General features: G+C 34.0%; 6 protein-coding genes across 11 annotated transcripts; 3 read left to right on the top strand and 3 right to left on the bottom strand.

Annotated features, from left to right (window-relative positions):
• The first annotated feature begins 1,510 nt into the window (after positions 1-1,510).
• LOC129895394 (uncharacterized) lies at positions 1,511-6,426 on the top strand. The gene is made up of 5 exons (XM_055971108.1): positions 1,511-2,220; positions 3,007-3,269; positions 3,813-3,930; positions 4,899-5,107; positions 5,731-6,426. Exons 1-5 carry the CDS (start codon positions 1,774-1,776, stop codon positions 6,182-6,184), a joined length of 1,491 nt encoding a protein of 496 aa, XP_055827083.1. The 5' UTR covers positions 1,511-1,773; the 3' UTR covers positions 6,185-6,426.
• Positions 6,427-7,149: 723 nt separating this feature from the next.
• On the top strand, positions 7,150-13,316 carry LOC129895430 (zinc finger CCCH domain-containing protein 56-like). Of its 3 annotated transcripts, none has more exons than XM_055971148.1 (3): positions 7,150-7,288; positions 7,784-8,577; positions 12,421-13,316. In XM_055971148.1, the coding sequence occupies exons 2-3, from the start codon at positions 7,812-7,814 to the stop codon at positions 12,702-12,704; spliced, it is 1,050 nt and encodes a 349-aa protein (XP_055827123.1). In that variant the 5' UTR covers positions 7,150-7,288; positions 7,784-7,811; the 3' UTR covers positions 12,705-13,316. The 3 variants fall into 3 exon arrangements, with proteins under 3 accessions (XP_055827123.1, XP_055827122.1, XP_055827121.1); XM_055971147.1 differs by having other exon boundaries at positions 7,683-8,577; XM_055971146.1 differs by lacking the exon at positions 7,150-7,288 and having other exon boundaries at positions 7,298-8,577.
• Positions 13,317-19,064: 5,748 nt separating this feature from the next.
• Positions 19,065-20,007, top strand: LOC129895213 (putative gamma-glutamylcyclotransferase At3g02910). Its single transcript, XM_055970895.1, has one exon. It carries the CDS (start codon positions 19,174-19,176, stop codon positions 19,768-19,770), a length of 597 nt encoding a protein of 198 aa, XP_055826870.1. The 5' UTR covers positions 19,065-19,173; the 3' UTR covers positions 19,771-20,007.
• Positions 20,008-24,659: 4,652 nt separating this feature from the next.
• On the bottom strand, positions 24,660-28,837 carry LOC129894278 (uncharacterized). The gene is made up of 6 exons (XM_055969890.1): positions 28,031-28,837; positions 26,877-26,954; positions 26,643-26,718; positions 26,078-26,151; positions 25,916-25,986; positions 24,660-25,115 (listed from the first exon to the last, which is right to left on the bottom strand). Exons 1-6 carry the CDS (start codon positions 28,064-28,066, stop codon positions 25,073-25,075), a joined length of 378 nt encoding a protein of 125 aa, XP_055825865.1. The 5' UTR covers positions 28,067-28,837; the 3' UTR covers positions 24,660-25,072.
• A 372-nt stretch (positions 28,838-29,209) lies between these two features.
• On the bottom strand, positions 29,210-36,998 carry LOC129894277 (uncharacterized). Its single transcript, XM_055969889.1, has 5 exons — positions 36,845-36,998; positions 35,530-35,668; positions 32,035-32,134; positions 29,808-29,891; positions 29,210-29,703 (listed from the first exon to the last, which is right to left on the bottom strand). The coding sequence occupies exons 1-5, from the start codon at positions 36,876-36,878 to the stop codon at positions 29,569-29,571; spliced, it is 492 nt and encodes a 163-aa protein (XP_055825864.1). The 5' UTR covers positions 36,879-36,998; the 3' UTR covers positions 29,210-29,568.
• Positions 36,999-37,829: 831 nt separating this feature from the next.
• On the bottom strand, positions 37,830-47,958 carry LOC129896889 (uncharacterized). 4 transcript variants are annotated; one of them, XM_055972873.1, is made up of 12 exons: positions 47,707-47,958; positions 47,145-47,222; positions 45,930-46,098; positions 45,223-45,740; positions 44,064-44,149; positions 43,509-43,978; positions 42,885-43,379; positions 41,958-42,753; positions 41,598-41,828; positions 41,367-41,491; positions 40,459-40,826; positions 37,830-39,291 (listed from the first exon to the last, which is right to left on the bottom strand). In XM_055972873.1, the coding sequence occupies exons 1-12, from the start codon at positions 47,773-47,775 to the stop codon at positions 38,050-38,052; spliced, it is 4,647 nt and encodes a 1,548-aa protein (XP_055828848.1). In that variant the 5' UTR covers positions 47,776-47,958; the 3' UTR covers positions 37,830-38,049. The 4 variants fall into 4 exon arrangements, with proteins under 4 accessions (XP_055828848.1, XP_055828846.1, XP_055828847.1 ...); XM_055972871.1 differs by having other exon boundaries at positions 45,223-46,098; XM_055972872.1 differs by lacking the exon at positions 47,707-47,958 and adding an exon at positions 47,427-47,514 and having other exon boundaries at positions 45,223-46,098.
• Between the last annotated feature and the right edge of the window lie 6,784 nt (positions 47,959-54,742).

Below are 54,742 nucleotides of genomic sequence, written 5' to 3'. Positions count from 1 at the left end.
CAGCATTTTTCAACTAATTTTTTTTCTTTCTTTTTAACAGCATCGCTGCAAGTGCAACGATTTGCAATTTTTTTTTTTAAGCACGTCGCTGCAAGTTCGTTTATGTAAAACAATTATATTGACAAAATAAATTCGTTTACATTCTGATTAAGTAGCAAATTTGGATGCAGCATTATAGCAATGTCTCTCTCAAACAAAAAAAATATATGTTCGCAGTTTACGCAGATAGACAGAATCTCATCAAGTGAAGAGCTTAAAAAAAATATATCATCAGCACGACAACAACTATCAAAATGCAAACGAAAAATGGATTTGTATTTAACATCCAAAATCATAATTACATAATTAGGGATAAAAAAATAAATCTTATTAAATTGTCGATTTAACCATAACTAAAATCTTAAAATCAAAATCGAATGGATAGCCCAATTTAAAATATCACATGATCATTTAAAAATTGTAAATGCAACAACCCGATACTAATAAATCATTAACATTTAAAGTTAGAAAGAGTAATTATGAAATATTATAAAATCTATTCTTTGAAATTACTTGTTTTAAAAAAATTATTTTCAAAATTTCAAGTGAGGCAAGGTATTATAAAAATAACGGAAAATGTTTAAAAATGTCCTTAACGTATTAGAAATTATTCATAAATGCTCTTCTTCCACCTATTGGATTAAAAATGTTCTTAACGTATAGAAATAATTCAAAAACGTCCTCCTTCCACCTATTAGATCAAAAATGCTCTTAACCTATTAGAAGTGATTCAAACTTGCCCTCCTTCTACCAAAAAGTATGTTTATCAACTATTAAATATTATTTAATATTCCCGCATTTCGTGCGATTTTAATATATTTTATCAATAAATATAAATTTTTATAATATCAAATATTTTTTAAAATTCTTTTTAGCCTTTAAATTTGAATAAATTAAAACTCAAATTTTTGATTAATTTTACATCTATTAGCATCTTAATTATATATTTTTTTCATTATCTAAAAATTATAGTCTTTTAAAACTACTGAAATTTTTGTATAAATTATGTTAACTATTACTGTATTTATACTCAGAAAAAAATTCATCAAAAATTATCTTTTTATGGGTATACATAATGAAATCCCTCTTTTCCATGACTAAGATAATATTTTTACACAACATACATTCGGGTTAATTCACACGTTAGTTCATATATTTTATTTAAAGCAAATACTTTTATTAGATAAGACAAACAAGCAAGATTTTTTTTTTAAAATACAAATAAAAAAATAAATAATTGTTAAAGTACTGTTAAAAAAATTATTGACATATATAATTAAAATTAGTAAATTTTGAGTCATTTCTAATATGTTAAGAGGTTTTTTATCTAATAGGTAGAGGGAATGACAAATTTAAATTATTTCTAATAAGTTAAAGATATTTTTGATCTAATAGGTGAAAGAAGAACATTTTTGAGCCATTTCTAATATAGGGCATATTTGAATTTTTTCCATAAAAATAATAATTGTAGAGATATTACGAAATTATCGAAAAATAAATATATAATATATAGTCGGGAAGCCAGTTGATGATAAAGTAGGGATACATTTCGACCCACGTTCACAGGTGACCGGAGCCTGAGGCCTCTTTGCTCCCTGCGAAGAAGACGGCGGGCACTAGATTTGAACGGAGCTTCGTTTTTCACTATCATCACTACATTAATAGCCCATAAATACCCTTTTTTCTATTCTTGCTTTCACCTCAAAATAGAAATTCTTGAAAGAAAAAAAAACCATGTCTTTTTCTCTTCTCTCCTTATCTTCTTCTTCTTCTTCTTCTACAGTTACCAGAGCTTTCCCGTCCTTTTTATCTTCAGAAACTTCATCTCCGCCGTCTTCTCTACTTACCCTTTTAAGGAATCAGTCTAATTTCAGCCATGTTACATCAAGCAATAGAAATTTCGGTTCCAGTTCGTGTTTTTTCGTTTCTTCGGGTTGTTCTATGTCGGCTGCCGATTATGTGGTTCCGAGGGCCTTTTCGTCTTCCTCTGAATTTGAATTTTCCTCTTCTGGTAGAAATTCTGATGGGGAAAGCTCGGAAATTGGGTCGGGTGAAAATGAGGAACAAGGGTGTGAAACTGACGATGAAGACCAAGTGTTGATTGTTGATGAGGAAGATGTGGGTTATTCAAATTCCGATCTTCCTCAAAGATGGGATGTATTAGGCCTTGGCCAAGCTATGGTAAATTCCCTTGCACCCCTTTTCATTTTGTACTTAATTGTCAGTAGGAATGTTTTAGAGGAGGCCCAATTGTTAGAATGTACTCCCTCTGTTGTCGATTTGATCGTCTAGTTTTGACTTGGCACGACTTGTGGTGTTAAAGTAAAAAATAATGTACCAAAATTGCCAAAAAAAGAGGAAAGAACCATTCTTTTTGGACTGGACTAAAAAGCAAAGTAAGACAAATAGATTAAAACGGAGGGACTATGTTTTTTTATATTTATAAATGAAATGGAGCAGTTCTGTAATCCCTTTATGACAAACAGTGAATGATGGGAATATTGATTAATTCCATATTAATGTGTTCTTACATTGTAGGGGGAGAATCCGGAAAACAAGTTTGTATATAAGTTCCTATGGGTCTTCCTAGGATTGAATTGAAATAAAAAGGATGTTGAAGGATCCCTATGCTTTTTACTCCCTTACAGATAATGTTTTGCTTTCGTTTAGTTGTTCATATACCTTAAAGCTATATCTAGATGTATTTCTAATTCAGAATGAGTGAAATTTATGTATAATCCTTTGTCTTCTTATCTTTTTTTTTTTTAAAAAAAATCTTCTCTTTCATGAATGACACTATGGCAGTATGCACCACACTACCCTAACTGGCATTAACTTCACTGTATTGCTTTATTTGGTTTGTCATTGCTCCCACCGAAGTTTCACAATGTTGAGACAATAGACAGATATATCTTTGTTATAGTACCAGCTTCTTACATGTAGTGATGTTCTTTGGTGATTATACAGGTTGATTTTTCTGGCACGGTTGACAATGAGTTTCTGGAAAGGCTTGGATTAGAGAAGGGTACCAGAAAGGTTGTCAATCATGAGGAAAGGGGTAAAGTTTTGCGTGCGATGGACGGATGTAGCTACAAGGCCGCTGCAGGTGGTTCACTTTCTAATAGTCTGGTTGCCTTGGCCAGGCTTGGTGGTCAGCCAATAGCTGGTCCTGCTCTGAATGTGGCTTTGGCTGGTAGTATTGGAAGTGATCCGTTGGGTGGATTTTACAGGTAAAGTTCAACTCTTTTAGTCTTATCCCATTTACGTTTTTGGGATTGATATTGTGAAGTCCTCCCTTTGAACCCCTTACCTAGGATCTCAACAACTGCTTTTCCTACTACTACTCCATTGGTGAATCGAACCCTTACTTGTATGATTAGAAGCAAAGGGCTCTTACCACTGGACTATCACTAGTCAAATATCTCCCCCCACTCCCACTTTTTTCCCCATGTCGTGTCATTTTGATGGTGCTGCAGTCATCGGTTGGGTATGGGGGTGGGGGGCCGGACCACTGCAAAAACTCTCACTACAAGCTGTACATGGATCTCTGAGATTTCACTAGTTGATGGAACACAGAATCTTTTGGTGTTATGCATCCTAGATTTTTGAATGAATGTCCACTCTCATGATTTATATATGAAAAATTTTAAAACCTTCCAACAATTAAATGGGGTGCTTGAGAGAGTTTGTTGTATACTGTCCAATGATTGGTTTTGATCCTAGTGCGTCAATTAGACTGACCACTGACAGGAGCTGTATCACTTTGTATATAGATCCAAACTTCGACGAGCAAATGTGAATTTTTTATCAGCACCAGTGAAGGATGGGACGACAGGAACTGTGATAGTCCTCACAACTTCGGATGCTCAGCGAACAATGCTAGCATACCAGGTCAGTAAATGTTCTATAGTAACTCAAACATATCCTTTTCTGCATGGAAATGGCAGCTAACTGGGTGCTGAGTGGATTAGAGTAACCCTCTCCCAGACATAATTGTAGACCTTATGGCATACGAGCCAGAGTTCCAAACCTGTCACCCTATCACTATCTATGGGTATCTACTTGCAGTATGCTCAATTGGTTCCTTGAGCTGATGATCCATGGTTTAAGGGAAAGAGTTCTTGATCAATTCACCCATTGAACCTTTTTCCTTTTCTTTTTTTTTTCCGGTTATGACCTGTAATGACTTTACCTCGGGAAGAACCTTAAACTTTACTACTTTTGCTAATACTATCTTATGTAAGTAAACCATTTTAAGCCATGGTTTAACAATTCTTTTGGCTGGCTCTGAGCTAGTTATACATTTTATGAAAAGCAAACTAGAGGAGTCAGAAAAAGGCGTGATTTCTTCTTTTAATGGAGAAGAAAAGATAAAGAGAACAGAAAATTCCCTTTTCTCGTGGTCTTCTCCTTGGTGGGATAAATAGTGGGTTATTGTGGCTCAGCAAAGTCTTGTATGCAATATGCATTGTTCTCTTACTGCAAGTCAGGAAAGACCGTCTGTTTAGCTGCCTTTTGCTTTGCAATGATACAGTGTTATGGGCCTCATAGAACAAGAGAGAGTGTTTTTTTTTCTTTCATAGGCCTTATACAAACAAAGATAGAACCTATGTTACTTGGACTCCTCAAAAATGTTGATGGTTGCGTGTCGGATACTCCAAAAGTAGTGCAGTTTGGAATCTGACACCGGTGCGGCAACAATTTTGGAGTGTCTGAGCAAACATAGGATGGAAAAAACCTTGCTCACTGGTTCAAATTGCATCAATGCTTTATTTTGCTTTCCACATCTCGTTTTAGTGAGTGTCCCTTCTGCAGCATGTCTTTTTAACTGCTTTTCTCTGCTACTATTGTGACATCAGGGTACGTCATCAAGGATAAACTATGACCCATGCTTGGTGGAGGCAATTACCAAAACAAATATATTGGTTGTGGAGGGATACTTGTTTGAACTTCCTGATACAGTCCGAACTATTTCAAAAGTCTGCAAGGAAGCCCGCAAGAATGGAGCATTAGTTGCCATCACAGCATCAGATGTGTCCTGCATTGAGAGATATTATGATGATTACTGGTAAAACCTTATTTTCTATCTTGCTTCTGCATAATAAAGCTGAAATGGTCTCCCACCCCCTCTTCCCAAAGGGAAAAAAACCCCACTCTAATAACTCAAATGTAGAAAGAAAGAGGAAACCACTCTCTTGAAGCTTGATGTTTACTTATACTGTTCAGTTGGGTCAATTTAACCCCTGTATTTAGCACTGAACAATTTCTTGGCTTTGTTAGCTCTCTAGTAATAGTTTGAAGATTGTAAAGGAGCTAACAACTTTTGCTTGCTTATGCTCTCTGTGAGTCCTTTTGTCTATTCTGTAATTTTAATGAAATACCTTACTTCATCAAAAAAAAAGAAAAAAAAAAGAAAAGAGGAAACCTTGGATAATTGGGTTATTAACTCAGTCTTCGGAGTTCGGAACCTCAATTTGTAAAGAGAAATTCATGCAGATTCATGCTAGATCTTGAACAGGCTTATTTGATCAGGCTAAAGTCTACTAGTGGCTAGTAGTCCATTTTAATTATCATAAAAACTTGAGTCAGAAAACCAAAATTTCTTGTTTAGACATGTACATAGTGAATTTGAGTTTTGTTTCTTCTACTATTCCAGTATTGTTTATCTTATCTGCTGCATATTTCGTCCAGGGAAATCATGGCAAATTATGCAGATATAGTATTCGCGAACAGTGAAGAAGCAAGAGCTTTCTGTCATTTTTCATCAAATGAAAGTCCCCTTTCTGCTACAAGGTACCTGAGCCATTTCGTCCCTTTAGTTTCCGTCACAGATGGGCCCAAAGGCTCTTACATTGGCGTGAAAGGTGAAGCTATCTATATTCCTCCGTCACCATGCACGCCCGTGGATACCTGTGGCGCAGGGGATGCTTACGCATCAGGTATTTTGTATGGAATATTGAGGGGTGTATCTGATTTGAAAAACATGGGTTCCATAGCAGCCAAGGTTGCATCCGTAGTTGTAGGACAACAAGGTACTAGGCTTAGGGTACAAGACGCTATTGGGTTGGCGGAGTCATTTTCCGTCCACTGCAGGAACTCAACTTTTTGGTCAGACATAGGTTCCGATCAAATCTCCAGCTTGTAATACTCGGAAAGTGAGCAAAGCCTTGATGTTCAAAGTTACTCGGTACGTGCAGTAGCGTGAGGTAGTACATGCCTGTGGAATTATTCAAGATGCACTCAAGCCGACCTGAACATCAGTTTAGTGATTGTAGCATTAGTTCCATTCTCACATTCATAGATGTTGAGTTGTGTACATTGACATTCATTGTAATTATTCACGTAATTGGTTTAATGGACTCAGCAAAATATTTATATTTCATTGAATTTGCTTCGTTTTAGATTTCAAAAGGCCTTGATGTATATTTGGCGGCCATATATGTTTTTCACTCTCAAGTACTCCCTCTCCGTCCACTAATAGTTGTCCATTATTGACTTGACACATACCTAAGAAACAGTAAGTGATATGGGTACATATTAAATTTAATGCTTTAAAAATGTATAAGTAAATCATTGATTTTTTAAATTGGACACATATTATTGGATATCTATTTTTAATATAGTGGACAAATAAAAATGGATGAGGAGTATAAGATAGGATTATGTTTAGAAAAAACACAAAATATTTTTTTTTTTTGACAATTAATCTATGTGCATAAATAAATAATAGAAAAAAGAGTAATCACTTATGATAGGTGGTAATGATTCTTTCATTTCGAGTTTTAGAAATTGAGTCGTTTTTGATATGTAGCTTTTTATCTTTAAAGTGATTTCAACATAAATTTAAGTTAGTCGAGTCTCCAAAACACATATGAAATGAAAAAGAAAAATTATGGGTAAAGCTATAATTTTTTTTTTTTGGTAAAGAAGAAATTTACTCATTAAGCATAATCAAGAATCATTACAAAGTGGGATTAGGAATGAGTTTGCACAAAACCAAATAATAAACCAAAAAAAATAGTAATAGGAAAAAGTGAGGGAGAGCATTGTAATTCTTTGAATCATAGGGGAGGCTTATGTAAGTAAGAAAAACAAATTTGACGAAGAGCTTTTGCAATTATTAATAATTGTTCAAAATATCTGAAGAGAAATCTATATTTTCAGAGTGATAATAACAACAACATCGCTCTTCGAGGAGATTGAGGAATTACCAAATATCTGCTGAGTTCCATCTCATTAGCTTCTTCAGGTAGTTGAAATAAATTTAATCTCAGATTTTTCTTTATCTGAAGTTGCCTTTACGGGTATTTTTTGGGGGATAATAACTACTTTTACTAGTTTTTCCTTTTCTTGATTTTGGTTTTCGAATTGATATTGTCTGGTTGAGTTTCTGTTGTTTGGTTTTTGCGTTTTGCCCTTATTAGGGCATGGTCGTTTGTTGAAAAAGTCGAATTCCACTGAAGATATTCTTTCATTTGAACATGTATTTTGGTGGGTTTAGAGTATAATTAAGTTTAAAGATTGAATTTTTAATGTTATCCTCTCTTGTTATCAAGCAAAAAAAGTTAGCTTTAAGTGGTTATTCTTGTTTTGATCTCTTAGTTCTGTTTTTTTTTTTCTTGTTTTGGGTAATTTATTTGAAGAGTTGTAGCAGGAAGAGTTTAATCTTGTTGCTTGTGATCTGGGGTTGCTTATTTTTGTATGTCGAATCACTCTATAGTATATTGTTTTTGGTGGTTTTGAGCATATTTGGCCGGGAGTTTTGGTTCTTCATGGATTTCATGGGAGAAGCCAGTTTTGCTGGAGGGAGTGATGTTAGTGGCTCTTACAATTGGGGTCCTGGTTTTCCTGATCAGGCAGATTGGGCTACTGAGGATGATTATAGAGCCTGGAACACCGATCTCTCCACTGAGACCCCTTCCAATTCGAGTCAGGATGGTAGACATTCCCAAAACCGATCTGGAAGTGAGCCTCCACACAAGAAATCAAGGAACTTGCAGGGGGTAGATTCAGTTAATAATCGCTCCAAAGCAATTGGAAAGATGTTCTTCAAAACTAAATTATGTTGCAAGTTCCGCGCTGGGGTCTGCCCTTATATTACTAATTGTAACTTTGCTCATGGCATAGAGGAGCTGCGCAAGCCACCTCCCAATTGGCAAGATATAGTGGCTGCACATGAAAGTGAGTGTGGTGGGGGAGTGATGCTGGAACCAAGAGAAGAACACCAGATACCAACTGCCAGTTCTCCTGAGCTGCGTGCAGAGTCCCAAAGGTCCTACAAAGGGAGGCATTGCAAGAAGTTCTATACTGAAGAAGGATGCCCTTATGGAGATACTTGCACTTTCCTTCATGATGAACAATCTCGAGCTAGAGAGAGTGTTGCAATAAGTGTGACTCCCACTGTAGGTGGATTTGGTAATAATGCTGCTGGAGCAAACCTGAAGCCTTCAAACTGGAAAACAAGAATTTGTAATAAGTGGGAGACCACTGGTTATTGCCCGTTTGGCAGCAAGTGTCATTTTGCACATGGAGCGGCAGGTATGAATGTGGTTTTTGCTTATTTGTTTTTTTGGTATAGGAGATGTGATTTTACTGGTTGTAGTGAGTGTTGCTAGTTTGTGCTTTGTATTTCTTTTTTCTCTGCATATATATACTTGGTTAAATTTTGGTTTGGGTAAAAATGCGCATCACACTAGGTGAGTGTCATAGACATACAAATGTTGAGATGGACGTGCTTTTTACAACATTAGAAATAATCACATCCGACAAAAGGTACATGTAGTACATATAGATTATAAATCGAGGGATGATTGTTCTTGATTTATTGGAAAATAAAAAAAAGAGAGAAAATAGGTTGGCATGGTTTGTATGCTCTACGTAGACCTCCAAATGCATTGATCAGGTGTAACTCTACACTATGATGATTGTAGGTGTCAAAAGAGGACAAAGGTCTTTCTTTATTCATAAACAAAAGGTGGACAAAGATCTATTCTCACATGGAGAGAAGTTGTCTAAAGAAACCTACAGTGCTTTGTAAATGTTCAATGTTTTGTCTCCATGCTGATTTAACGAAGGACATAACACCACCAGAAGTGATATTTGAAATATCCATGCAGGCGATACCATCTGTTTGAGATTATGGTTTAAGTCATGCTGGTACATTTACATTAGGTTCAGCTTTGCTGAGAAAATTTCTTTGGTTTGTTTAGAGATTTGTATGTCGGTCTAGCAAATGAATGTGAATTAGAGAATCTTCAGTTTTAGAAAATTCTTAATTTGTCTCAAAATCCCTCTGCAACACAGGGAAAGTTCCACCTCCAACAATGTGATGTTAACTGAATGGAAAATATGAATGTTCAGTTATGGAGAGGGAAAAGAAGGGCAGGGGGCCTGAAGGAGATATTGAAGAGACACAGTGGAACTGCCTTTTACTTGATGTGATGTATAGCGTGCCACCTGAGCGTTCTTTTTTTGGTACATCACTGGCCTTTCTGGGGGAAAACTGAAAAACAATAACTTAGTTTTAATCATAAATGTAGGTGGACAAATCATCAATATATCTAACAATTAGATGTGAGTGATAGAGGTGGATACATTACTAGCTAGTTGGGATTAAGACTTCGCCATGCTGGTACAATACATTATGCCCAGTAATTTCTAGTTTGTTTAGTTATTTGTATGTTAGCAGTACATGGTTAAGTGTGAGCTTTATAGAACTTCTAGTTTTAGAAAACCACTGTTTTTCCTTGCAAGATAATTATTGAGTTTTAGAAAGAAACAAGCAGCAACACACACTCCCCTCTTTTCTTTTTACCATTGACTACAGAAGGTTACCACTTAGCTGTCTTTGCCTTCTCTCTATAAATAATCTCACATCCTAAGGCAATTTTTGAACTGATTTGTTCAGTAAAGGCTGGATATAAACCTGTGTTGTTAGTATTGGTTGTCTTACTTTAGGAAAGAATTAATGCCGAATTTAGTTAGAAGAAGAGGTGGGACTGTTTTTAGAATTTAGATATTAAACAAAAAACAACAACAACAACATACCCAGTGAAATTCCCACTTCACAAGTGAAGTGGGGTCTGGGGAGGGTAATATGTACGCAGACCTTACCACTACCTCATGGAGATAGAGAGGTTGTTTCTGAAAGACCCCCGGCTCAAAAGTCAGTCTCAAGTAAGAGAAAAACAATAAATATAGCATAATGGCAAAAAAAAGCGATGCAAATTTTACAAGACAAGAATAATAACGATAGCAAAGTAATGTGATAATCAAAGGTAATAACTAATAACAACACAACTATAAAGGCACGCCTATACCTACGACCACCTAAACCGACACACGGCAAGACACTATTCTATCCCTACTAGCCTTCTACCCTAATCCGAGACCTCCACTCATTTCTATCTAAGGTCATGTCTTCTATGACATGGAGTAGCGCCATATCTTGTCTAATCGCCTCTCTCCAATACTTTTTCGGTCTACCCCTACCCCTCCGCATAACCCCCAATTCCAACCGCTCGCACCTCCGAACTGGGGCGTCGACACCCCTCCTCTGCACATGTTCAAACCATCTCAGTCTCGCTTCTCTCATCTTGTTTGCCACAAATGCCACTCTCACCTTCTCCCGAATAACCTCATTCCTAATCTTATCACTCCTAGTGGGTCCACACATCCATCTCAGCATCCTCATCTCCGCAACATGCATCTTCTGAACATGAGAGTTCTTTACTGGCCAACACTCCACTCCATATAACAACGCTAGTCTAATCACCATTCTGTAGAACTTACCTTTAAGTTTAGGTGGTACTTTCTTATCACACAAGACTCCAGAGGCAAACCTCTAATTCATCCACGCTGCCTCAATGCGGTGCGTGACATCATCTATGTCCCCACTACTCTGGATGATGGATCCAAGATATTTAAAGCTTTCTATCTTGTGGATAGGTTGAGTGGCAAGCCTCACTTTCGTGCCCTGTTCATCCATTGCAACACTAAATTTGCATTCCATGTATTCTGTTTTGGTCCTGCTCAATCTGAACCTTTTGGACTCCAGCGTTTGTCTCCAAACCTCCAACCTATCATTAACTCTGTCGCGAGTCTCATCAATCAAAACTATGTCGTCCGCAAATAGCATATACCATGGAACCTCCTCCTGAATAGACTGTGTCAGCTCATCCATCACCAAGGCAAAAAGAAAAGGACTTAGCACGGATCCCTGCTGTAGGCCCATCTCAACAAGAAAATGCTCTGAGTCACCTCCCACCGTCCTAACCCGAGTCTTGGCTCCAGCATACATGTCCTTTATCATCCTAATATACACTATCGAGACACCTTTAGCCTCCAGACATCCCTAGAGAACATGCCTTTTCAAGGTCAATGAACACCAAGATCCCTTTTTCTTTCTCTAAATTTCTCCACCAGTCTCCGCATAAGATGGATTGCTTCAGTAGTCGACAGCTCGGTCATGAATCCGAACTGGTTCTCTGAGATTGACACTCCTCTCCTCACCCTCCTCTCCACTACTCTCTCCCAAATCTTCATAGTGTGGCTAACAACTTGATATCCCTGTAATTATTACAGTTTTGGATATCACCCTTGAAGATTTTAGATATTAAAACGAAAAGGAAAAGTTAAAATTTGATAGAGGTCGGCGCAAAAGGAAAGCAGAAAATGTAGCTTTGATATTTCTTGTCCAGGAGTAGAGAGTGTGCTTTAATACTGAACATGGCGACTCATTCTTAATTATATAGTCACTTTTAGGTAGTTCTCATACTGAAATACCTTTGGGTGTTATCACCTGTTCTATCCCACTGGAATTGGTCATTTGCTCTTATTGCCTGAATATTTAACTTGCAGGCTGTCGACTGTTCACAACTCCTTCTCTTGTCATTTAGGTTCAGGTCTGCAGTCCATTTGTGGATGGGTGGAAGATGGGTTTATTAGAGTTTTGATCCTGGGATTATTTGAAAATGTCTTTAATATTGCCATTTAATTATTTGTGATAAGTAGATGTTATGATATAGTTATTTTGCTCAGAGTCATCTATCAAACTCCTATATGAGTTATGAAGCACTGGGAAGCAATCGAATGTTGACTTGATTAGGTATACTTGGAATTGTCTTTGATTTTCGTGTAGGGAGACCTGTATAAACTAATTGTATATAGTGGTAAATTCTGCATCAATATAACCTACATCACCAGAGCACAATTCTTGAGGCTTTGCCAATTTTGAGATATTGTCTCAAAATTATTTGGATTTCGAACTTGATATTCATTTCTAAAGATGTTCTTGATATTCCACCCACCCTATTGATTTTCTTTTTCCTAATTCTATTTGTATATGTGATCTGGTGCTAACATCAGCCATCTTTCTGGCAGAATTGCACAAATATGGGGGAGGACTAGTGGAGATGGAAGGCACAGATTCGCTATCTACTCCTCCAGATTTAAAGCAGGGAGGGGGTCCTTTTAAAGCAGCAGAAGGTTCGGTGCCCTCAACCATTTCAGCACCTCATGCAGATGTTTACCATTTGGGGTCGGGCGTTCAAGTGCAAAGGCCCTCTGGCATAGTCCAGAGGACTGGCCAAAGGGTCATTCAGAAATGGAAAGGGCCAGAAAAAATTAGTAAGATATATGGCGACTGGATTGATGACATCGAGTGAAGAAGTCGTGTTTGCTAACTACTTCTCCGTTTATGAAGATAATCTTGTTATCGAGGCAGGTATAGGCATCCAAAGGAATTTGAGTTCTTTTGTATTGCTTTGAACTGCAATGGAGGAATGTTGTTTTCGAGCTACAAATAAAATAGTTGTTTGTTAGCATGTGTTTGCTCTGTGTATTCTACCATCCTTGTTTGGAAGAAAAGGAGGATCAAAATCTCTGTTGTAGAAGAGATGAGGCAAATCTTTTCAAACTTCGGCAGTAGTGTGGTCCGGTCCTTCCTCGGATTTTGTGTATAACAGGAGTTTTAATGCACCAGAATACCCTTTTAGATTGCAGTAGTAATTGGGTCATTTCACATCCGTATCTAGTAATTCAATGGAAGTATCTATTACAACATGGTAAATCTATCTACCAAGAATGGAAGTATCTATTACAACATGGTAAATCTATCTACCAAGATTGGAACAGAAGAGTTTGTATTTGTTTGTGTTGTAACTTAAATTTAAAATCTTGGATCTCCAAAATCTACTTGTATGATTCAATCATTTATTAATCCTACTATTTGCAAATACTGAACTTTGTATATCATATATGTAAATACTAAGATAGTACTCCCTTTGTGTCTTTTTGTGTGTGGTGTTTGAATGAACAAATCGTCTTAAAAAATTTGAAAATTTTAATTTAAAACATAAATATTGGTACAAATATAAATCACTTGTAAATTTAACAATGTAAACTAAAAAAAGAGAACATCATACATTTGATAAAATAAATACTCTCCGTCTCAAATTAGTCGTCGTGTTTCACTTTTGTTCTAATCAAACTGTGCTTTAAGTATCGTGTCTTATTGATGCTTCAACTAGTTGTCATGGCTTGTTGGGCTTTCTTGACGCAACTATGTGGGACTTTACTTCTACTGTTTGTTATTGTTTCATTTAAGTAAAAAAATGTTTATATTTTTTTCTACGAATATTAAGTACTAAATAACATTAAGGAAAAATACATTTTTTTTCACGCTCAGATATATATGATTAAAATTTTAATTAATTTTAACATGTGTTTCAGTATGACTGACTGCAGGTATATATAGAATAAATTTTAAAAAGTGTTAAGTGAGTCTATTAAATTACTTACAAATTGAAACATAAAAAAAAAATCTACTTATTTTCCTTTAAAAAAAATTCATTAATTTGTTTTTCCTTTCTTACCGAACACACCGATTTTTGCGCAAAAATCATGCCGACTAATAAATCACACTGAAAAAAATGTTATTAGTTATTGCTATTGAGTTAACATGTTTTTAATGATTTTATAAAAAAAAATCAGATTATCGGTTCGATTTTGATTTTTTATTATTGAGTAATTGGGTAAACCGATGACCCATTAAGACTGTAGTAATTTACTACTTTACCCCTACATAAATATTAAATATTAATATCAATATCTTACTAGTTACTACATTTGTTCTTTAGCCTTCAATTCACATTATTATTTTAGTTCTTTTATTTGTGTTGCACTTATATAGTTCTTTTCACGTTAGTTACTACTGTTTCTATTTTATGAACATTTTGTAAAGTTATATTATTATCCAATCATACTTAATTATTGAAGAAGTCCTATACTTTTTATGAGTATTTTCTTATTGGTTAAACTGAAAATCGATAAATTGATAATCGAAAATCAATAAAAATATCTTATTAATTAGTTATTGATTTAGCATATTTAAAAATTAAAAATTGATTAGTCAAATCAATAATCCATAAAATCGAATTAGATCGATCGATAATCGAATCAAACCGATCGATCCACCCCTTAAAGACACCTTCATTCTGCATCAATGGAATAGTATCTTTGGAATGGGACACCATTCTTTGTGTAAATGTTTGCTTAATTAGAACGCTAGACCATCTTTCCCATTAATAAGTTATTTCGGGGGGGGGGGGGGGGGGGGGTTATCAGTCCACATTAATCAAAAGCATAAAAGCAAAAAAAATCTAACATAAATTAAAGTAAAAGCAAACAATGAATATTGAGTTGCCCAATTTGATAAGTTCACTATCTTTTCACTCACTGTTTGAAGTTTGAAAAGCAATGATGGTGGGGGAGAGAATAAAAGTAGTAGTAAGGGGAGGTAGATAGATAATATGAGTTAGGAATATTTTATGAGATTTTTTTTTATATGGGATAATTTATTCTATGGTTTATATTAAAAATAATGGCATAAGATATTTTAAAGATTAAATAATACTTATTAACGAAAAATTTCGTAAATACTAACATCTTGTTTGAATGGTTGTTATCCGTTGTATTGTATGTATTATATTGTTAGTTTAAATATAACAAATATTTTGATTGTTATTTAAATTTTATTGTATTAATCGTTTAACCATCGTTAGGTAGCAACGAAAAGTTTTATTTTGTTAATAACCAATTTGGTGTGATCGCATCGAACCTTAATATTCTCTTTCTATTTTGTCTTTATTTATTATTTAATACTCTTATTTTATATTTCACCCTACCTTTTTATAGTAGCTTTACCTCGTACCTTACCTTTTTTGTAGGTTTATCATGCAAATTATTGATGTTTGATACTATGTTACAATGAAGAACGATATAGTCATTCCAAACGATGTATTCATTAAAACAATATCTTACGATACAATACAACATAACTCAACATAATATGATACATTATGAAATAATACATAACAATCATCCAAACAGAGTGTGAGAGATCATTTGATATGCATATCAAATTCATCTGAAATTATAATCCTAATATTATAATTCTTGAATTAATTTATTCTATTTAAAAACTAAAATAAAATAAATTTAAAAATATTCATCTTATCTGGCGTATCAATTATTAGGTGGAAAAATGAGAAGATGAAAAAGGAAATGGGGAAAGGCAAAAGGCAAAAAAGAACAAAAGAATAAGGTACAACTAAAAGTACAAAAGCCGTGCAAGTGTCACTAACCAAACATGAGCGTAGAGACAGCTGCCTTACAACATTTTATTTTAAAAATCTCTGTGACCACATGTTCCAAAAAACAAATCTTCCAACTCTACATGTGGTAGGTGGACTCACTTATAAATCGAATCCAAATTTTATCGTATTAATATTTATTTTTAATTATTAAAATATCAAATCTAATATTGAACCTCCATTTCTAATGATGGTTTTTTTAAACATAAATAAATATCATTGTTTATATCGAATAAATCCGAAGGGACATAAATTTAATTTTAATCCATGTAATATTTAATTTGGTGAGTAATTATTGATTTGTCAGTCACTTTTATTTATTATGTTTCATTTTTTTGAGAGTCATATTGCATAAATTTTAATCAACATTGTAATATATATAAATATATAATCTTATTAATATAAAAATGATTGCAATTTATTGTATTTTTTAATATAATTTTTAAATATCTAACTTTTAATTTGAAATATTAAATTTAATCTAATTTAATTAAATTTGAAGATTAGTCCAATTATACATTAAGATTTAATTGCCTATTTCACCTGAATTTTGGCCATTAAAAATCTCCGAATTCCAAGGTCCAAAAACACACACGGAAAATCAATTTATTATTTTTTTTAAAAAAAGACTTGGTCCTTATCGTAGTATTCTTTGTTCGGTTTCTTTCTAATAAAAGTTTGGTACGTGTTCTAAGCAAGCTTTCATCATATACGTTTTACTCCTATATCACATTGTGAGATGATTAATTGATACATCATTGTGTGTAAAATGACTACACCAGAAAATGCCTAAAAAAAGTTTTTTTATTTGGTATCTGATATTTAGATTAGAATTTGATTAAATTTAAATTTGCGTGTTGCAAGATTTATTTATATAATTAAGACTATGGTCAGTAAAATAATTAAAACCCACGATGTTTCAGGTTCAAACTCCAACAGAAACACAAAATAAGTTGGAATCACTTTTTCGAAGTGGATATCGAATGTCGTGTTTTTCTTCCAATTATATATATAGTTAAAATATTTTTTCAATATATAATCATATTAACTTAACATATATATTTTTACAAAAAAATAAAATTAAAAATATCATATAAAATCATCAGCCTTCTAGAAGTAATCAATTTATAATAGAAAATATAAAAATAAAAATATTGGCCAAGCGGGCTCTAAATGTGAGTAACTCGCAAAAACACTCGTGTAATTTGTTTTTCTTTACAAAAGATAATTTTCATTTTTTTGGATCTATCAAACATGAAAAAATAATAATCCATACCGAACACATCCCGTAATATCGTCATATTATATGTAATAAAACGAGTTAATATATAATCAGTGTAACTCTTTAAATTTTTTAAGATATTTTATTTAGACACTCGAACTAGATCTTGTTCCAACAGAACTAAGCCCTATAATTAATTTAACTATCGAATAAGCGAATGAAAGTACCCCCAATTTCTTCTTCTTCAGAGATTGAATGAAAAATATCTGATTGAAAGATTTTATCAAGAATTGAGATATTCAATTAAAATGGGGCTTAATTCAAGCATCTCAATAAAATATCATGACAAGATTAACTTGGTTCTTATTGCTATGTATACTTCATCCTATTATTAATCCCTCCATTCTATATTAGATGAACACTTTTTATTTTATGTGGTGATTAAAAAATCATTAATTGATTGATTACCTTTACTATTTTGCCCTTTGTTTATACTCCCTCCGTTTCTTTTTACTTGTCAAATTTTGACTTGACACATGTATTAAGAAAAAAATGATTGGTATAGTGAGTTTACTATTTTACCCCTATTAATTGATAGAATTTTAAACATATTTACCCACTACATTTTTCAAAGACATAAACTCAATGTTAATAAATTGAGGGTATAATAGAAAGAAAAAAATGTCCTTTCTTGATTTGTCAAAATTGACAAGTAAAAAGGAAAAACAAATTAAAAAATATTTGACAAGTAAATAAGAATGGAGGGAGTATCAATGTAATATACATAGAATATAGAAATAGCTAGTATTGAAAATTGTTCACATTCAAAACGTCATATTAGTTGTATGGGTAAAATGAGAAACAAATAATTAATTATATCTTGATTTAATAAGTGATCAAGTAATATGGACAAATATTTTTAATAAGATGTTCATCTAATATGTGACGGAGGGAGTATAATTTATGCATGTTTAAATGATAAAATCATCAAAAAAAGGTCAAATATACCCTGTACTATTGAAAATAGTTTAAATATACCATTCGTTATACTTTCAGGCTAAATATACCCTTACTGTTATACTTTCGGTTCAACTCTCTTATACTTTGGTACAAATTTGCCTTTAATTTTAATAGAATAACAATTGAAAAACTCAAAATTAAATAATTCATTCCCAATTTTAAATATTTGATTTTTTATGAATAAATAAAATTTTCAAGTACTAATTTAAGTTTTTTTTTCTTAGAAATGACAATACAAAATGCATTGCATAATTTTAAGTACTAATATATGAAATTTCTAAATAATAATTAAAAAAAATTTTCTTACAAAATGATAAATCAAAAAATGCTCCAACATAATTTTGCCACATTCTTGCTATCAGAAACATAAAATGAAATTCTTCATAATAAGACATTATGCTATATAAAGTGGCAAAATTATTTTGGAGCATTTTCTGATTTTTCATTTTGTAATAAAAAAGATTCAAATTAATATTTAGTAATTTCATGTATTAATACTTAAAATTATGTAAATGCATTTTGTATTGTTATTTTTAAGAAAAGAAAACTTAAATTAATACTTGAAAATTTTATTTATTTCTAAAAAAATTCAGATATTTAAAATTAGAAATAAATTATTTAATTTAATTTTTTTAAGTGTTATTCCGTTAAAATTAAAAACAAATTTATACCAAATTTAAACCAAAAATATAACAATAGAGATAAATTTAATCCAAAAATATAATGAATAATATATTTAAACTATTTATAATAGTATAAAGATATATTTGATCCTTTTCGTAAAATCATTGATTGTACCAAAATAAATAAATGATTGATGGTGTAGAATTTGATAATTTTTTAGGACTCTCCTCCACCTTGAAATTTTCAATTTCCAATTTCCAATTTCCAATCCTCTTTCTCACCACTCACCATAATCTCTTTCACAACCATCCAATTTTATTTTTTTTAATGAATATTAGATTGTGGTCACTATAGAGGGTGAAAATTTCATAGGTCCCAATTTTTGTTTTTTTCTTTTTGTTTTATTATTCCTCACATTTTAAAATTCCTTTTTTTAAATAAAATAAAATAAAATTGGTGGGGCCCATTCCTCTGCTCTTTTTATTCTCACAATGAAACTCCTCTTTTCCTCAATTTCCTCTTCATCTTCTTGTTCTTCTTCCTCTATTTTTGTTTTTTCTCCTTTTTCCTCTTTTGGCTTTCGATTTTTGCTAATTCTCTGAACTTTTAGTAACAATGGGGACTGAAGGTGCAGAGAAAGCCACCATTATTTTCACCTATGGAACACTCAAAAGAGGATTTTCAAATCACGTTCTCTTACAAGACATGATAGCCGCCGGCGACGCTTCTTTTCTCGGCGTTTACCAAACCGTCGATCGTCTCCCTCTTGTCTGTGGGCCCTACAGGGTTCCTTTCCTCCTCAATTTCCCCGGCTCCGGCGAGCACGTGCGTGGCGAACTTTACGCCGTTTCCGCTCGTGGGTTGACCCGTATGGACGAATTAGAAGGAATTACCCGGGCCCATTACGAAAGGCTGCAAATCAAAGTCCGACTCGATGAAGATTCGGTAACCACCGTTGAGGGGGAGGCGTATTATGCACACAGAAACTACGCGGAGGCGCTGTGGAAGAGGAATGGAGAGAAGGGATTCAGTTGTTATACAGAGAAAGAGGCGAAAGGGTATGTAAAGCGTAAAGATCGGCCTCAACATTTAACATTTTTGGAACAAATTGGGATTTTCATTTCTTCTAACCCAAATTCTTGTTATTGCAACAAAAATCTTCCTGCTCCTCCTGCTGCTCCTCCTGTTCCGATTAATGTTGTTAACCATTGAAATTATGTATTTGTTTTTATTAGTTTATAATTAATTAAGGGTTAATTAATATATTGTCTTAATGATCTGTTTATGCTACTACTGCTAATAAGTTTATTATTAGATCATAGATGTTGATGCTGAAGGTGTGACAGATTTGTTTATCTGTCTTTCTGTAAAATTGCAAAAGCAAATGATTTGGTCTGATTTGTAACTATTGAGTTCATTTGCTGCATATGAAAAGAGAATTTACCATAATTATTTTATGAATTTTGAGTTGTGTTTTGACATGCATTTTATTTGGAAAAAAAGTTTAAAGTTTCAAAAATGTTCTCAAATACAGTATTCGGAAGCAGTGGTGGAGCTAGGATTTTCAATAAGGGGTTTAAAATTTGAAAAAATAGAAACATGAACTAGTCCAGTGGGGTTCGGCATCTACTATTTATATATAAAAATTTATTTTAATCATATATAAATAATATAATTTTTTGCTGGAGGGGAACCCCTAGCCACTATGTGGCTTCAATCCTGTTTGGAAGTACTGCTTGTGGAACCTCAATCTCCACGGGCTTATTAGCTAAATAGCAATTGGCACATACAATACGTCCCGTCGTTTCTCGTTGATTTTCATAATCCTGTTGTGCAAAAGTGAGATATGCACTTGCATCGGATGTGCGAGTGTTGATGTATATCATGAGCGACGTTGTGTGAGGAGAGGTGAAATTTCTGAGTTTTGTTAGATCAATTTTTGAAAACTTGAAAATATTTGAAGATCAAATCTGATCAAATAATGGTCAAACATATATTTGTAGATAGATCTTCAAAATTCGATCCAAAATATATGGCCATTTAGTTTAGTAAGTATCTCTTTGAATGAGAAGCTGAAATAACTTCTAAAAAAAGTGTGCGAGTGAAAGTGAAATTTCTCTAAAAATATAAGATTCATTTTTTAGGAACTCGAAAATATTTGAAAATCAAATTTTTATAATCCGATCAAGTTTTATGGTCAAACAAATCTTTAAATATAAATTTATAAGATTGGATTTAAAATTTATGGTCAAATATTAGCTTAATATCTCTTTGAATGAGAAGCTAAAAATCGATCATTGTTTACCAACTACACATTGTTCCGTCATGCTAAGAATAGGGGGTTTAGGAAGAATACGGGCATGGAGCAATCGTCACTCGACAACTCAAAAAAATGAAAGACCCCATAACATAATTCGAATGGAGGCTGACCACTGAGCACACTCTGACCTCGCGGGGCGGGCCCCTGTGGTTGCGAGCTGTCAAAGAAAGGTCTAACTGTTGGAATCATTTTTTCCATTGCTATTTGATACATTTCATAGCTTTTAATAATACTGAAACTAAATCTATTACATTTTTAAGGTACAAGATGTTATAATTCGATCAGTCTATCCTCTATATCGTGATTAATCAGAAATTATTCATGTTGCTCTGTTATGCGCTAGAATGTCACACACTTTTATCATCGTGCTTTATAAAGGATGGTTCTAAAATAAATATCGAAAGAATTTTTGAATTCAAGAAAAAAAAAGTGTACCTGCTAAATACATTTATCTTATACAATAGGCACTCCAAGCCGTAAAAAATAGTGTGAATCTCTAAAATTCATTTTACTCTCAAAGACGGATTGAATAGCAATTACTATTAGGGAAGGGTTTGTTCCATCATTGATTCATCAAAAGCCATCAAACACACAGTGGGAAGCTTTTACCTTTTAGTGAGCTTATTCGGGGTGAATCCAAACTAGTGGGATCAAGTAAATGTTGAATCCAAATTTGCATAACTTTGGATTACTGAAGAGTCGTCCGACTTTATCAGAATTAAGTTTTAATCCTAATTAGTTGAATTAATTAATATTGAATTCGAATTAGTCTAGTCAAGTCAGTCCCGAATCTAAATAAGTAATTAAGTAAATTTTGAATGTTGAATGACTTAAAAAAATCATTATTTTAGTTGGCTTTGTCAACTTAGTTTTAACACTCTATATTGAGGTTTGAAATCTGTTATGATTGTGAGTATATATGTTAAATTATTTTATGATTTTTCATGTTTGTATCTTTATTAGGGATCTATCGAAAATAACCCCTGTATCTTCACAACATAGAGGTAAGATGATATTCACATCAACTTTTTCAGACTCTATTTATAAAATTATCCGGGCATAGTATTGTTATTGTGTATTAATTTGATGTGGGAAATTAACACTCGAGTGACTCTTAAACTCTCTCAAGAGGCAATTGTTGATGGAGTATACAAAAATGCTAAACCTTCATTACTTTAAGCTTATATGATATATATGTTTCTGTGCTTGTCCTTTGTTTATTACTGTATGATTTCATTTTTTGTTAGTCAATCACTATTCTTTAAATATTTATGCAATTGATTCTCATTATGAGATGATGCAAACCTTTAGTATAACATTTATTCTTGATCACGGCTACCTGCTTAAAATTAAAAATTAGTAGTGAGACTTTTATTTTATCTTCTGTCTAGTAAGAACCTCTAAATCTATATTTGACATAATTAATATAATAGTTGATTTCGACTTTATTGAAGGACAAGGGGACGAAGTTACAACTACAAAACTACAACTATACCAAATGCACTCCACGGCGAAATTAGTTGAGTGATTAGAATGATACTCTAACGGGAGAGCAATACTATCAAATAAAAGTAGCAAAAATATCATAAGAGAAGCAAACATATGACATAGTTCGTTCGAGAATCATTAGCATATACGGAATTTAATGTTTATGCAATCCTACAACGATCTCAATAGTAACTAGACTCACAATTAAATATTTAGTAAAATTCTTAATGTATACTCAGATATACCAAAAATTTATTAGATTCGTGTGAACCGCAAATTACAAGCTAGACATGTCTTTGATTAATATCAGACCAATGACATAATAGCGTGCACAAGAGGGGACAAATTTATTAAAAAAAGAGGAAATTGAAGTAGAGGAATTTAACAGGCACCAACTCTTATATGGTGTTGCATCACACACAGTGCAACAGATTCAAGAAGAATCAAATTGTAGCAAAAGGTCAAATTAATATATTTGTTAGATGCTTTTCAGTTTAGGCTTGACCCTTAACTGATGATGACATTTTTGGTAATTTAAAAAGGAATTATTTATTTTGTTTAAATAAAACTAAGTACATAAAAAATAATACAATGATGTCATCCCTTGGTGCAATCCACATATTTTACATCACTGACGCAACAATAATAATAATAATAATAATTCTGCCTCAATATTAAATTGAAATCAACTATATGAATCATCATTGACAATATACTAGCGATGCTTGAACTATATAGGAACTATTTTCATTTGTTAAATATCCAAGTTATCCTTAAGAGGTTGATACCTTGAAAAGATTAAAATTAAGTGATAAAGTAATTAAAGAGGATAAAATTTGATAAATAACAATATTTTAGAACGTAATTACAAAACATTTAGTTCTAATTTGGGTATTTATGAAACATAGTCATAATTATTATATCAAGCAAAAGAGTTGTATCAGACATGTATCAGTTGTATCAACAAAAAAGCTGTATTCAAGCAGATATCAGTTGTATCAACTGAAAACGTGCAAAATAGTTGTACCAACACATATTGTACAAGTGTGTGTGGCTATTATGTATTTGCTCTAAATTCAAATATAGCCACGTTTCATATCTTTTAAAAACTATAGCTATGTATAGTAAGTAAAATCTAAATGATTACATGCTGCCTAATTTTTCCATGAAAGAAACTAAGGGAAAATCTGGGGTCAAATTTTGCAACTATTTTTTTTTACCAACTATTGAATTTGTAAATAAAAAAAGGTAGCCCAAGTTAACATACCAGGGGAGGTTGTTATTTAAGCTAATAAATTAGACATTAATAAAGTCATCCTAACTTAGAAGTAATAGAATTCTATAAAACACTCAAAAGTCTGGTCAGCAAAACTAATTTTGGAATCTGTTTTCCTATTTGCCAAGGTGCTGTATACACTAATTTGTACAAAGAATATGACAACAAGAGTTAGTTTGTGTTCAGGCTAGCTTGCGCGCTAAAAGTATAGAGTCAAGATTTAACTTTTATGAATTCTGTATTTTAAAATGATCATTTCAAGTATTAATAACTAAGTTCTAACTTCAATATGTATATATATTTAATACAAATTTTCAATATAGATACATTATTTGAACATGAGCTACTGAATTCAATTGAACTCATAGCCGAGAAATAACAATATTGTATATCCCAAAATAGTACTCCATAAAGTAGAACCAATTTAGCTTTGGCGGCTGTTTTTAATTAAGAGCAAATGTTTGAATAAAATATTTATATTGAATTTGACACAGTAAAAGTTTCTAGTCTAGCATGACTGAATGGAAATTTTAAAACTAAAATAGTTGGTAAGATGTAAGATCAAGTTTGAAATTATATAAGCTATAGCACTTAGGTTGTGTTTGGTAGGAAGGAAAATGTTTTTTCTAGAAGATAAGTTGTTTTCTTATTTATTTTTCAATGGTTGATAAGTAAACAAAAAATATTACCACAAGAACAGTTATATATAATTTAGGAAAAACGAGTGTGGAGATGGTGGAGGATGAGAGATGGGAGGTGAGTTGTGTGGGGGGTGCTAGGGTATGAGAACTTTAGTGTACGCAGACCTTATGTTTACCTCAGAGGTGAAATAGAATTTCCAGAAGAAAATGTCATTCATTTAATGAGAAATAAAAAGGAATATCAAAAATTCAAGCGACTGAAGATAACACAACTCCTTTTGAAGAAGTAACATTTAATTAAAGAATGCATATTATCTGCGACTCTTGAGAAAAGAACAGCAAAGATGAGACTTTCTATATTTTAAAAAGTAGCCTCTGGCATCAAATTTGGTTAATATGTCAAGTTCAGTGAGATTCAATCTTTAAATATTACATGTGAATTGATACAACCTTGAGGAAGGCAATGAGTTAGCAATGACATCTTCCAGTATACTTGTTTCACAAATTACATTTTACAAGATGTCTATAGGGAATTCAGTAAATACCAAAATCATGATCACTGTAAAAATTGTCTGAGTTGCATAGACATATTAGGTACAGATATCCTGTCGGTTACACATAACATGGTTGCTCTGGAAAACCTTCGAGCGAGATGATGAATATTTAACTTTAGGAAATAAATCTCACCGATAACAGAAGGATACTACCATAAACATCTGGGAGAGGTAAGTGAGGTACCATAGGAAAGACGGTGAATCTGAAGACGAGAAAAAAGATGACCACCAACTTTCATTTGTCCGTCAACTTGTTAAATTCTGTCAATTGCTCTGACCTGCATGGTTAATTCACGATTAGAGTGTTGACATGAAAGTACTAAAGGATTAGAATTGATTCTCATTTCATTTTTAGTAGATTAGCAAATCTACAAAAAGTTGCCACTTGATATGCTACATCATGAAGCAACACTAAATGTAGTAAACATACAATAAGTAAATCTTTTCGGAAATCCAAGAAATAAGCGCTTTTATCCAAACAAAAGAGCATCAAAAGTCAGTCAAATGCTCAGGTTTTTATTCGAGTCATGGCTAACTCTTTCCAAGTACCTATTTTGGGAACACTATTACTATGTTAAAGACCACCAACAAACGTATATTAATAAGTCGACGAGAATGCAATCTTCTATATGGATCACTTTTCCACTGAGCTAACAACTCTGTTTCACGTATATAAACACTTCCCATTCATTAAAAAAATACATATAGGAAAACGAGGAAGAATTTGTCGAAAATGTGTGTGTGAGTTGTTACACCCTCGGAATATTCACCAATCTGTCAGAATTTTAGGATTTACCAAAACACCTTAACACATTATGAAAATTGGAAAGCAGCATACCACGATAATAAATTAAGAAAACTGCTAAATTCCACACTGACGAAAATTCATCTTATACCCCTCCCCCAGTCCTCTAAAGAAAATGCTAGTATTGCTTCTTTATAAGGAGAGAAAAAATTAATCACAGTACAAATAAGTGCTGTCCTTCAAAAATCTGGCCAAGTTTCTTTTCCTTCAGGGTCAGCAGATTGTTTAGAGCCAATTGATCAATCAATTTAGTAATCTGAACTAAACACTCACCAGACTGAATCCTGACTCATACCAAGCCCATTACAGGTAAGTATCATCCCTTTGAATCTGGCTAGATATTCCTGTATTCGAACACCAAGTAGTCAGAATGCAGTGTCAAAGCATCAGAACTCAAACAAAAAATTAACATGATGGAAGTGTGGAAGTCCTTACTGGCAAGGTGTAATTATTTATCTCATAGTTTCCATTTAGATCATAGTCAAGTCTCTTATCAGGATCACTTAACACTGAAATGGATGTAAATTGGTAGCTATTAGTGACTGCATAATGTAAGCAGTGAATAATCTCTCATTAACTATACATTGTTATGCTCCACATAGGGCTCCAGGATTTCTTCAGTTTAAAATTTCAAAAAACATTGTGCAACAAGTATAATGAAAAGGAAGTAGGCCTCCAAAACTATCGAATTTCTAATTTTAAAATAGGTACACAGATAGATTTTAGGATCAGAACTCGATATAAAGATTGATAGACAATGAGAAATTTATTGGGAGAATTTGATGTAGGCGATACATTCAATATAAAGCTACTTCAAGCAAACAACATATAAACCATTGTTTCTTTCAACATTTAGGCGGAATAAGACATCACATGGTGTTAATGGTGAAAATATAGATCAGATTAAATTCTAGCTAAATCATACAGGACAAGTAACAATTATCAGCATCATGTGGCAAGGGATATATGAAATTATTATGCCCAAAATTAAAATAACTACCCGAATAAGCTTCATTAATCTCTTGAAATTTAGTGGTTGCTGCATCGTTACACTTGTGTTTGTCAGGATGCCACTTCTGCGCATGTCAATCAACGTGAATGATATGACTGCAGTCAGGAACACGCTCCCTTAAATAAATGCGAGCTTGCACAAAGAGAGAGGACGAAACATAGAGAGAACTCAAAAATAGAGGAGCTGTAGCAGGTGCTGCTCGATGAAATATGGATGACTAACCAGTGCAAGTTTCCTATAGTTTAATCTGATCTTCTCATCGGATGCATCATATTCTACTTCAAGAACCTTGTAATAATCCTTAGAACAAGCAAAAAGTATACCGTCATGAGATCATCAAGTAAAATTAGTAAAACATATGACAATCCATAATCCTTTACAGATAAAATATTGGAAAGAAAAGAATTTCCTTACGACAGAATACATATGCTAGTTCCTATATGACAGTCATATTAAGGATGAACAAGAAAACCCCAACACTACTCAAATCTTAGCCACCAATAAAACTGCCAATGATTCTTTAGAGGAAACCTTATCATATTAATACTACCATACATTTCCTTTTTGGTTAAGAGTAAGAATACAGGCGCAACGCCAGAAATTTATATAACAGGATTCAGAAAATACAAGAATGTCATAGCTGAGATTTAAACTTGCTACTTAAACAAATTTTGAACCCCCTTTACCTACATTATAATTTTCTTATATGACAGGGGGTTCAACAATTCCCTTGCCAAAATCATAAACAATGAGTGACCTAAAACGCATTGAATATAATGCCAATGGTTGATTTTAATTAAATCAGTAGAGAAAATCCAAAAATAATCGACAAAGAGAAAACTTAAAACTGAAAACTATAGAACCTTTTCCAATGAGAACACTCGTTTCAAAGGGAGGTTTTGTTAAAGCATTTTGTTGCTTCTTTTTCTGCAGTGGTCTGTGAAGGAAATGGATCAGTTCTAAAATGATGGAAAATAATCTACTTATTCATGAATCTCAATACATCCCTGAATGATCTTTACAGTTCACACATTAAAATAGCTAGCAACACTACCAGACCTACTTTTACTAGAAACTGGAAAACAAAATTCTTACATGAATTAAAGAAACTAGCAAATACCAAGTCCTAAACAACTTAGGTTTCCAACTCCAACTTTGAATTAGTCTTCCAACATAAAAAGATTGCAACTTTATTAACAACAAATTATTCTGAAGCAATTGCTTGATTATGGACATAGAAAATGAAATGGTGCAAACTACAATGAATCTAGATACAGTTTTGCTCAATAAAAAGGAAAAACACAAGGGAGAAAAAGGTGAATTAAACACAGGTGAGGAGAAAGAAAAAGGAAAATGAAATTGAAGACGAAGATTACCTTGTATTTGTAGGTGGTCTTATTATCATCCTCCATATGGCTGCCAAAATTTGTTCTTTACTGCTACTTCAGGAGATATTGCAAAACATTTCACAAAAAAAAAAGGACAAAATGCAAATGGCTCAATTATCTTTTTGAGTATCTGAGATTTTCATCCCATGAAAAACATGGTTGAAATTTGAAGGCCGCTGAGGAAAAAAGAAAGTGAGAAACAGACAAACTGATGACAGAGACACTCAATTAAGAGAAGAATTCGCTTTGTTTTTGGAGATTCTTTCTTTTTTTCCTCCTTAAAGTTATTAACTTTATGATAATTTCTCTCTTAAATTTGTTACTAGAATTCAATCAAATTGATAGGAAGACTAGGGTAAATTAGGGCTCCTTAGAGAGGTGAAAGATCAAGAATTTCCTTTGAAAAAAAGAATCCTATAGCAAGAATAATAGAGAGAGAAAGAGAATGAGTATGTGTGCTTTAGATAGAGAAGAAGAAATTCAATTCAATTTTTTTTTAATCAATTTACAATCCCTAATTTTCCTATTCCTACTTCTACAAAGAAATAAATCTTCAGTTTGGATAGTCACAAAATAGACCAGCAAAGAACTGGATATGGGATAGGAAAGGTAGGGTGGGGTGGGGGGAATCTGGTCTAATAGTTATTTTTGATAAAGAGTGTTTTATCTCCCGATTAGTCGAGCCTCAACATAAGTGGTAATTGTTTTGATAGTCGAGCCTCAACATAAGTGGTAGTTGTTCTTGATAGTAGAGCCTCAACATAAATGATAGTTATTTTTGATAGTCAGCCTCAGTACAGATGTCAAATAACGGCTACAACTATTATAAATTTAGAAGTTTTTTACCTCAATTTATCCTTTCTGATATTTTAAAAATTCCTTCCTCGAAAAGAAAACTTTAACTTCAAAGTTTTAATCAATGTGATATTTATCATAACATTACCAGTCGAACATTTCTTCCAGTTCTTGAAAATTGGACTAATAAAATTTTGGCTCGTGATACGTAATGGTCCACAATGCAGGGGGATCATTATGGTCCAGATACCATAAATATTTTGGCTATTTGTGTGTTAGTGTCAAATACAACCAAATGCCTCATCATTGGCTTTGAAGGGCAACACCCAGAGGCTATAACCTCCACAAATTCTTTAGGACATCAACTATCAATTCAACAATTCAAGTACTTCTCTTCAATATTTGCAAATGCTTAAATTCAATGCTTGAAGAATTAAAATACGAATTCGAGGACTATTCAGGTGAAAAACTAGTTTTCACTCATAAATTTGAGGGTGCAAGAGGGGCAGGATAGGAAGACATCTGCCAAGCAAAAGCTTTATCTCTGCTGGAAAATCATATTTTGTTCTTTTTTCTTTCAAGTTCCATAATGAAACCTCTCCAAAAGATTCAGAAGGCAATAAAAATCTGATAATACTAGAAAATTCATGATCCTTTTACTGTTTTAATATCCCCAAATTTCCTCCTTTGTGTAGTCCTATGATCGATCATAAAGAGGAACAAGACAGTTCTCACATACTAGCTTCTTCTGGATCAGTCTCAACGGGCACTGAAGGCATTTTGTTGCCACCTCTCAACCCTGAAGATACTTTGTCAATGGCGCTGTTCAGCTGATCTAGTTTATTGTTCAAAGTCTGCCTAGTTTTCTGCATACAACAAGTGATAGAACAAAATTTATAAGCCTACCAGCCAATATAGGAAAAGTGTTATTCGGATACAGAACTGTAAAGCAAAAGAATATCATTATCACCTCTAAACCTTCATCATAATAGTACATTGGTCGCTTGGCTCTCCGGAAACCATCTTCATCTTCATTGAGCAATGACCTCCGTATCTAATAACAGAAGGCCAGTGAAAAGATAACAGAAAACTGTGTTAGCAAAAGGAAGGGTTATGACTTATGAGAGATAACAAGCATCACACATATTTATTAGTTATTGGGGAGAGGTCATTAGACAGGACATGACGCATTTACGGCTTAACGAGGACATGACCCTGGATAGGAGGGTGTGGAGGACACATATTAGGGTAGAAGGCTAGTACATAGTTGTTTTATTCTTCCTTACTCGTAGGCGTATTAACGCACTATGATTTCCTGTACTCTGACGTATGTTATTTATGTTATTTATGTTATTATCTAATAATGAGGTAAGACTGCGTACAACAGACCCTTGTGGTCGGGCCCTTCCCCGGACCCTGCGCATAGCGGGAGCTTAAGTGCACCGGGCTGCCCTTTATGTTATTATCTAATAATAATATCTACTGTTTTTTGTGTTTTGATTATACTACTGTTTGGACCGTTTTCGTCATCTACTGATTTACTCTAATATTCCTGTCTGACCTTTTTCTATGTTTTTATTGAGCCGAGGGTCTTTCGGAAACAGCCGTCCTACATTGGTAGGAGTCAGGTCTGCGTACACTCCACCCTCCCCAGACCCTACGATGTGGGATTTCACTGGGTTGTTGTTGTTGTTGTTGTTGTATACTCCATTCAGAAAACTCACACTTTCATAGGAGCCCCTTACAAGAGGTAATTCCAAATAAATTGTTTAGTAAAGTTGAAAATTAGCTTTCCAAAGAGGATAAATGCACATTTTTAACACATGTTAGCATTGATGCGCAGTAAATATGTAGGATATTTACACCAAAGAATCACACATGCACTACATAACTTGCTGATTTTCTTATTCAACAAATCCAATGTGCATTGAGAGATGATACTCGGAAACTCAATGCTCGCCAACCATTGCTAAGTAATCTTTCTTTTTAGTCATACCCTAATAAATTTGAATGTTCTAGCCATCTCAATTCAGAAATGACATCAAAATGATGATGAAAGAACTCAACCCAGTGTTTCAAAATGGAGACATTAGTTTATCCTCCTCTAATCCCTGCACTGCCAACTCAGTTTTGAAGAGATGAACCTACCAATCTTTAATTTGTTTAAAAACTGCTAACTAGGAAACAATTCACTTAACTAACAAATTGGAGTTTTGCAGATTTCACATGCTACTTTCATAAGAGAAAAGTTCCATGCAGCAATCTCCAACGTTGTTGACAAAAACACATATCTATGAATTATGATTGCTCATATTATATAAGAAGCATATAGATAATCACACATATAAAGCATAAACTAAAGTCCAACAAGAAATAGAGAGGACTTCTAACCCCCCCCCCCCCTCTCGCGCATACACAAAAAAAAGGGAATAGAGAGTACCGTTGGAGCAAACCATGAATATTAAACTCCAGACAATACTCCACTAGGACCCACATTAGGGTAGAAGGCTAGTACAGTCTCGTTATTCTTACTTATTAGTAGGCGCATTAGCGCACTATAATTTCTTGTGCTCTGATTTCTGTTATTATCTATCACTTTCTGTACTTTGATTATTCTATTTTATTTCTGCCGCTCTCGTTATTTGCTCTCCCATATATGCCTTATCTAACCTTTTTCTATGCTTTTATGCTTTTATGTTTTTATTGAGCCGAGGGTCTTTCGGAAACAGCCGTCCTACCTTGGTAGGAGTAAGGTCTGCGTACACTTTACCCTCCCCAAACATCACGTTGTAGGATTTCACTGGGTTGTTGTTGTTGTTGTTGTTGTTGTAGACAATACTTCACTAACTAAAAAACCTGAAGCACTACATAAGATTCTAGCTTTATTACTATATTGAAAAAACTAACATGTACAGGATTTGTTAACAAGAGATGATAGACCAAGATGATATTACATCATATGCATCATATGCACCCTGACGCTTAATATTTGTTGAAAGATCAGTAACCATAACCTGCTCAAAACAATAGCTGCTGCATGCTTCATTATGAAAAAAAACACAGGAATCATCTTAGTATGGGCACACACATACTCAGCAGGAATTCTTTGACCCAGAGAGTAAGAAACAAGTAGGCAACAATGTTTACCATACCTAACAATCACATCAGTGTTGTGGAATCAGAAATCAAGTTGATACCTGTGGAGCAAAAATATAGCCAAGTGTCCCAAAGATTGCACCTCCCAAAAGGAAACCAGCAACAAAATCACCACCACTGCCACCTCCATCTCTTTGATCACTGCATTCAACAGGCAAAATTGAACATACCAGTTGAGCATACATGGACAGATCAGTGAAAACAACTTCAGAAATTGAAATCCTTTCATATGATTGGACAACTAACTAAAAGGCATGGAGGAAAATGACTCAGCAATATCATATGCTGAAAGGAGCCGTGTTTATTATTGCCAATTTAAACAGGAAGTGTACCCTCACTTACCAAGTTAGACATGAAATATCATATTAATTTCACATCTGGGATCATAAAACCTTCACAAGTTAATAGGCTACAGATAAATTCAGAATAACTATAAATAAATTAAGGAATAGGGATGAAACAACTTCCTCTACTTCAACTAAATATAAGTAGAAACTTGATACTTATCCAAAACGAAAAAAAGAAGTGAGAAGTAAGCTTCTAAATGTAACATTTGTCGTAATATATCATCTTTAGATATAAGAAGTAAAGCCCCAGCAACAAGAGTGACGTCCTTGGTGTCTCCTCAATTTCTAAAGCCGAAATTACCTTCAAGCTTTCCTCACTAACAAAACGTCACGGGGCATAAAATTGGAGAATCCTACTCAAAAGACGATTTGAAGTTCAGCCACCAACAGAAGTTTCACAATCATCAGTTTCTTCCTTTTACACTCACTCTATCTCACATTGCACTTTCAAGAGCTCTTATTTCTCCCAACGCATCTGTCATCATCCTCTACCATCTCCAGATAATTGAATCATAATTAGATTGAAGGACAAGAAATCTACTTGGAATTGATATCTCCATGCAAAATCAAAAGCCAAAGAACTTCAATCAAACAAGTTTAGAATTTTTTTTTAAAATAACGATTAATGATGGAGTCGGAGCCAATTTGTGTGCACCTCGACTATTTCACTGGATACCACCTACCTTCCACCCGCATAGGAACCATGTAACTTTAAGCACCAAAACTTAGGCTGGTAAGAAAATCTCACCTAGTGTTTTTTTGTCTCGGATTTGAATTGACTTCATTGACCACTAGACCAACCCTTGGAAAGTTTAGAATATTGATTTCACAAAGTCTTCCATCCCATTCTGTGGATCTTGTGTTACTTCAACCAATGGTTGTATGTAAGTTTTTAGTTACACCATCATCTGTGATTTGCTTCCCTAAATTGTTTCTTTTTCTTTCATTATAGTTTTAGACCAACGTCTTTCATCATTTCCTTCAATTGACCTCACAATTGGCGTTTCTAGCAAATTTTTATCATCATGATATCATATATGATGCAAATGAACCTACTGTTCCCATTTTGTTGGTTAGAATAAAATGAGAACGCGAGGAAAAAGCTTCCATTGGAGAAAATGACGGACACTTCCAGTGGCCCAACGATTTTGAGGACATGACTCTGCTGGACAGCATATATTAAAAATCACAACCAATTATTGTTGGAAACTTATGCATTTAAAAAGTAACAAGCTCGGCATCCTTCCATTATGAACCAAAATGCTAGCTTAAACAAGCTCCATGAAGTTATTGGAGTGATACCAAAGTTGAAAAAGAGTTCCATTTTCTCTCTAATGCAAAACAACAACAACAACAACCATGATGACGATAATTAATCCTGTTAAAAAAACAATTTAAAAAGTGCAAATAAGACACTTGTGCAGATGTGTAAAATCCGCACTAAAAGTACTTCTCAATGATATTTGTGGTTGATTAAGTGATTCATAAACTGAAAGTTTCTTTTGGTTCCACAGAGATGTGTTACAGATCTAGAAAGATGGGTTAGCCAAAGCATTTTACTTCAGATGCTTGAAACAATGCATGGATCAGACTATGGTGCCAGAAAAAAAGTGGTCTCTGTACGAACCGTCCAATTTTTCAACAAACTGAGAGAAACAGATAACAAATTTTGGTTTTCCGAGGAAAGATTTCAAATTGTAGTGCAGTGAACATTAATGGAACATCATCATTTCACTCTCCAGCTGAAAAGGATCTGGTTTGTCCATTGGACCTCTGCAATTAATTCATCACTTGGTACTCTAATATAACTAAGCAGACAAAGAAAGACCCTAACTCCATACGGCTTCTTAAGGTGACAGGGAGGCCAACACAGAGAGGCTTATCCACATTATGTGCTTGAAAGGATCTTTTTTCCATTAACCATTTGAAGCACAAAAGGCAACCAATGATTCAAGAATCTGAGACAATGCTAAATTGGCAAATCTTTTAACGCAGACCACCGACCACCTAAGACCTATATATTCTCAGAAAAGGGCACCTACTGCTTTCTATCGAGATGGTTCATCAAGGCAGATATAAGAGGGGAACATTTAATCAGATATTCACAAACACAAACGGGTGTAAAGTGACCTCTGCAGAATGCAGTGAAGTGTTGGGAGAAAAAGAGAACTGCATCTTTCCAGTAAGGAATTGTTCTGATTTCCAACTAGGGAGAGCAGTCCATGGAGGCATCAAATGCTGATAATATAGATTATTCCTTTCGGAACAAGAACCTATGAGCATAAAAAGGAAAGGAGCTGATCTGTCTAGAATGTAAACCGTTTGGTACTTGCAAATATCCAAAGATCTTATCACGCCTGCTGACATGAACATTTAATAGTAAATAATGAAGAAGAATTACAGAGTGGCAGACATTAAATGCTCAAGTATCGTGGCTTTTCCGTAAGGAGGAACCAAAAGGACTGGTGAGAACAATAACCAAAAGTTGATTATAGTAGCAACAAATAGATAGCTGAGTAAAAAACGTGCAAGGTGGAGTTAACACCAGAAGTTTTAAGACAAATAAAGCTCTACCAATTATGCCAGATGGGAACAGAAAAAGGAGATTGTATTATATCAAACAAAAAGAGTTGCATCACACTTTGTCACTTTGCGAATATAAATATGTTGTTTAATTTCCTCTTACTCCCTAAATTGCCAAACATGTTAACCACAAATCAAACCAAAGGCACCAGATGCTGCCCAACATCTTTACGGAAATGAAAAATTAAAGAGGACATGGGAGAAGAAACTCTAACTTAAAACAGTTAAGAATAAATCTATATGCTTGTAACTCAGGGCACCAAAAGAATATGCAAAGTTATATAAATATCAGAAAGACCCCCCTTGAAAGGAACAAGACATCCATTACACTTCGTATTAAAAATTCATCCAGTTCTAGGGACTCCACCATACTCTTAACAAAAAATTAGAGGAAGAATTGAAGAAACATTGCTAGTCAGTCACTCCTCTTATTTATTACACTAGTAACAGCCATTAGCTATATTTGGGCTTATCAATCATGATCAAGCTAAAAACTAAGCACAAACCAGATTAACCGCAAATGGTCTCAATTCATTAAGATAATCATCAACAGATTTGTTTCTTAATAAGTAGTGAGTAGGATATAAGCATACAAAAATGGAATACCTGTAGTTTGCACGAATAGATAACTTGGCAGCTTTAGTTCCTTGAGAGTTTGATTTCCTCTGAATAGCCACCATAGGTGTCTTGACAAACGAGGAGGACTTTGCAGACCAAGGTTCGCATGCTTTGACATGTGTTGCACCTAATTTAGAAGGGGAGAAAAGGGAAGCATCTCAAATGGAAACTCCTAATATCAGGCAAAAAAAAGTAAACAACATCCCTAGTTCACAGAGATTTGTTGCCACATTAATATACTGTCACTTCACCAATCAATACAACCAGAGGTTCTTGGCATTCTCCTCAATCACACAGTACAACCAGAAAAGGATATCCAAAAGAATATCATTTTTTAAATTCTTTTCCCAGTAAAGTAAGTACATGATGAACCAATTCAGGGGACTCCAAAAATGCAAATCAAAACTACAACCCCAGGGCACGATACCAAAAGAACATATCTTGGAAGGATGAGAATCACTATATTCTCATGACAAACAATATGCAGCCATCAGGCATCTCTATATGTCATAAACAAAAACCCTATATTTACCATTCTGAACCTTGAAGGCTATACTTAAAAGTCAGATTAGCTCTAATTAAACTTTTAAAACTCCAAAAACGAGACCAAGAGACAGAGAAAGTTAGAAATAATCACACAGGGGAAGTCACTGGTCAGATGCAGTATTTCTAATGCACTGCACAATAAACACCTCAAGTATTTTTCAGTACTGTGAATGAATTTAAGGGTCGCAGTGAACTCCACCAAGCAAGTTACATGAAGGCTCTAGAGCTAATCGAATTGCAAGAATCAGAAATAACGTAAAAAAACAACATATATAGATGAGCACAACTTTAAAGGTGTGGCTTATTGGTCTTGAGCACAGTAAGATCTCAGGTTCAAATCCCAGCAAAGGCAAAATACTAGGTGATTTTTTTGCATTTGTTCTAGCCGTGGAAAGAGTCACTTAGTAGCTATTGCTAATGGAAGATGACAGGTATCATGTATAATTAGTTGAGGAGCTGGCCCAAACAATACGGTTATCAAAAACAAAAGAAATCAATCTCACCAACACCAATATCAATGTTCCTATAAATCCTACCCAACTATTGGCAGTTCATAATCACAGCGAAGATCCATACAACAAAAGAAGATAACGTAAATAAATGAAACGTTAATAATTTCGAGATTCACTCATTGGATTTTTGTTTCGAGCAACTATAACGCATTTACGAAATTTTATCCGAAAATAACCAGAAAAAAAAGTATTATCATTTCCCGGAATTATCTTATCAATAGAAAAATAGTCGCCGGCGATGGTACCTGAAAAAGAAAAGGGGGTAGCGCCGGTCGCCATGATAGGAAGAAAGAGAGAAGAGGCTTAGCAGTAGATACAAAAGAGTGAAAAAATTGAGGCTTTTGTGTTTTCTACTTCTATTTAGATTTTAGAGGGATAGTAATTCAACGACAAATATGTTTTAAATAAAATAGAAAACTGCTTTTTCAATTTTTGAATAATATGATGCAAAGCAAACCATATAAGCCATTTTCAACGGAGCAGATAAAAATTTAAGGAATTGTGTCCATTAGAAATAAATAAAATAATAATAAGAAGAAGGAACAAGAATAGAGGAATTTGGGTATTTTTTTTTCATTTTTAAATATTTAATCCCTAAACTAATCCATTTTTTCTTTTTCATTTTTTTCCCTTCAATCTGGTTCTAACTTTTGTTATTCTTGCAAAACTACTAATATCCTAATTTTTCTTAATACGCCAAATATGAGAAATTGTTTTTTAGGAAAAAGAAAAAAGTGAACAATTGAAATATTCACAGTATGGTGATAAAACTGAAGCTAGAAGAGAGCTGGCTAGTGTTGTTGTATGTGTAATTGTACAACTTCCTCACTATGATAATTCTCATCTCATTAAAATGAGTTTTTTTCACTATAATTAGAGTCATAAAATTATTTTTTATCATAAAGTAAATGAAGTGTAAATTTCTTTCACTAAGATCGAAGTTGTATTTAAATTTAGTTATTGCCGAATTGTTTTTGAACGTTCTCAATACTTCTCTCTAAATTCATCAGATGTTTTAACTCTTAAGAAACCACATTAGTGGCCAAAGTAGTTATTATTATTACTGATTAACATCAGTCGACTTGATTATCATTTTTTAAACAGTACATATTACCATTTTCAATTGAAATTCTCATCATAATGGCTTTCCACAATCCAGAAATGCGTTTATTCATAAAAAGGAAAAGAGAGATCACTGATGGATCACTCATATTTAAAAGGAGAAAAAACTGACGCATAAATGTTAATTTTTCTATGGTACCAGAGCCAATAACGGCTAATATTCTCTTTATATATACAAAAGGGCCGTCACTCTGCACTTGCAAGCTAAAAAAGAAATTGACTGCAAACCCCTAACAAAATTATAACCCTGTATCCTTATGAACATGCTGTAAACCTACCGCGTCCATGTGAATAAACTATAATGTACACCATTATTGGCAAGCTCGCCCTACTTGTTGCCGAGTCCCCCAAAGAAGAGGAGAGATGTATTAGCGCGTCTTGTTTCAGGTATTGCCTGCTCAGTCTGTGAAACAGAACCTTTCTGTTGTTCTTTTTCTGGGAAAGGAAAGGAAAGAGAAAGGGAGAGAGAAGCAGAGACATCCTCCACCTCCTCCGCTCCAACTGCTTCCTTAGCTGAAAAATGGTCCTGACTGACTGACTTGTCTACTTTCCCAACTAAAAAGGGTGGAATTCCCGGAGTCGGCGGATGTGTCTCACCACCCTGGTCCTGAATAATTTTCTTGTCTAATTTCCCAACTAAAAAGGGTGGGATTCCTGGAGTCGGCAGATGTGTCTCACCACCCTGGTCCTGAATGATTTTCTTGTCTACTTTCCCAACTAAAAAGGGTGGGATGCCCTGAGTCAGCGATTGTGTCTCACCACCTTGGAGCTGGATGATTTTCTTGTCTACTTTCCCAACTAAAAAGGGTGGGATTCCCTGAGTCTGTGAATTTGACTCACCACCTAAAGCTAGCTCAAGATTCGGGACTCTATCTCTAAGCCGATCATTGTCTGGATGACGCATTTGCCAAGGTGTCGAGCTAGCCCTACCAGGATTTGGATCAACAGGGAAGAAATATCTTTCAGCACTCCCTGAGCACTCCCGGACAGGTGCTTTACTCAGAGCTTCATCATACCCAGTATCCGGAAGATAGGGTCCATAAGAGGAACCATGCATCCGTGACAAAAGATCATCGCTGGAACAACTAGTTTGCTCGCTATTACCATAAGATCCACCAATACTAGTCTTCAATTTTTTGTCGTGGTGCGCCTCTTCAACTAGAAGGTCATTATCATTATAAATTCGAGTGGCCTGATTAACTCCAGAGTCAGCAGATTGCATCACAGTCTCCACTGAACGTGGACGTTTCAGGTGGTTCAGCACATCACTATTGAGCACCTTCCGTGTTGGTTCTGTAGCTGCACTTCCACTCGTTTCAGATGCCTCTTCATCCTTATACTCATCTTCCAGATTTATCTCAAAGTTCCTACCATTTGTGCTACAGAAGCCTTTCTCCATGCTGCCAACAGAAGTTTTCTCCTGCATATGACCTGCAGCTTCATCAACAGAGCGGGATGGCTTCTGTTTATCAAATAAAGAACCACATTCCACTGGTACTGGTTCACTTGTACTAAGAGGCACAGAACTACTTTGAACTTCCACTTTGCATTCACGTCCAGCATTTCCAACCTAAAAGAGTGTTAATGATGTGCATTAGGTACATGCTTCAGCAATGTAAATGAACTAGTGTATAAGCAAAAGAAAGCAATGGAAAATATCCTGAAGACAATCATGCATTAGGTACACACCCATATAACTGCAGCATGAAGGATAAATTAAACATGATTTTGATAACTAGAAATTTGAACTGACACACTCACTACAAAGAAGAAACAGAAGAAACATTTGTGAATAACAAGTTTAACCTACTACCATATTCACTACAAAGCAGCAGGTTGACCATTTGCAATAGATAAATACGCTATGAAAAGATCTAAGAGAATCAGGACAAATGCAGTCTGAAACAATAGCCAATTACCTTTCCAACTCATAGCATTTGACGTGAGCAACAAATGAGTCATATGGACTTAATATCACATATCACAATTACAATATATCCTAAGTGTAAACAAATAGAAGTCCGAGATTTTCTCCTCATGATGAAAGACATGAACGAAATAAAAGATTGAGGACCACTGGATTGCCCAAAGCTAATTACAGAGTCTTGGGACGTAATGAGAATGTCTCATTATAAAATGTTGTGATCCATCAAAGGATCAGCATGGTTAGTCTTGATATCAAGTCAAATCACTCAAGTGCTTTGGATGATCCTTGCACCACGCAAAAGAGGGGAATGATACACCAGAAATGGCAAACCTAAAATAAAAAGATAAAAACTCTGAAATCATGCCATATGACACCATTCATCACTTAAAGCAACAATGCCAGAACTGGCCGAATTTGGACTTTAAGTTTATATCTGACATGTTCAATACAGACTAAAGAACTCAAAGTTGACTTGGATCTGTTTATAGGTCACCAGTTCAAACACAAAGAACCCGGATTTGTAAGATCTAAACAACTAATATCATTATAAGTACTGAAATAGCAATAGTCAGTAAAGCAACCGAGCAGACAACATATTAAAGTCACAAAAGGATCTCAAGCAGCATCGGACTTGCACTGTCTGTGTGTGTTTCTACTTTTTCCCTTTTTTGAGTGAAAGAGGCACTCTAGTGGCTAATGCAATGCGTATATGAATATATGAGTTTCAGATTCAAAAACACTCTTTCCAAATCTTGATTGAAGTAGCAAATTTGAAGCTCTCTATGCAAATATGATGAAGTTAAACAGCACCTGGAAAATACCAAACTGCCTCCTCTCTGGGGCAAAATTCATGTGGCTGGCCGGTACAAAAGACATGGACCTAGGCTGCAGATGCTCCGCATTTGTGTCTGCTGAGTCACCTTTGCATACTTGGGACGCTTTTGAATCAACATTTCCATTAACTAATGGACAGCCAGACTGCTTTGAAGCAGTTACCTCACCATCCATGTAAACATTACCACTTGATACATTGTCTACAGGCCCGAGGCAACGTGTATTCTCTGGAAAAGGCATGACTAATTTTGGAATATCTTGGTGTACAAGAGATGGTTTTCCAGTTGTTTCCTGCACCTTCTTTACTCTAAAGACACCCCATAGGAAGAACATCATATTCCACCCTGCATAAACAGCAAGATCAGAACAAGCAAAAAACAAGGACAAAGTTTCTCCATCCCATTTTGCATCAAGTATCTTCCAGAGCATAAGTTTGCATTAGTGCATGTCTTCATGTCAACACCCTACATAACATTCACCACTACATGCGAACGAGAACCGAAAGGCATCAACTAGTATACTCCCAATTGCAAAGAAACAAGTAAAGAGTAGCTAATGTACTAAGCAGACATGCAGTATCTACTTAAAGAATAGTGGGAAGGGAATTAAGCAGGAAATATATGATAAAAGTTACAGACAACAATGAGTTCTTTCATTTGGTGTCAGAGTTAAGGATCAGAAACTTCACAAAACCTTGATCCATCCATATCGAGTAACATCTTATGCCAAAGCAAGGTAATATAATGTGAACCAAGTTTGTCGCAGTCTGTAGAGCCTCATGCTTGACATATAATTACATAATATACCTTGATAATGCTTAAAAATGTCAAACCACAACATATACCAAGTTCAAGTAATTATCTCACTATATGTGTCATCCTTACGTTGAGATTTTTCAGGAAGTCGGTTAGATGGGAATATCAGAAGTTCGACACCTTGAAGATTCGCTTTGAGAGCCGTGTCATTCCTAATCATATCCTCCAGCAAAATTTTGTAGCACCTCTCATAGCTGAGACATTATATAATACCATCAATATCAGATGAAAAAATAAATAATACTGGCTGGAAACCCAATTTACTGATGAAAGCAAGAAAATTTAAATGGGAACAATTACCTTCCAATATCTTTAGCAAAAAAGAAAAGTCCGATATTGTCTTCTTTAACACCATACTCCTGAAATTGTATTGGCCAAGTGCTCAATCGTGATACCTCATTAAAGAGGACCTTCTGAGGAAATTTGTTTACTGCATCAAGAACGTTGGGTGATGCACAACTTGATAAATGAGCCTGAATTCCATCACATAGGTCAAGAGTTCTTTCACTCTTCTGAACCTCAAAAGAACCCCTAAACAAAAAGTAAGCATAAATAACTGCTTCTGAAATGCACTAAAATCTCACTACTACAACCTATCAAAACTCACAAGGGGAAAAATCTTTAGAAAAAATAATAATAAGATAAAGTTGGCCATCATACTGCCATATATATTCATGCTCTGGAATTGCTGTCCTCGAAAGTATTGACATTTCCGCTTGAGAATATCTACGTAAATCAACAAGTGAAGACTTTCCATCAGACAGAAGAATAGGCACCGGATTCCCTGCTCCGGTAAGGGCTTCAGCAGGAAGCACCGACAGCTGCGTCAAGCTACCGATTTCCTGTTTATGAGAGCCAGTCAAAGAATTCGATGACCCCCCATAGCCATCCTCATTGGAAGACAAAATTTTTCTGCTACTTGAACCAGATAGTAGATCCTGAGCCGTTGTTTCAGAGTTTGTGTTTGACACAGCTAAATCATCAGATTGATCAACAACCCTATTCTTCCAGCATATTCCAGGCTTCCTTAGCATAGCAGCCTCAATTGCAGCTTTAAGATTGCTGGTGCCATTTGGGGACTCTCTAGAATTTCTTACAGCAGAAACATCAGAAGCAGATAATTCAGACCCGTCAACAGTGCAACTATCTGTCAAGTGACCGCTTCCTTTACACTTCTGGCAGAAGTGTGACTTAGTACCAGTTCCAGTGTGTTTTAAGCGTCTCCCAGAATTCTCCTTTATTCTCTCACCAACATTTTTTGATTCATTCGGCTGGGACAGCCCATCCGACAGACCTTCACCAGTTTTAGATGTTGGTCTCTCAGCAATATAAGAGTTTGGCGAAGAATCATCTCTTGCGCTACTTTGGTCAAGTCTCTGATCAGAGCTAATAATTTTATTGGCAGCAGGAGCTCCTGAAGAGATGGATGTGTGTGATGTCTGCTTCTTAGCTTCATCTGATTCACATAGACAGAAAATGCATCATGAAATGAATATGTAAAAGGCTTTAACCCCCACCCCCTCCCTACAAAGAATATGAGGAAAAATAATGAGAGACAGAAGGCACATCAACTTAAAGCCACTCTACCTGAATGAACAGATATATCCTGAGTCCTACGAGCAACAGCACCAGAAGATTTCAACAATGACACAGGTTTGCTGTCTAGCTGACCAGTCCTCGAATCACGGATATTACTTGAGGAAGAAAGAGGCGAAAGGTCACCTCGAAATGCTGATCTTTGATCAGTTCTAGAAGGAACAGAAGTACCGGGAGAACGCTCTGATCTAAAAGAATTCTTCCTTTCAAATTGATTTCGTTCTTTTGTCTGCATTTGTCCTTTGTCCTGAGCAGGGGAAAACTTAGTGGATAGCATCTTAACTTTTGATTCAGAGACATTGTTGCGGCTTGAGCTTATCGATCTAAATGACATTGATTTGCTCATTGATCGAGTAGAACTCTCTTTCGCATCAAGCCCAATGGACTCTCTGACCAATTTCTGCTTCGGCAGGAAACCTTCATCTACAAGTCGCACTTTTCGTTTTGCAGCCAGGGAACTGAAAGAATTAGACTTTGAAAAGGTACCTGCAGATACAAAAAGAATCCAGCTTAATTGGTTATGGCATACTATGTGACATACCAAGCAGCGAAAAGATAAGAGAATTTCTTATCAAGTGGAGAAGGTAAGATCCAAGCCAATTTTGATAAAATTACCTCTAGAAGTTTGTAGTCGTGACCCCCAAGCTGGAGTATCATGAACAGAAAGACCTCCAGAAGAAATCTGATTTGCAGATTTCAACTTCCCCTTATCTGAGTTTTTAAATGAACTTTCACGAGAAAGTGCAGGAAGTTTGTTGGGACTTATTGTTTTTGGTGATGCCGGAACTGGTTCAAGAGCCTGTTTATTTGCTGCAGAAGAAACTTCGGTATCATCCATGCGCCTCTTGCCAGAAGTTCTAGCGTCAGAAGCTATGTCACCGTCAAAATCAGGAGGCTTTGATTCCGTTTTTATGGTAAGGCCTTTATTGCCAACAGCAATTTGACCAGTAGGATAACTTTTTCCATTTCCATCAAACTTCACAGATTTATCTTCTTTCCGATTTTCCATTTCCTCATCAAATTTGCATTCCTCGCACATCCAATCCCCCTCTGGAACTTTTTGTAACATTTCTCGCATGCAATAACTAGGATAAAACAACAGAATATCCACATCAACCACAAGACAAGGAACAAAATGACCATGTCGAGATAAAATGAATTAGAGCTTACGTATGTTCTGCACCATCTGTACATTTACAACATATGGCAAGTAAATCCTCCCGACCAGCATCTCCACATATATCACAAACTTTCACCTGTAATTGGAAAAGATATTACACAGTCAATTTCAAAGGGGAAAAAAGGTGTGTGGTACGATACAAACTTGCAAACTAGGAAGAGGAAACAACTACAAAATCCACATAATAAAGCAGCATGATTTCCTAATCTAAGCTACACACAGTTCTCCAAGAAACACAAGACATGTCAAATGCATCACTTGTATGCACAAGAAAGCGAGAATGTGTGCCTCAATTAAAAATGCAAACAACACTCACATGCATAGCACTAATTCATACATTGCAATCTGTAATATTATCGACAAAACATTTCCTGCTAAAAGAATTTCCAATGACACCTTTATTTATCACGCCTTTTTAAACCAAAAAGAATATGCACGACTAATCTAAAGAAATTAAGAGACAAATCAGTAATTCTTGCAGATTAGGAGTCGCTTGTTTTTTAGTGTTCATACGGAAGCTGGTCGATTTTACCATACATTTGAAGTGCATCTATTCATTAGTTTTCTGCACAACAGTTTTTTCTTTGTAATGGTCTAATAACCTCTACCAGATATCCAGTGAGTGAGGTACCAACATCCCCAGCAAAGAACCATAGAATTTGATATTGGCATTTAGCTCTACTGTGCAAAAATACCATTTTCTGTAAACAAGTTAGAACTGCCTAATCCCCATACTAGGAATGATGCCCCTTATAAGTCATGCTTTAGACATTCAATAGTCCTCAGACTTGACAGGCAAAACATGTCCAACCAGCTAAATATAAGTTATGGGCTTAATGATTTGTGGATGTAACTAATAATGGGAAGAATGTATGCAAATCCGTTCACATGTCTACAAGTTCAGTTGGCTTCTTCAGTGTCTGAAGACATGAAAACATAAGATTTCTCAGATTTCCTTTTCCAGGTGATAATCATTCACAGTCTTCTAAGTCAGGTTGTAGTAACCTGACTATCAGTTTCATATCATGGTGGTCGTGCCCGGGGATTGATCTATTGGGATGAGACAAATGACAAACTTAGAGGATAAAACAAACAAAAAGAAAGAAAATGAGTATTCCTAGAGCAAACAGCAAAAGCACTCTTACTTACATCTTGCTCCTCAATGTCAGAATCCTCGCTCTCATCCATTTGATGTGATTGTAAGGCATCCTTTGTATCAGAGGAAACAGGTGATCCAACATTCTTTTGGTCATCCTTCTCGGGACAAGTATCAGCAGGTAGATCACCAGAAGCTTCAGATGCCACATCATTCTTTAATGATAAATGGTTATTTTCCAAATAGTCTCTTGTACTATGTGCATTTCTTGAAGAGGTCGCCTCAGTAGGTGTCTTATTATTTTCTTCCCCACTACTTTCATTCTGCCTACTATGGTCAACTGGACTACCATCATCAGCCTCATTTTTCACGTGTACACATCCAGCAGAAGTTTGATTATTTGTAGTCTTCCCACTAGAAGTAGAAGAACACTGAAGACTTGATTTGTCTTCACTCGTCTTAGTGAAGCTGGATAATTTATTAACTTCATCGTCTCTAATGATACATGACATGTTGTCATCAAGGCCTTCAAAAGATTTGGGATCCTTTAACTTCGCAAGCACTGCACCATCTGAAGTAGCCGATGAAACATCAAAAGTGCTTGCATTTGCTTTAACTTCAGCATTTGCAGAGAAAGATAAGCTACTTGAACTAGTGCGGATTGCACTGTTTATTTCATTATTCTGCCTAATTTCACATTTCCTAGTTTTATTAGGAGACGAAATGTCATTGGCAGAGAAACTTGAACTATTTATCATACCGGTTTCCCCAGATAATTCATCAATTTTTGACTCCATGAGATTTTGACTAGTAAGAAAACAAGAAGAGCAAGGAGTGGAGCACACGTTACACGTCCCAGAGACTAGTCTTCCGCCAACACTCTGATACTGAGGACACGGAATGGATTCCTTATTGACTTCAGTTGACACCTGAACACAATAAAACATTCGAAAAAAAGAGTTTTGGTTAAGGACAAGAATCAATAATAGGGCAACCTACAGGATATAAAGAATGTAAATAGTATGTTGGACTTTATTGATTCTTTGCAAGTTTAGGACTTCCACAGCAGGATTTCTTCTTTTTGTTATTGTACAGAATGATTCCTGTCACACCTTAGCACCTACTTGGTGCTAGGCTGCTCCTTTTCTCAGTAGACACTCTACTTACATTCTCAAAAAATAAAAAAAAGGCAACTATGACGATGGCAAAAAGCTGAGTCAACCATATTATGAAAGTACCTGTTAACAATTCCTAACATCTCAGAATCTTAGTGGTGTTTAGAACGAAAAAAAACTCTGAATACAGCAGATTAACGAATAAGACAGTCCTTCACGATTTCTTGTTCTTCTTTTTTTATCAGTTGGATAGTCCTTCATATTTCTTATCAAAATAAAAATAGATAGCCTCATTTCAAAAACTTTTCTTTCCCAAAGAAGGACTAAGCCCTATGATTACCATTCTGTTCAGATATTGCCTATTCTAAAAATCTTGTAGATACTCTGTTAAAGGACAGGAAAAAGGCACTCCTTCCATTATAAAATAAAACCAAAAGCTAGAAAAACCAAACACAATCTACTTGCACCACAGCTAGTAAATATGGCAATGCTCTCTTGCTGTAAACAAGAAAATTTCCGGAAAGCCAACAAAGTACACCTAAACAATGTTTAGAGGATTCAGGCAAGTATTGGAAGTGGGTACAGAGGAAGTATCTACTTGTCAAAAGTATCCAACAAAAAAAGAAATATTGTCCACCCTTCTAAGAATAAAAAATTTAAAATCTTCAGCAGGGAAAGAATACACCATCAAAACAGGTTACCACTCCAGGATAAAAAGGAACTAAAACCCACAGTTCACATATATTTCCAAAACAAACTAATGGACAACAAATAGGAAAGTGAATACACATCACGTTAATGGAAGAGGATAATGAATCAGAAGAATGAGCACGCAGAATGTAATTACCCTGTAGTCTCACCGTATTCGTCTGGAAGTTACAGATAGGTTCAACAAACGGCCCTTGCATCCGATGGCTTCCTCTCAACAGAGGGGTAATCTATAATGTATTAAAGACACTATCAGTTGCAGCCAAACAACATCATCCAAAAATCTAGGAAAACAACAGTACAGTAAATAGATCGTGTAGCATTCCAAAGCATAAAAACTTCAATACCATAACTTGAACATCGCTAAGCAAAAGTATGCAGAAATAATAATTTTTTAAAAAAAAATCTATTTTTGATTAATCAGAAACCCTAACCTTCACAGAAGTTAAGAATCGTCTTCAAACAAGTATCAGGAACAAATCAACATTGAAATTTATCCACAAACGATGCCGTTCCATACTGATTCCGATTGAAATGAAACAACAAAAAAAAATCGAAACTTTTGATTGACGCACGATTCAAGAGGCAGTTTATAAAAAACTGAAGCAAAACCGCATCATTTGAAGCTATCTACTGATGAATTGATGAAAAACAAAAGGCCAAAGAAAAACCCTAATTGAATTTCAGAGATTACACAACAGAAAATGAACGTGCCTTCGGTTTGGAAAGAGTGAAAGTCACATTGTATAAGTCATTGAGAGTTCGTTCCTTATGCTTAGACATCGCCGACAAGGAGACGATGATCGATTATACATCCACTTTGTCCTTCTTTGACGATACCATTCGCTTAATTAACTCAACAATTCAACGCATGCAATTCAACAAAACCAGAATGAAAACCCCAAATTTCCAAAATGCTTATTATCTGTATACCCTCTCTCTCTTACCCCTCTCTATCTCTCTCTATAAGCAAACAAACTAATATATGTGGTATCAAATGTTAATTTTGATAATTCTAAAGGGTGATTTTGCAATTAAATGTTATATGTAAAAATTCAATAATCAACCAATTTAACTACGATGATGATTAAAATTTTGCTTGAGATCTGTAAATCAATGGCGGAGATTAGGGAGTAAACGAACGGTTATAACACGCACTACCTTCTCGCTTGGTTCCGCCCGTACAGGAAAAACACACACACACACTGTGGATTTGTTGAGTCTCGTTTATTTTTCCTCCTTTAACAGCACCGAGCACACCATGGACCACGCTATATATATATATTATGTTTTGTGTGTAGATTTAGTACTTTTTTTTTAATTTGGATTTGGTAGATTAGATTACATATTTATTGCCATGGAGCATGTGATAAAATATTATTGGTACCACATGTTCCTTTTTTCTTTTCCCTTTTTTTTTTCTTTTTTCGTATTGTTTTTTGTTTTAATTTGTTTGATTGATTTGATTTGGAATAAAGTTTAAAAAATAAAGAAGATTTTTGAATTTTGTAATTTTTAGTTAGATATATGTAAATGTTGTCCATAAAAAAAATGAACTTTTGATATGTAATTAAATGCTCTTCATAATATTTTAATATATATATATATACTTTATTATTAACTTGTTTGGATAAAATTTATGTAATTTGAACGTGGAGAATCGAAAAGTATCATAACATTACATCAGTTTGGATTGAAAATAGAAAATAAGAGAATAGAGGTAGTAGGTTCATCACATGAACTTTGAGAACAAAATTTGTATGCGCTCGATTTGCACAAAATAAATAAATAAATGTATGATAGATGTGTCTTTTTAAAGTCTTGTCACTTCTCTAACAATGTTACGTGATATGTATGTTTATGCTAATTTATAATTGTTATGTCTTGATTATTTTATTTGAAAACAATGGATATTTATTACAAAAACATATATAACAGTCTTAAAATTGACAATTAATGTGAAATGAGGTGATGCTATTTTTTTGTCGTGAGATTATGTAATACTACTCGAGATTGTTTTAAGGTTATCAGGTCGTAAAAAAAATAAAAAAACATGTGAATCTTGCTTATAAGATCATGTGATGTTGTCTTGTATGGAAATTTGAAACATTATTGATGTGATTTAATTTAGGTTTGTGATTAAATGCTTTTCATAAAATTGAAAGTGCGTTATTTTTTAAGATATATGTTTTACTACTAACTTGTTAACTAAATATATTGGATAAAGTTAACGTAATTTGAATATGAAAAATCAAAAAGTACCATATATATAACTTGAATCAGGAGAATAAAAAAATATCATATTAATTGAAACTGAAAAAAATAAAAAATGAGAGAATAAAATAAGGTTCATCAAATGAATCTTGAGAACAAAATTCGCATTTGCTTGAATTGTTGAAAATAAATATATGCACAATACATGTGTTTGTTTACAATTTCATCACTCTTCTAACATTGTTGTGTGATCTATATTTTTATTTTAATTTGTAATTCTTATGGCTTAATTGTTTTATTTGAAAACAATGAGTATTTATTACAAAAACATATATAAAAGACTTAAATGACTTTAAAAGTAGCTTTTAAGTCAAAAGTAAAAAGTCAAACTTAAATGATTTTTAAGTCAAAAAATAAAAAGTAAGAGAGACCTACTTTTGATTTTTAATTTATTTTAAGTCATTTAAAATTTATTTTAAATTATTTTTATATTTTTCAAACACTCCCAAAAGTCAAGAACTGACTTAAAAGTAGATTTGACCAACTTTAAGTCAATCAAAACGGGTTCTTAAAATTGATAGTTAATATGAAATGAGGTGATATTATTTTTTCTTGTCGTGAGATTCATGTAATACTACCAAAATTGTTCTAAGATTATTATATTGTTAATAAAAAAAGCATGTGAATCTTACTTATAAGATCATAAGATATTGGCATATATGGAAATTTGAAGGGTTGATGTATTTTAATTAGGTCTGTAATTAAATGTTCGTCATAAAATTTAAAGCGCGTTAATATTTTTAAGATATATATTTACTATTAACTTGTTTGGATAAAATTACGTAATTTAAATATGGAAAATCGAAAAGTAGCATATACATAATTTGAGTTTGGAGAATCAAAAAATATTACATTAATTGGGATTGAAAGTAGAAAATAAAAGAATAGAGGTAGGTTCATCACATGAACCTTGAGAACAAAATTTGTATGTGATGGATTTGCACAAAATAAATATATGCACGGCACATGTGTTTTTTTAAAGCCTTACAACTCCTCTAACAATGTTACGTGATATGTATACTTACGCTAATTTATAATTATTATGTCTTTGATTATTTTATTTGAAAACGATGAGTATTTATTACAGAAACATATATAACAGTCTTAAAATTGACAATTAATATTAAATGAGGTGGTACTATTTTTTTTTATAGTGAGATTATGTAATACTACTCAAAATTGTTTTGATGTTATCAATTTGCGAAAAAAGTAAAAGCATGTGAATCTTGCTTGTAAGATCATGTGATGTTGTCTTGCATGGAAATTTGAAACATTATTGATGTGATTTATTTAGGTTTGTGATTAAGTGTTTGTCATAAAATTTAAAGTGCGTTATTTTTTAAGATATATGTTTTACTACTAACTTGCTAACTAAATATATTGGACAAAGTTAACATAATATGTATATGAAAAATCAAAAAGTACCATACACATAACTTGAATTTGGAGAATCAAAAAATATCATATTAATTGAAATTGAAAAAAAATAGAAAATAAGAGAATAAAATAAGGTTCGTCACATGAACCTTGAGAACAAAATTCGTGCGCGCTTGATTTGTACAAAATAAATATATTCATGATACATGTGTCTGTTTACAATTTTATCACTTTTCTAACAACGTTATGTGATTTGTATTTTTATTGTCTTGAAATTCATATACTATCGAAATTGTTTCGAGGTTATCATATGTTAAAAAAAATAAAATGTGAATCTTACTTATAAGATCATAAGATATTGTCATATATGGAGATTTGAAGCATTGATTTAATTTAATTAGCTAAGTTTGTGATTAAATGCTCTTCCTAAAATTTAAAATGCGTTATTCTATAAGATTTATATTTGCTATAACTTGTTTGGATAAAATTCACGTAATTTGAATGTGAAGAATTGAAACGTACTGTACATAATTTGAATATAAAATTTTTAAAAAAATCACATCAATGGGGACTCAAACAAAAAAAAAGAGAGAGAAAGAATGGATGTTGATTTATCACATGAAACTTGATAACAAAATTTACGTGCGCTCAATTTGCACAAATTAAGTAAATATATGCACGATATATATGTCTTTTTAAAATTTATCACTCTAACAATCTTATGTGATACATATTTTTATTTTAATTTATAATTATTATGTCCTAATTGTTTTATTTAAAAATGATGAATATATATTACAGAAACATACATGTCAGTCTCAAAATTGATAATTAATGTAGAAAGAGGTGACATCATTTTTCTTGTCATGAGATTTATGTAATATCACTCAAAATTGTTTTGAGGTTATCATGTAATGAAAATAGAGAAGCATGTGAACCTAACTTGTAAGATCATATATGATGTTATCTTATATGAAAATTATATATTGTTAGTATGATTTAGTTTTGATCTTTCATCAAATAATCTTCATAAAATTCTAATTGTGTTATTATCTAAAAGTGTCACGATTTCGATCCGCTGTGACTGACACCCACACAAATTCTGTAGTGAGAGAACTATTTTTACAGCCCAAACTAACAACACTTGAGAGATATACACAATTTAAAGATTGTGGAAGCAGGTTTAATCAATAAGAATTACTGAGTTCCCATAAACTCAAAAAACAATCTAGTCAACAACTTAACATGCAGAAAACATCTAAGGAACTGAAAGTCATCATACCAAATATTCTAAAACTAAACAAGTCTATAAAAGGGAGTGCAACTCCCAACAGAAATCATTAACGAATAAACCAATTGTCTAAACATTTAAGTCTCGGAAGAAGGACTTGAATAGAAGAAAGAGAGTACCCGACAGCATGAAAGAATAGTTCACCCTGGACTCGAACACAGTCACTCTTCTAGGCGAGGTCTCTTCGCGGCCCGCTGAATATGCCATGTACTCAACAAAGACAAAGCAAGTGTAGTATCAGTACACAAAATCAACAGTGTACTAGTAGGATCATGCGGCTACTCAGTAAGCGGATTATGGACAAGTAAACTCAACATAATAAGCACACATACATATAGAATAACTTAACCATTTCACCTAAGTCAGTACTCAGCAAGATCACAGTGCATCCATCCCAATATCATGCAATTTCATATAAGGGTCCTCTCATGGAACCTACAAACACTTAACTTGTGTCGGAACGTGACACCCCGATCCCATGTTTGTGTCGGAACGTGATACCCGATCCAAATGTGTGTCGGGACGTGACACTCAATCCAAATATGTGTCGGGACGTGACACCCGATCCAAACATACAAGCAATCACAATTTCACAATCATAGTCAATATTATTTCACGATGTTGTGAATTGACAACTGCAGCATAATAATCATCTTGATTATGTTGTTGAATCATAACTTTGTCATTTATTCTTGTTTTCAACTTTCACGAGAACGAAATTTTTTAAGTTTTTATCTATTATAAATAAATTTTAAAAAGATTAAACGATGGCACATGAAGCAGATTTAAGTGTAATCTCAATGAGACTATCTCACAATAGCCTCCATTAATACGTTGGCACTGACTAATGATTTCACATACTGTATGTATAGACTCTTTTGAGAATGATTTGAAAGGAAAGAAAACGTATTGAATAAGCTTCTTTTCACAACATAACAACATCAAAGTAATATTAAATAGTATTACATAAATCTTACGGTAAAAAACAAAAAGACATCACCTCATTATATTTTAATAGCCAATTTTAAGATTGTAATATACATTTCATAACATATACTCTTTGTTTTCAAATAAAGCAATTAATACATAACAATTACAAACAAAAGTAAAAACACATAACACTTAATATTGTTAAAGTGATAAAACTTTCAAAAAAAAAAACACATTATGTAGTGCATATATTGAGCATGTATGACTTTTTTTCTTCGATCAATACAAGAAAAAAATTTCAAACTTGGATGTCAATTTCTTTTTTTAAGGTTCATGAGATGAATCACTCTCCGTTTTCTTTTTCAATCTCAATTAATGTAATATTTTTTTGATTTTTCGAATTCAAACTACAGGTGGTGTACTTTGATTCTCTACCTTCAAACTATATATGTGAAATTTTTGATTTTTCAAATTCAAAATATATGTTGTAATCATTAGTTAAAATAAACTATATCTTTGTAACGACCTGTCCCCGTCGTTATGGATAGGCCAACGGGGAAGAATTTTGGGCCAGAAAATTTCGGGTAGTAATTTCGAAAAAATTTAACCTAGGCCAGACTTGGACGAATTCTGAGTCAGGTGAGGTCTAGGGTAACCTTGTGAATGATGGGGGATCGAATCTCTAATTTGATTGGGTAAGCTGATAGCCAAGACGATACGGAGCATTTATGATTTCGCGGAATCGCATTTGGGCAAGTAAAACTCCCGGAATTGGATTTGGCGTGAATGGTATAATTTAATACGTCTTGAGGAGGGGTTGTGTTGTGAAATGGGGGTTTGGAACTCAAGTTACGAACTCTCTGTTTCCATGCAACCCGTCAGACCGGAGCCGCCAGAGCTGGATGGTCCCGCCAGAGCGGGACAGTGACATAAGATGGGAAAAACCCCAGAAATGATTTTATTCTGCAACTATTGTTCCTAAAACAACAGGAGGCGACCCTGGGCGATTTTCATCATTTTTCCACGGATTTCCACTCTTAAGATAATGACTCCACTCCCTAAATCCATCATTCGATTCTTAATACTCATAAACTAGGATGGATGATCATTGTGGGAGGTTTTTGGCCTATGGGTAAGGGTAGGGAATAGCCCTAGGGTGGGCTTAGGATCATGAGTTTTGTCTAGGAAGAGAATTATGTTATAATTCATGTGAATTAGGCCCTTGTATTGATCCTTTGTATATATGTGACTTTTTTAGAGCAAGAACAAGCGGAACGAACCTGGAAAGGGAAAGCTCCTGCACTTTAGAGTTATTGAAGCTCGAATTCGAGGTAGGTGATGGTTTTGTTTTCCTTATGTGTTTCATGTACTTGATAAATTGCTTCATGGTATACATATACAAATTAACAAAAAAAGGATTGTCTTTCCACTTGTTGCCCCCCTCCCTACACCCACGCCCACCACACACACACATATATATTTGATAATTGCAGTTATTTTTGTAATTCAATTTCTTCTCATATTTTGTTCATCCACTAATATTTGAGTGTTCGATTTTAAATTATTTATAAATTCAAAAAAAAATAACATAAATATTCAACGACATTGCTTATTTTTTTTGAAATAAATAACACAAATTTCACTACTTTGGGAGTTTTACCTTCTTTTTTGTGAGTTTGCAATATTGTCAGTTCTTTCATAAATTTGCATCTCGGATACATATATTTGATGCGTTTATATATATGTATCATGAATACATTCAAACTAGATACATATAATTAAGTGTATTTTAATAAGAAATGTAACTCAAAGCCATAAATTATGGAGAAAATCATGTTAAAGTATCCACCGTATCACGACTCCTAATTTTTTTATTAA

This window comes from Solanum dulcamara, chromosome 7, assembly GCF_947179165.1.
Source record: "Solanum dulcamara chromosome 7, daSolDulc1.2, whole genome shotgun sequence".
NCBI lineage: Eukaryota > Viridiplantae > Streptophyta > Magnoliopsida > Solanales > Solanaceae > Solanum > Solanum dulcamara.
This window is presented reverse-complemented; position numbering and strand designations above follow the sequence as displayed.

Excerpts from the sequence above, each read along its gene's own strand:
- LOC129895394 (XM_055971108.1), top strand. The coding sequence starts at position 1,774 with ATGTCTTTTTCTCTTCTCTCCTTATCTTCTTCTTCTTCTTCTTCTACA. Across the intron at positions 2,221-3,006 it reads TAGGCCTTGGCCAAGCTATG|GTTGATTTTTCTGGCACGGT; the intron begins GTAAATTCCCTT and ends GTGATTATACAG. Across the intron at positions 3,931-4,898 it reads GAACAATGCTAGCATACCAG|GGTACGTCATCAAGGATAAA; the intron begins GTCAGTAAATGT and ends TTGTGACATCAG.
- LOC129895430 (XM_055971146.1), top strand. The coding sequence starts at position 7,572 with ATGTTATCCTCTCTTGTTATCAAGCAAAAAAAGTTAGCTTTAAGTGGT. Across the intron at positions 8,578-12,420 it reads TTTTGCACATGGAGCGGCAG|AATTGCACAAATATGGGGGA; the intron begins GTATGAATGTGG and ends TCTTTCTGGCAG.
- LOC129895213 (XM_055970895.1), top strand. The coding sequence starts at position 19,174 with ATGGGGACTGAAGGTGCAGAGAAAGCCACCATTATTTTCACCTATGGA.
- LOC129894278 (XM_055969890.1), bottom strand. The coding sequence starts at position 28,066 with ATGGAGGATGATAATAAGACCACCTACAAATACAAG. Across the intron at positions 26,152-26,642 it reads GATTAATGAAGCTTATTCGG|TGTTAAGTGATCCTGATAAG; the intron begins GTAGTTATTTTA and ends CATCCATTTCAG. Across the intron at positions 25,116-25,915 it reads ATGAGTCAGGATTCAGTCTG|GTCAGAGCAATTGACAGAAT; the intron begins GTGAGTGTTTAG and ends TTAACCATGCAG.
- LOC129894277 (XM_055969889.1), bottom strand. The coding sequence starts at position 36,878 with ATGGCGACCGGCGCTACCCCCTTTTCTTTTTCAG. Across the intron at positions 35,669-36,844 it reads TACCCCCTTTTCTTTTTCAG|GTGCAACACATGTCAAAGCA; the intron begins GTACCATCGCCG and ends CTTCTAAATTAG. Across the intron at positions 29,892-32,034 it reads GCTATATTTTTGCTCCACAG|ATACGGAGGTCATTGCTCAA; the intron begins GTATCAACTTGA and ends TTCTGTTATTAG.
- LOC129896889 (XM_055972871.1), bottom strand. The coding sequence starts at position 47,775 with ATGTCTAAGCATAAGGAACGAACTCTCAATGACTTATACAATGTGACT. Across the intron at positions 46,099-47,144 it reads GTAACTTCCAGACGAATACG|GTGTCAACTGAAGTCAATAA; the intron begins GTGAGACTACAG and ends TATTGTGTTCAG. Across the intron at positions 42,754-42,884 it reads GGATATATCTGTTCATTCAG|ATGAAGCTAAGAAGCAGACA; the intron begins GTAGAGTGGCTT and ends TATGTGAATCAG.